Consider the following 72,089-nt stretch of genomic DNA (forward strand, 5'->3'; position numbering starts at 1 on the left):
GTACCTTTAGGATCTCAACAGTGTCACACCCATTCATCCAGAGCCACATATAAGTCATCAGAGTAATAATCTTCCCAACATTCATCTCATCATGAAGATGTAGTAAACTTACGTGAACTTCAGCTGTGCACATAGCCAAGCATGTGAGAACAACACACACTGCATGACTGGCTGTTCACTGGCTGAATCATAAACAAACTGTTGGTTTTCAATAGCTACATAGTACTGCAAAATTACTGCATTATTCATTCAAAGCTATGGTGCAACTTCCTTTATCGATTCTGGATTTAATACTGGCTCCAGCAGAGGGAAGGGCCAGATAACAATTACTTAGGGCTCCCCAGAGACCCCACAAAGCTACATTAGATAACGCAATGAGTCATTCAATGCACTTGCCCCTTAATCTCTGCCTGGGGCCACCACTAGTCTCCCACTAGCTCTGGCAACTAAATAGGGATTATTGCACCTCTGGGTGCAAGAATACGTGTGTATATGAGTACATGCGTATAAGAAGGAAGAATGACTCTATTTTCCCCCCCCTATTGCTACATAGCTAGTTCTCGCACCATTTTCTGGAAGAAAATATTTAAGGCAATGGTGTTTCTGAAGATGAAATTCACAGGCAGAGGCTTGTGCAGTACATTTTAAAATAAACCACTACTAGAAAGAAATGACAAACAATGAAATAGATCTGCTCTGTACTTGCAATCCACTTCTACACACTCATTTTAGTGAAAACAGATGATTTACTTTTCTTATGAACAGGATTACGGCTCTTACAGAATCCAGTTTATATTTTGTAATTTCTCACATCCCATCAATACAATTCTTAAGCAGTTTTCAGATGCAGAGCTGAACTCCATTGCCTTCTAACACACCTTTACATACCCTCTGAGACTTCTGGTGTTGCAGAGTTATTACTGAGGGCAGAGTATGAATTGCAGCAAGAGCTGCTGTGATAAGAGTACAGTATGGAATTTGTCTAGCAGACTTTTCACTTAATGCCCAACGCACCATAAGCCACACTGGTCAGATTTGACAATCCATGACTGCATGGCTGACTTTTTATTAATAAAAAAATCTAGCAGATATAGTAGTTACTGAGAACTAAACACAGATCTTACTAATTGTGCATCATAACAAAGGCATACTTTAATAATACTTTGTTCTTAATTTACTGAAGCAGTTAGAACAAGAAAACCACCTCTAAAATGCTACTCTAAACCAGACTAACATTACAAAGCTAGCCAAGAGAAGAAGAATGGTCAGGCTTCCTGATTCCTAATGCCTAGCTTAAAAACCATCTTATTCTCTCATTCTGATCTGATAACTAAGTAAGTACTCTACAACAAAGTAGAAAATAAAAGTAATAGAAAAGTAGAGTTAATTCAACCTAAAGACTTACAAAAATCCACAGCCTACATTACTGTAAAAATGCAGTGATGAGGGGGTTTGTCTGCAAGTTCCCAGTTCCAATATCTGCTCTGAATCAGTGGAAAAGGGATTTGAATCCAATTCTACCACCCACAGGTCCATATCAGAACCACGAAAACAAAACTATCAGAACCAGAGTGAGCAGACCAACCAGTCCTGGTTTGCTTTGGCAACTTAGCCTCTGGGAAGGAGATGGAGGTTTCTTTACCTCTGATGGCTAATTAAAAGACGTTTGTGCACTTGTGGAACACCTTTGGTTCCTTGGGAATGAAAGATGCAGTTGGACATGTCAGATACTCCATAACACATTGGCTTCTCCACCTGCTCCAGGGCACTCCTGAACGTGCCTTGCTGAAGGATCAGAATAACAGCTTGTGCTGCTTTTGGCTGGGATAGACTGAATTTTCTTCATAGTAGCTAGTATGGGGCTATGTTTTGGATTTGTGCTGAAAACAGTGTTGATAATGCAGAGATGTTTTCAATACTGCTGAGCAGTGCTTACCCAGAGTCAAGGCCTTTTCTGCTTCTCTCACCACCCCACCAGCGAGGAGGCTGGGGGGGGCACAAGGAGTTGGGAGGGGACACAGCCGGGACAGCTGACCCCAACTGACCCAAAGGATATTCCAGACCATAGGACGTCATGCTCAGCATGTGAAGTTGGGGGAAGAAGAAGAAAGCAGAGATGCTGGGAGTTATGGCATTTTGTCTTCCCAAGTAACCATTATGTGTGATGGAGCCCTGCTTTCCTGGAGATGGCTGAACACCTGCCTGCCCATGGGAAGTAGTGAATTAATTCCTTGTTTTGCTTTGCTTGTGCACATGGCTTTTGCTTTACCTACTAAATTGTCTTCATCTCAATGCATGAGTTTTCTCACTTGTACTCTTCCAATTCTCTCCCCCATCCCACCAGGGGGGAAACGAGCAAGCAGCCGTGTGGTGCTTAGTTGCCAGCTACAGTTAAACCATGACACAGCTTTTTGAAACAAAAAACTGAACTTTGAAAGGCAGCCTAATGCTCAGTGCACCAGCTCTTGATCTATAGGTTTGATACTGTAAAAAAAAGGGGAGGCACCATGCATAGAAGCAGGCACAAGCAACAGAACAGGTCATCTTACCATTCCCAGCCTTCCTGCGTGCTTCAAAATGTTTGCATGCTAGCTGTTGGACGCACCCAATCACCAGAGACGAACATCAATGGAGTGCTAATCCAAATGAATCCTTGGCGTTATGGATGAATGACATCTGTTAACTGTTGTGCTGATGCTTTAACTGAAATTTTGCAACTTGCTGAGCACACCAATAGAAGTAATGCTTTCCTGGCCAGAATTAGAGCAGTAATGCTTTTCTGTTGAAAAGGGAGATGAGAACTTACTATGACAGAAGGAGACAACAGAAACAGTAGTCCATGCTATGAATACTGTAACAATTTGGTCTACCTTTTACATCTTAAATGTGGTCTTTTTTTGTATTTTTCCTCTCTGAGATACAAATGAGATAATGGAATTGTTGCTCTGTATCACTTGGTGATTCCCTAGAAACACATTAGAATAGCCTTTGGTAATTGACTCCACTGTAACATAAATTAAAGTATCTAAAAGTCACTATCGTATTATACAGGAACCACAGTTTAGCAAGATTGGAATTATTTTATTAGACAGTAGAACATAGTGTATCTGGAAATGGTACCTGTTTTAAAATTCAGTCATTATCTGAAATGGTATTTTCTTTGTTACTTAGGAGACACAATATTTTAAGGGGTCTGAAGAAAAATAAGTATTGCTTTTTTTTTTTTTAGTGAAATTCAAGTCTGATTTTCTTCCCTATGACTTGATTGTGGGAGAAATTATAAATTTAGTTTTGAAATAAAATTAAAATAAAACTAATAAGTGTTTGCTTGAGTATTTGCACCAGATAAGACTACTGGATGCCTGTGATTACAGCTCTCTATGATTAGCAGTATTCCCATAGATATTTTTTGTTTTTCTTCATTTAATGCATCTTCACACAACCCTATACAAACTGTCTTTACAACACAGAGGGACTCTGAACTTTTAGTGACACCTCTGAATCCCACAGCAATCTATGTAAATAAATGATTACACACTCAATCCTCTTTGCATACACAAATCAGCTATCAAGGTGCTACCTGACAGATGGGGTACTTCAGGAGACAAAACATGTATGCTTCCACTGAAAATACAACCCTGTTTGTAATATGAGCTTTTTAAGTGCTGGATTTAAACTTGAAGCATATTCAGAACACAACTAAAATCCCATTAAAATGGAAATGAATTTTCTGACTCCTATTCTTTTACCAAAACTTTATTCTTTTCAGTTTGCATCATCTTCAGCAAAGTTACAATTTAGTATTTGCAGCTTCTTATTTAGTCCAGCAGAATAAGCAGTATTAGCAAGGTGAAAGCTTATATTAACGTATAAAAGCCTAGGTATTTTGAATAGTATTAGGAAGGGAAACATAAGGCTACAACAGCACAGCTTCCTTTATAGTCAAGTCACAGCTTTTGTGGAATAACTTCCTCTATAATGTAAGATTCATAAAAAAGGAATGCTAAAGTATTCAGTTAAGACTCTCAACACTTCATTTGTCATAAATAGGTTCAGGTAACAAGGGCTTACAGAGAAAGCAAGCAGCAGCAGCATAGGACCAGCAACTCTCACTTTTCTATTCAAGAACTCATTCATCCTCTTTGTCTTTTATTTATACTTACCTGTCCCAGGGAAGATGAAGTGGTTCTTGCATGTCTAGTCTATGCTTTACAGGTTATCACCAAATAGCCTGGAAATTCCAATCCTTTCTCCTGTTCTGCCACATGCTTCTTATGTCTTCAAACTTCTCATTTTTTCCTTAGAAACTTTTTCTAACCTCTTTCTCACAATACATGCATTAATAAAATCAATAACAGAAGCAGTGGCTTTTCAAGGCTAACCATTGATCAAACAACATCATTTTCAGGATAGTTGCATCTACAGTAAATGAAGATGATACACTAAATGAACTTCAAAAATCTCCTGTTTTGTTTTTTTGTGGCTTCTCTAGTTTTTTTCCCTATAGAAGGAAGGGGACCAATATTGACATTGCAACCAGAAGTCAATTAAACTTGTAAGGCGCCAATATAGATATATCTTATTATCTACATTCATATATACACACACCCACACCATCATCTAATCTGGTTTCACCTAGAAATCAGTATTTCCAGTTTTTCGTCTGTCAAGAAAGAAAGATACAGCTGAACAGGACACATCAGCAACTAAGGGCAGAAGTTGGAATAAGCAGCGTCTTGAATGACATGCAGTGCGAAAGGGCAAAAGTAAAACTAGTACCTTGCCATGTAGGGTCTGATGTCCCACAGTATCTGAAGTGAATTGTTCCACTGGGGTAACTGTACAGAAGGTTGATGGTGGACTGGAGCAAAGACACAGACAGAGCTATTGCATCTTGTCTGGGTACAGAAGGAATGCTTTAATCTTAGCTATGAAAAAAAGAAAAAATAGCAAGGGAAAATTATAATGTAAAGCTGAAGTTTCATTAAAGGAAAAGGATTACCTAAATTTATGCTAGAAAGCTTCCATTCAACTAGTCCTCTACTGAAGAACAAGCCTTGTTATTTTCAAGTGAAGCTGTCCAGTTCCACTTTATGCTAAAAGCTTCCCCCAACTGACACACTTAAATGGGTAGCAGCATATACTTTATACATTTTTAAGTACTAGAAAGTATTGGAAACTTTCAAACATTGATAGAAGTGTTGCGGATGATGAAAGAGCAAATCTAGTTGAAGATGGCCAGTTCCAACTTTGTTGGAAGGCGTGCTTCTTCCTACAAGTGCCAAGAGCTTACTTTGTTGGTTGGGACCTTTCCCAGGCTTTTGTTTTCTTTGACAAACCTACTACTCATCCAAAACTTCAGAGCTTTACCCAACCGCACCTGTGCTAGGCTCCTTCCTGGAATAGGATGTTGCAGTGTTTTGCAATTCCCATTAAATCAACAAACCTGTTGTCAGCTCCCAGCACCACTACTCTGCAGGATTTTCCACCTGCATTGTGTGGACTGGATTACTGACAAACCCAGAACCGGATAAAACCATTCAAATGCTTGGAGGCTGCAGTGAGAACAGCACAGCAAATTCTCCTTTGTCAGGCATCAGTATTCTCTCACCACATAGGGCTAGAGCACTGACAAAGAAAAATCATGAAATAACTGTCAAAGGTAACTAATATCAGTCATGATAGACTGCAGGTTAAATTGCACATGACACTTTTTCAAAGCAAATCACCTTCTCCTATAAAGAAGGTTTTGTGTCATTTTAAAATTCTAATAATTTGCTGAGAACTCAAGATCACGAAAAAACCAAAAATAAATTATTTGCTACAGACAGCCACTGGAATCAGATGCAGCTGTGGTATGGATGGGGCGATTACAATGACATAGCTTTTTCACCTCCTGTTAGGAGATTATAGTGCATTAGATAGTATTAAGAGGGTGGAGAGAACTAGAATGCTCCTAAGACAGTGATGTATTGTAGAGCTGGATGAGCTAATTTTAGACCATTTAAACTCAGAAACTGGTAGCAGTTTTTCTGAGAGCTCAGTTAAGACTAATTTACCTTGAATCGTGTACTGAACTCATCCTGCAGATCACAAAAATGTAAAACTATCATGCACTCAGAGGATAAAAAAAAAATACTGTGCTAGTTTCTGCAGGTTACATAAAAATGCTTTTAGAAGCGGTAATGCCGAGAGGACATGACTTGCATTTTTAGACTTACAAATGCTCTCCCACAGTAATTAAAAATGACATATCCTATTAAATCACTTAGTACATACCTTAAAGCATACAATGCAGAGGTTTCTTGAAAAAGCTGATTACACAGTATAGCTCTGTACAAGGCCAATGCTTCAAAGCAATTTTCAGATTTTGAGTTATACATGCTTCAGAAAGGGAGCTTTTTTTTTACTGCCAGGAAGATACACTGCAAATAAGATACAAGCCTCTCTCTACTTTTTTTTTGTTGTTGTTGTTGCTGCTGTGAATTAAAAGTCCATTGCATAGCTTAGCTTCAGCACAAATATTCAGAAATTAAGGAAGGCCTTTTAATGGGAGAGGGTCCTCTTTATACTGAACTTTTGTGTAAGCAAAATAGTGGTAATGATTAAATGATAGATAGGATGCAGTTTTGGTATCGCTTGCCTATTCCCACCAAAGACCATTACTGCTAGAATTCATGGGTAGCAGAAGCCTTGAGTCTTTGCCATGTAGCTAGACACTGTATTAATCTTACAGGACTGCAGATTCTAACTGTATCTATCATATGAAACATTTAGGTTTCTTTCTGTTATCTGTTTAGCCAAACACTGTTTTGCTCTACTGACACTTAATGAAAACCAACCCTAGAATAAGTCTTTCTTCCACATAAAAATATTTTTGTTTCCCAAATTTGAAACAGTAGCAGTTTTAGAAAAGTAGTACACTGAAAACTTCAGTTTTATCTGGACAAGGTAGGTTATGGGTTTTGTTTTTGTTTTGTTTTGTTTTTCTTCTGTTTCAGAAATGAAAGATACTATCAGACCAGAGGATACTCTCAACACAAGCCCAAAAGTTAACCTTCAGAGTGTTAGGAAAAACAATTAAATATGGTAAGATTCTTCTCAAAAGGCAGTAGACCTTGCTGGCACTAAGACACCAAACACTTAATGGGGTCAGGGTCTGATAAAAACTCAAATGCAAATTAAAAGCAGAAATAGTGCCAAGATGCTCTTCAGCTCGTGAGCTGAGAAGGATCCAGTAGAGGTATCTCCCAACTTCAGCACCAAACCTGACTTTAGGAGTTAAAAAGCAGACCTTGTGTTAGCATTTTTAACCTCTTACTGAGCAGGGAATACATGGCACCTCAAAAAATCCTCCTTTTATGCTGAAATTCACAAGTTCATTATATAAATATTTTTTCTTAAAGAATCACTTCCTGTCACTTGAAATTCAACCAAATATTTCATCTCCTCACCAATACCTGTAAAACATCTGCACTGTGTCCATTGATGTAATCTCACTGCCCCATTCAAGGATTCAAAGATAAACAAAAATGAAGTATTTGGGTGGACAAGGAGATTTGTGACAGTCTAGGTATGTCCATGACACATGCAAACAGCCCTTTTTAATCCAGCATTTTGTTGTTTTTAATAAAAACTATCAAATCACACCAGATTAATTCTCAAGAAAGATAAAGAATACCCTCATCCAATTATTTTCCTGAGAACACCATTAGAAAACAGACAAATCACAGGATAAAGGAAAAATGTAATGTAATCACAAAAAAATCAGAAGCTGGAGTTGGCTCTTAGCCAGAGGGCTTTTTAAACCTCTAAAGCAGCTTTAAAAATGCCCAAGATCCTTTTTCCTGATAAAGATCACAACAAAATCATGAGAGTCTTGACATTTTTCTAATGTTTAGCATTGGTTTTGACAGCAACAACCAGATGTTCCTGCATATGAGTAAATGAAAAGTCTGGGACAGCCTAAGAGTAAGTTTATCATGAACACTTCCCCTTAGACATCTGAAGGGCATAAGTTTATGCGAGAGATTCTTGGGAGATGACAGGCAATTAAAAACATTGACATTTTATTATAAAGTAGTTGAGAAGATAATTGAAAAATACAAACATATCTGAGTTAGGGCACACTAAGTTCAATTTGTTGAGCAGCCAAATGCCTTCACTGCCTAAGCTTAGTAACTTGCTATTATCCCAGAAAATGAATCCTGGATGTCCTTTTGTAACAGCACTTTTGCAAGGTCAAATGTTAATATACAAAGGAGAAGAATCTGACTTGCTTAGCAGCTGGAGCTGAAGGAGAGGTTCTAGCAACATCCATATTCATAAGAAGCCAACATCATACATCATTTTGGTTTCAAGTATTTATAGACTCACAGGAGCTTTATTTCTGAAAATGAGAGGAAAGACAAATGGACTGAGGATCATTGATTCCAACACCTGCCCCTCTGCCCAGACCCTCTTGAAAAGCTGACTATAGCTGAAGTGGTCATCTGGCATATGATAGCAGACACTGCCAAAGTTACGTTTAGAATTAAAGCAGATCAATCTAAAAGAATGGTAGCTCAGTAAAATAGTGTCAGTGTTGCCTCATAAAAATGTGAGGTAGACGAAAAAGTGCAGCCCATGGACTCTAGCACATACCCTTTTCATTTCAGGGTCCTTGAAAAGATCAGAGTATGATGAATAGGCACAGAAAAGGATGGTACTTCTGATGGGCAGAAACAAGTTGAAATAGCGTATTCCCTGTGCTTTCATAGCAGATGTGACATTCAGTAAAAAACAGTAAGTTTCAATATGCTGACAGCAAGCTATGCTCATACACCAGATGTTCACGTGTGGAAATTGTTTTATTTAAAAATAACATTGATAAGATCAGATCTGTGCAAACTACAGTGGAATATGTAAAAGCACAGTTTAAAAGGCCTTATTGATACCCTTTCCTGATGGCAATAGAACTTGCTTCTGTCTCCATCAATAATTTGTCCCATCTTCCCAAATTCCAGCAAAGGACTCAGAGTACACTGCTACATGCTGAAATCACCACATGAAAAATAGCTGTGGTACAAAAAGGTGTCTGAGAATTACTACTTGGTCTTGAAATCAAATATCCTAATTATCAAGAGTCCAATTTACAACTATTTTAAACACTCATTCTGTGCTTCAGAGAATAACATCTCAGGGATTTCCAAAGGCAAATCCTCAAATACTTTGAATACTTAGAAACATTCACTTTCCAAAAGACATAAAACTAACTTGGTCCTATTTTAATATATTGTAAACCTGGGCACTTCTTTGTACCAAAAAGATAGCTTTGGTCCAGGATTGAGTATTGTCTGTTTAATGTGTTTTTTGAGACTGTATCACTACATTGTGGGATAGATAAGGACTACTATCCTGCATCTGGTTGATCTGAGATGAGAACTAGTTTATGGCTTTTAGGAAAGCCAAACAAAACCGTGGAAGATCTATGAAAACACAGTCTCCCCCACTTTTATTGATTCTCAGCTCTCCCAAATTCTGCATAAATAGCCCAAGGTATTTGTCTTAAGATGCAAGATATTGTCTTACCTTTATCCCTCTAACTTCTGACGTAATGAGATCATCTTTAACTAGACTGAATACAATAAGCATCAATACAAGCAACCATGAATTTGTGTAAACAGATCTCTTCATGCTCCTTATAATATAACATATTAAACCAAAACCTATGGCCACAAACTATGCCAAAAATAAGAAAAAGGGTGGGTGGATAAGGACCTGAATCCAGTGAAGCATTTAATTCATGATGAGAGACCTGCTGAAGTAGAAACATGATTCTGTAAAGATACATTTCCAAAAAGACTTGCTGTAGCCCTGTTAGAACCTTGTCTTTATGTGAAAATTTATTATTTAAGAAACACTGTTAAATCCACCACGTCCTGTCAAGAGTTCAGAATAGCCTAACATTTCTAACAGGTTGTTTTCTATTTGCACTGTTACAGCAGCAATTGTATTTAATTGCCACAATGAAACTTTAGAGTTGTTTTCACCCCAGGATCATCCAGAGACAGTAATATGTGAATCCTAAACATATACAGTACATCAATTTTAGTTAGACCAGATAAGCACACCATGCAGAGTGGTACAGAAAATTTAATCATGACTCTCATACACTTTTACTGCTTTCTTTGCCTTCAGACTGTGGATGAGAAAAGCAGCTCCTTTCTTCATCTCTTGTGTTCCTGTATTTTTTCAACATGATGAACTAAGTTTAAATAACTATGCTGTGATAAATGTTAGATGAGAATCAGCTGACAAAACATTAACATTACTCTTTACCACAGAAGTAATCCAAGTTTCTCCCTTCAGTTTATTGGTCTCTGCTTTGGCACAAATGCAAATATGCAAAGGCTTTAGGATAAAGCCAGAAACAGGACAGCAGAAAGACTGGTTAATAGTATTTGCCTCCAAACAGCTATTATTAGTTCTAAAAAACACCCAAGAGAAGGCTTTCATCAGAAAGGCTGCAGCTATTTTGCATCACTTTCCTGGTGCCTAAAGGCTGGATGCTACACTCTTATATACAGGATTCACAGGCTTTCCCTCCATCTATAAATTAACCTTACTGTCAAGAGCAGACAATACAGAGAATGAACCACCCCCACCTCGCTGCCAATCATAGGTAACCAAGAGATTTTACTTCAAGCAAGTGATCCTGATGCAAAATATACATCCTATTTTTCTGAGGTTACGTACTTCAATTGTTGAAAACCATTTCCTTTTTACCTAAGACACTAAAAGATCAAAATTTAAACGTTAATACATTTCAAGTAAATTTGTGTTCTTTCTGAGCACAGATTATATAAGCATTTTACCAACTGTTTTCCTAATTACAAAAAAATAGCCTATGAATCCTTTGCTTTAAAAAACTTGTCTCATTTTATGGCAATTCATTCACAAAGCAGTAGAACATTAAGAATTTGCCCCACTTCTGTTTTAATTAAGGAGATTGGAGTTTTCCCATTGTGGTATCTTCAGGGAGATAACATATGCCTGTCAGGTTATAGAAACCTTAAAAGAAACACAACAGAAATAGATAGAAAAAGTAATTCTTTTTCTAGGAGGAGTCTAATTCTATACTCCATCAGGATTTTTCAGTCCTTTTCCTGTACCTGTTCGAGACTATGGCATGTGTTAATCCAGATGTTACAGTTTTAATAGCAGCCACAGAAGAAGTACCCTTGTAAGACAAAAGTTTGCTTATGCATTTTGCTATTGTACAGAAGATTCATTTCAGTACATGCAAACATACAGTTTGACAAGGCATAGTTTGGAAATTGGAAAGACAGTAAACACCTCTGTTTTGCTCTGAGTGAGACTAAGATCCGAAAAAATGGGCACAATACGTTACAATCTAGCAATCAAGTTAGAGTAATTTATGCAATCTGCTTTTATTCCTGAGATGCTCTATGGTCTTCATAAATCGGAAGCATTGATTACTTATTCTACACTAATTCTACAAAGCTTTCAACATGAGTCTATGGACTGAATGAAAGCAGAACATTCCTTCAGGATGTCTTCTACAGTTCAGAGATACAAGCTGTAGACTTTGCAAAAAGACTAATTCTGCTCTCTACATTAACTGCTGAAACTCTGAAGAGAAACAACTTGGGAGGAAATATTTTTAACAGCTACTTGAGCTCACCTAAGAAAAACAAAGCAACAACTGAGGCTGAAGAAGGGCTCCACACAGTATTTTATCTTTGCTTAGGCCACTGGCATTCTGATTTTAGCGTAACACAAATCAACGATGAAGAGTATTAGACTATCACCTAGTTTCTTTCACAGTAGCTAAGAACTCCTCAAATTAAAGGTTATAATCTTTCATGTTGCAATAATTAATTAATACGTTTAAAGTATCATCACTCTAATAAAGGATGACTTAGGAAACCACAAGAATAAAAAAACAATTTAGTGTAAGAATTACCTTGACATTTTTATATTTCACTTTGAAAATCATTAAGTTTTTAAATATATGTTACTATTTTTAGGGCTAGTTGGAAAAACAATTTTGATCTTCAGGGTATTAATAATCTACTTACAGCACAGAAGCAATGAAAAAGCGGCAAGGTGAGCAATCCATAGCTTAGCCCACCAAGTCACCTCCACCAGAGAAGGCAGTGATGGGCAATTCCACAGTGTTGCCTCCAGGAAGACTTTGGAAAAAGGCCACAATGCTGACCAGAGTCGGAGGTGAACATGGCCCCTTTCTATTGCATACTGTATTGCTCGCTTCCTGACACAAATCAAAAGGCTTTGGAGGACAGCTGCATTTAAATCAATTCTTTGCCTTATGCTTTCCCCGCCCTCCTCCTATTTCCTTGAGCTATATAAAAAAAAAAAAAAAAAAAAAAGACACCACCCCCCCCCCCCCCCCAGTACGACAATGTAACAGCTATTTATAAGGGATGCACAAGTGTGAGCAACTAATCCAGTTTATGTTAGGTTGAGACGACAACACATTTTTTTCATCTTACATTTTGCTACCCATAAAAATCACAAAAAAAATATTAGTGGTAACAAGGAGTGTGCTGAAACCCGTATTTTTTTTTTCCAGAATAGATGAAAGCAAACATGTAAGGAAAGTACGTCCAAACTCTTAGGAACTCATTTTTAGAACTTTTTGAATCTTGAGATGCATTGATTGCTCAGTGTCTGACAAATACAGCTGTCTTTCCTACTGTACTGGAAGGAAGTAATTCAAGGCTCAATAACCTTCTGCAATTTTTAGGAACAATCTATGCTTGCTATCATATGCCACTAGGATGAATTGCAAATATAGTTCAATCCACAATTACAAGTACAGACTCTTCCAATACTAGAGCAACGCACAGATGGTGTGATAGTAAAAGTAATAGCTCTGCCCTACTAATACTATCTTGTGGACAATAGCAGGACCACAGGAAAAGTGCCAAACCATGAAATCCCAGGTCAAAATCATTAACTACTTATTTGTACTCGATATTAAAAAAAGGATTGAAGGCAAAAGCGTAAACCTAAGCGTCTGTGGGAAGGACCCACACTGGAGAAGTTTGTGAAGGACTGTATCCCCTGGGAAGGACCCTACACTGGCGCAGGGAAACAGCGTGGGGAAGGAGCAGTGGAGATGAGGTGTTATGACCTGACCACGACCCTCCATTCCCATCCCCCTGTGCCACTGGGGAGGAGGTAGAAGAGTTGGGAGTGAAGTTGAGCCACAGAGAAGGTGGTTTCAGTTTTGTTTTTACTTCTCACTATCATACTCTGGTATCAATTGGCCATAAGTTAAATTAGTTTTCCCCAAGTAGAGCCTGTTTTGCCTGTGACAGTAATTGGCAAGTGGTCTCCCTGTCCTTATCTCAACCCGTGAGCTTTTTCATTGTATTTTCTTCCTCTGTCCTTGTCCTGGTTTCAGCTGGGATAGAGTTAACTGTCTTCCTAGTAGCTGGTACAGTGCTATGTTTTGAGTTCAGTATTCGAAGAATGTTGATAACACACTGATGTTTTCAGTTGTTGCTTAGTAGTGTTTAGACTAAAGTCAAGGATTTTTCAGCTTCTCATGCCCAGCCAGCGAGAAAGCTGGAGGGGCACAAGAAGTTAGCATAGGACAGAGCCAGGGCACCTGACCGAAACTGGCCAACAGTGTATTCCATACCATGGGATGTCCCATCTAGTTTAGGAATGGGGAAGTGGGGGCGGGGAATCGCCACTCAGGGACTAGCTGGGTGTCGGTTGGTGGGTGGTGAGCAATTGCCCTGGGCATCATTTGTACATTCCAATCCTTTTATTACTACTGTTGTCATTTTATTAGTGTTATCATTATTAGTTTCTTCTTTTCTGTTCTATTAAACCGTTCTTATCTCAACCCACAAGTTTTACTTCTTTTTCCCGATTTTCTCCCCCATCCCACTGGGTGGGGGGGAGTGAGTGAGCAGCTGCGTGGTGCTTAGTTGCTGGCTGGGGTTAAACCACAACAGTCCTGCTGAGGAGGTAGAGTGGGAGAGCAGCTTGGTGTGCACCTGGTGACCAGCCAAGGTTAACCTACCTCACCTTCTTCATAAGAATTTGAATAGGGTAGTCTAAGGATTCAGTTTCTCACAGGGCCCCTAACAAGACCTAACACAACTGCTGGCAATCAGCCAGAAACAGATCTGCATCAGACAGATCCTGTCAGTGACACTGCTCTTAACACATCTCATTTTATAACTTTAAAATGCTGTGCAAACAGCAACTAATCCTCTCACTCATGCAATATATGCTTATCCTCAGAGATGTTAAGTAACCAACACAGTCACTCCACAGATGCAAGACAAAGTGAAGTTCTAACTTTTATGTCACTGCCCAGATAAGCAAACCCAAGTACAATACACAAACACATTTTAAAAGTGTGCATTTCCTGCTGATTGAGGTCAGGATCAGTGAAGTGAACTTAAGCTCCTGCAGAATGTGAACTAAATTAAACTGAACATCTCAATAGCAGTATCTTAGGCTTCCTAATTTAGAAACTCAATTCCTTTACTCAAGGGGAGGGACAAATCAGAGCCTGGAGGAAAGGGGCTGTTTAACAATGCTTCATCCAATGTGGGAGGCAGTTGGCCTGTTTCCCAAGCTTTTTTTCTCCACCTCCCTGGCCCAGCAGAGACCTTGAATGTTACAGAGATGCCTATCTGGCAATCAAGGAGTACATTTACTCATCTTCAAGAGGAATAATCCTTCTAAAGCTTGTCCCTCAGCTGGGAGGAGGGGGGAAGATTGTCAAAGGTCAGTAAAATTAACATTCAAGAGCAATAGAAGTGCAATGGGGAGATGACAGCTGTAATTGAAAGCCTGGAAAATGAGAGAGGAAGAAGAGAATTAGGACAGTTTTGTAGAGTTGTTTGCTCCAGGGAAAGTATGGGGCCTCTTATTTTGGGGAGAGTAGGAAGATCTCATATCCCACACGGTAGGCCATAATCTTTGTCAAGGGAGATAGCTAGGTAGAGGAACAGCATGAATCAGGCTGAGGGACATTTTCTCTGCAAAGGGAGGCAACAGTACATAGTAAAATCTTTGCTTCCCAGTCCACTCACTTGCTGGTATCACTACATACACACAGAAAAGATGGGATAGAAGGAGCAGACACGTTACCTGACAACAAACCTGGCTGATATAGCCCCAGCGCAGGGTTTTAACCACAGGGTGGTAGAGGCTCTACCACGATTTTTCTTCCTGTTTGAGGTGAAGGAGAAAAGGAAAGGAGGTAGGTGAAAAAACCCAGATGAAACCAATCCTTCCCACTCCCACCAATTCTTTCCTCTTCTGCCCAACCTTTGCCAGCACAGGCTCCCTCCCCTGCCAACGCACAATGTTAGCCCATGACTTCCACTCGATCACCATCTGCAATAGTTCAGACCCCATCAGTACTCTAAATTACCCTCCACCCACACACTACACAAGCCCCAAGTCAGAGCAAGTCAAAGGGAAGATTACGTAAGGAATTCGGTGCCAGGTTTCCAAGAGTCACATTTTTTACAAGGCAAGAAGGTGGTGAACCATGCCAGCACCTACCCACAACGATCAGCCTGTTAAAAGCGAACAGCAACAATAGTGCAATTACTACTGAAAGGGAGTTTCTTGCCAAGACACTCTTTGGCTCACAAAACTTCGGTTCTCAGTCCATTTAGTTACAACTTACATGTACCTACAGTTAACAGGCATGCTACTCAGAGTGGTAGAAACAGACAAGTCAAATCAATCACAGCAGGGGACTCAGCAGGGTGTAGTGGTGTCATAGTTTAACCCCAGCCAGCAACTAAACACCTGCACAGCTGCTCACTCACTCCCCCCTCTGCCCAGTGGGATGGGGGAGAGAATCAGAAAAAAAGTAAAATTAATGAGTTGAGATAAAGACACTTTAATAGCACAGAAAGGAAGAAAATAATAATGATAATAATAAAATGACGATAATAAAAGAACTGGAATATAGAAAACAAGTGATGCACAATGCAATTGCTCACCACTCGCCAACCAATACCCAGTTAGTTCCCAAGCAGCAATCCTCCCCAGGCCAACTCCTCCCAGTTTATATGGTGGGCATGACATCCCTTTGGCCAGTTTGGGTCAGCTGTCCTGGCTGTGTCCCCTCCCAACTTCTTGTGCCCCTCCAGCTTTCTCGCTGGCTGGGCAGGAGAAGCTGAAAAATCCTTGACTAAGTCTAAACACTACTTAGCAACAACTGAAAACATCAGTCTGTTATCAACATTCTTCTCATACTAAATTCAAGACATAATAACACTATATCAGCTACTAGAAAGAAAATTAACTCTATCCCAGCCGAAACCAGGACAAGTGGGAAAGGGAGACAAAGTGATTTTCTTTGAAGACAGAATTCCTTATAGGACATTGTACATACAGAAACCCCCCTACTCTTGTATTTCAGAAAAAGATAGGAGACTGCATAAGTCAATTTTAAACCAGAAATAGCACTTCTGTCCTTTCAGTGGGCAAAACAACAAAGCTGCTAAATGATTAAAAACCTTATTTATTACAAATGAAATCTTCCAAAAATCCCTTTTTTTAAAGACAACTTTTTCTATTTAGAAATCAAAGGTAAACTTTTTGACTTTCATCACCATAATGTTTGGACTATAAGCATTGTAAGAGTCACAAATTATTTAAAGAAAAGCTAGCAGAAAATAGTATAGCTGAAAAAAACCCTCCAAACTCTGCTATCTCTACTTGACTCTAGATAAGACAGTCATTCTTTTCTTCCCTATCCAGACACATCTGCTGCAGACACATATATAGCTGGTTTTGGTAATTTAGTAACTTTTGCCCTTGCAGAGCAAGCACCACAGTGTACACACAAACATGACAGCCATATTTGCTGGTCCCAAAGGAAGTACAAGTAACCAGGAGATCAATGACACAGGCTCTGAAAAATAAACAAATGGTATTTTCCATCTTCCTTTTCAGTTAACAGGCAAACAGTGCTGCCTTCCAAACATCTTGTCATTATAACACTTTTGAACACAGGACTGCTCCTGTTTTTGCCATGCAAAGAAATTATCTTAAAGGATGGTTGCTATTTTTAGAGGCAGCACTGGAAACTATGCAACTCAGCTCCAAATTGTGAGCTCATATACCTTAATGGAGATGAAGATGTTCAATCACACACTCATAACACACACTCTGTGTACTATCAATTAAAAAGGGTCATTTAAGGAGTTCTTAACCTGTGTCTTAATTTTCTTGAATTACAACCTTGAGAATAGATTACATAGTGTTGCAAACCCACAAAAAAAAGTGGTTTGCTTCATCAGATGCACTGTCTAGTTTTATAGTTAAAACACTCAACCTTTTCTTCCTCTGCTGTTATAACTTCTTCTAAGGCACATCCAGGAACTTTTCCCTTGACAATATTCAGGGGAGGCTTGACAAGCACAAGATTTAAACATACAGGAACTCCAGTTTAGAGCTTAAAAAAATTTTCGGTTTTCAGTTTTCTTTTCTTCCAGTATTTGAGATGTGTTGAAGAACGGTAAACACTTCGAGTCTTTGTGAAAAGCCACTACAAGGGGAATAGTGAGAAGCTGAAGCTTTAAACAGTATAGTTATACAGGAAAAATCTTTCATGTCTTATTCTGGCATTTCAAGGCTTATTACAGAATATTCAGCTCCCCCTTTTGACTCTTACTTGCCCCCCCAGTTCTTGCACAGGCCAACTAGCTGCTAGTGTTACTCAAGACAAATTACAGTGCTCAAAATATAATTAAAATTCATGCTATGTGGAAAGCCATCTACTAATTTGATGATTGTGTTCCACATTTACAATAACTATAATCATAACCACTCCTAGACCTGGAAAGGATAAATTTCACCAATAAATGAAAAAACCATACAGCTTTGCTGTTTATTCACTGTTTCAAGAGCTACAGTCCAGATACAGAGTGACATAATTATCAGTGATATAGACAAAACATTGCTTCAGCTAATAGCAGATTGAGTAAGCAACTGAGCATTTTCAACTGTGGGCTATAAAAGGTTCCTGGTATTACAGTATGAATAAATATCAGAGTATTTTAAGGACACAGAACCCCCCTTCAGAATATGACAACAGAAATGAACACACCATTTTGCCTTTAATGCCACTGCTTGACTGTCTGTACTATCCAAATTCACTAATGATTTGGAACAAATGAGTTTCAGGACAAGGCATCTGTTCCTTGTTAGCTAGAGGGAAGATTGTTTTAGAGCATTCTAAACCCAGCTAGACCTGCACTAGCTGAGTTTCCATCAAAGCAAGTTTGAAAACTGAAACATAAGCAAATATTAATTTAAATGCTACTTATGTAGCTTAACAGTCAAAGACTCTCCCTGCAGTTTTAAGTGTCTACTCTTGTCACTCAAGCGAACAAATACATACGGAAAAAGTGCTAGTGCTTACTACCTGCAGTTACTTGGCCTACAGAGGATCATTTAATCAGCTTGTGTAAACTGATGTCCATTTCTCACAGTTCTTTTATCAAGCTAACAACCCAACCGTTACACCTCATTGCACTGGAATGTACATCACTCCCTGTAAGTTCCTTGTCAGAGGGCAGACCAGAAATGGCAACATAATGGAACAGGCAAAAGCTGTCTCAAAGCCTTTTCATAACTACATCAGGAAATTCTCCCCACACCTGGCCACTATACTGGGCCTACAATTTTTTTTCTTTTTTTTTCAGTTTTATACATAATGCATTACTAAGTTACAAGTCTGAAAGGTGCTGGGCAAAAGAGGGCTTTGAGAATAAAAGACACTATGGCCCCAATACTTGGGAGAACTGACAACTTGAGTGTTTAGGGTCACATAACAGCTAGACTCCAGGCATTGAATACTTAAGATACTTTAGAAAATATTAAAGCAGGAAGCCATTCTACTTATTTAACTCAGTCACAGACTAAACAAAAAAGATTGGAAAAAACGATGTCAGACTCTACATTCAGGGGTATTTAGTTGGCTCTTACAAGTTTTTACTTCTCAGGTTCTACCTTTTTCTTTAATACTTACTGTCAGGATTAAAACTTTGGCTTTTAACTATGTCTTGTTGTCACATGACTCCTTTTACTTTACGTGTGAGCCTACTGAAGCACAAGCAGCATGTTCACTTAAAACACTGCTCTTGCTATTAGCTACTTATTGTGTATTTTAACTGGAAAGTATAAAGCTTAAAAGACTAACCATATAGAGTGCTCAGTGCTTGTAAAACTATCACTTAGAAAGAGCTGACAGCCTGGTCAAGTTTGACATAATCTGCAATTAGTATACTGTTACAGATATGCAAGTGGTAATTATTGATCAATTAACCTGAACCTGCAAATCAAATCTGAATTTGAAATAAGACTCAATTAGTGCTTACTAATAGTAAATTCAGGAAGTTATCATTCATTGCCTTTGTTTCCTCCTTCACTTCCTCTATAACATGGCTACACAAGGTAAACTTTGCCATTACCAGTCAGTTTCTCATGATATAAAGCCTTCTGAATGCTTTATTGTTTATAAAGTTTCATTTCAGCTGTTTAGATTGCACAAAGTCTGTAACATATTACCTGCTACTTGCTGTCCAGCCTAATCTCTCCTGACTTTTTAAAACAGCTCAGATAAGTCTGGTTCATACACTTCAACCTAGAGATTAAGGTCACTTCTGCACCACTATAATACCTACTTTACTTCATACTGTAACATCTGACCTATCAGGAGGCAAACTTTCAGGCATGCAACATTTTGGCAGTGCCACTCAAGGTCACTGCTGCAGAAGTGATAGCAAGCAGGTGGCTCTATTGAATATTTCTGTGAGGAATCAGAACAAGCAACTCCCCAGAACCCTGCAAAGCAACACCAGAAGCTCAGCAAGTGACCCCATTGCCAAGTGAAAATATTTTGCAGTACTACTAGGCACCCACAGCAAAACTTCAAAGTCTAAGTGTTATTAAACTGAACACCAGCAAGATTTGTTGCTAACACTCTAGCTAGATTCTGCTGAGCATCTTTCAGCTGTTTTGTGGTTAAACACTATAACATATGTGTTTAGGATCTTCTGGAGTATACAGAAGTGGTATAAAATTGTTGTCTGTTTGAACAGAGAGAATTCTGCATACTGAAATAGAAGCATGCTAGATTTCTTGAGCAAAGCCCTATATGTGGCAAGACAACTTGTTTCTCCATTTGAAAGATTACAGCATGCACAAGTCTATAGAGGTTTTAGTACTGCATGTGATAACCAATGTAATTGAAGCACAATAAAATCTCAAGTATGCAATAACACAAACCATGAGGTCAGACACCACAAAGTGTTGTATGCATTGTTTATTGAACTTCAAATTCCATGGTACATCATAGATTAAATAGTTAAAAATTGTTTGTTTACTATCATACAATGTTCAGAACAGTCTTTCAAAACATCTCTTTGGACAAAACTAAGAGTCAGATTCAAGCACAATTCCCCCAGAGCAGAATGCTAGGGGTGGAAGAAAGCTTCAGGGTACTGACTGTACATAACACTACACAAAGCATGACAGCACACCAAGTCATTGTTCTCCACTGCAACGCATGCTTCAAAGAAATTCCATACAACGCTTATTACCATCATGGGCAGGCACCTACTGTATTAGTGGGACAGGTTACTCTCAAACCCTGCTCTTCCAAGACTTCAATACTCCACATAAGAGTGGCAAGTGACAAGATCTTGCACTTATGCTCTTCAACCCTGACACACAAGATGCCTACAATTTAAATTTTTATCTTAAGGACATGATGTCACCTGAGGTCAAACAACTATGAACGTGAGTGACAGCGATGTCTTAGATTACTCTGAAGTTTTAGACTGGTTGAGGTGAGAGACTAGTGCTTGAACTGCGCTGCTCAACACTACATCCTATTTGTGCCATCTTGCCTTAACTGAATATACAATTAAGTAAAACAAAACACATCACAACAGATAAATCAGTCAACTGTAAACTGTTGGCAAGAATCATTCAATTATATATTTGTCCTCTATCTCAGGCATTTGTACAAGACATTGGAGCCTAGAAGCATTAGCTTTAAAATTTGTGCAACTTAAGAATTTCCTTCAGGAGGAGTTCAGTCATCTGACAAGACAAAGAGATCTCCCAACCTTGCATGGCAGCCATCAGTCATAGCTCACCTCACAATAAGGTTCCGAGCCAGAACGTCAAAAAAGCACAGTAGTGCTGATTCCAAGCAAAGTCAGGATTTACCATTCGAGATTTCCCTGCTGTATTACTGTTTCCATCTGCAACACACTATTTACTGAGGAAGCCTCACAAAGGCACCACTCCCAGCTGCAGCACATACAGTGGTACTAATGCAAATGTTTATTTTGCTGCAAAGCAGTTGGATGTATTAGGGCTTCCACAGAACCAAGTGTGCACAACATGAAAACATGTAAAACAGCAGGTTTAACCTCAGCAGCCCCTTTGAGTGATGTCTTGTCCTGAAGATTTTGTAATATCCATTGTAGTGAACACCTGTAAGACACCAAAAAACCCAGCTTATTTACTGTTCCTCTGTATTATCATTCACATGGCTACTGGTCTCCTCTTGTAAAGTAACAATACTAGATTTCTTTGAACTGTTACAATAGAAAACAAGTTGCAATGCACAATTAACACATTTTCTATCACATATCAGTATCTTATGGTTAGAAGTTAAGCAAATACTAAATGAATATCATAAAATACAATGTAGTATTCTTTCCTTGCATCTAGGTAACCATCTTCAAAAGCAGGTTGTAAAATCAAGCTGTACCCTCCCCCTCCCTTACCTCTCCGCAAGTTGGATGGATACCAATTGTTTCATCAAGTAATTCTTTGGTGAGACCACATTTTATTGCAGCAGCAAAACCTTGGGTAACTTCACCAGCATTAGGTCCAAGAACATGAAATCCTATCACACGATTCTTTAAGACAGGTGAGAGCAAAACAGGAGTTAGTACTAGGTAAAGTTTAACAAAAGCTCTAATATGTAACTCCCACTACACTAAAAACATGTTATGCAAGCAGGTGAATAGCAGAGTCTTCACCAAAAATTAACTACTCCGAATAAAGTAGTTCTGCAATTCTTTTCAGTCCATTATAGCAGAATGAATGAGTTTTAAAATTGCACAGCACTAATTCAAGGATACTGCCTAAAACTAAACAGTTCTGTCAGCTGTTTTTATGATTTTATAGACATACAGTACATTTAGTACGTTCAGATCTAAAATTATTTTTCTACACTAAAATTAGGTCAGAGGACCTGTTTATATTGTTTGTTAAAAATCTGATATTGAAGAGCTTTACTCTCTGTTCCTTCCCCCCCCAAGAAGTTAACAAGAAGGAAAATGAAAACATTATAGGCTTGAATTTTAAGCAAGCTGTCTCTGTAGCAAGATCCAGAGTGATGGTGGTAGGCTATTGAAACAAGTTAAAAATGGGTGTGGTTTGCTTAAATTTGCTTCATTAATTGGTTTATCAAGAGGGATACAAACAATGTTTTAAAACATTTTCCCAGGATGTTCCTATACATTCAGAAATGTCCTATCCGAGGTCTGGCCATGATTTACAAGACAGGATACAAATTCCTCATAATACGAGCAGTTTAAATACACTAAATTACCTTACATTGTCCTCCAGCATCCTAGGAAAAAAGCCTTTCACATAGAAATCTAAATAAAGTCCTTTCTTCCACTGTGTTCTTTGAATTTAATTATTTCCAATGAGGCTCCAATAAAAGCAGAACTTTGAGCCTTTCTGCAGACTTTGAGAAAGGGTTAGGTGGGCTAATAAGGAAAAGAGTAAGTTTACTTCCTCTTAGCTTAAAAGCCATGCTGTTTCCTCATATCATCCCTTCTTTCCAAAGTATTTTTAAACACCAAAAGATCTCCCTTTGTTTGTCTGTTCTTCCAGATAGTTTTGGGGAAAGATACCAGACAGCATTGGTACTTTTTTTTTTGCAACAACAAGAACCTACTGATCACTAGAAATTCCCATTTCTCATCAGTTTTCTAGGACCACCACATGTTTTCCAAGTTTCTACTAAACATACAAAACTCTGCACTTTATAAAGCACAAAAACCACAAGGTCCAGAAACCTAAAGCAAGACACCAGATAGTACAGTTGCTCAAAACCCACTTGGAAGAAAAACCCTTGCGAATCTCTGCACAAATCTATCCTTAAATAGGAACTCAGGATGAAGTTTCATAATGTATAAAGCTACCACTTGTTCAAACAGCTGTTCTACCAAAAAAACCCAAACCAAAACAATCAGCTCTCTCCAAATTGATTAGATCTCTTAAATACTTACATTAACAGAATGGGTAGAGCTGGCCTCAGGCTGGCAGGCCAAATAAAAGACACTAGTCTTTTGGCTGGTCTAAAAAGAAGTTTCAAGAATACGCTCAGCATATCCATTTCAGCTTGCTACTTACATTGTCATGTTTACTGCAGATAATCTTTGCATAACAGGTATTGTTATCTCTGCCTGGTACTGTCCATTCAAGTGGCCAGAACAAACTGTGATAAACCTGGGAGATTGACAGGAAGAAGAGCAGTAGAGTTTGATGAATTAATTCAGCTAGATATAATTCTAATTCTTAATGCCTTTACAAATAGGTGGTTTGACATTTAATGCACTAGATTTTTATAACATATACTAGACAAGACAATGATTTTTGTGTAGCATTAGCAGCATGCAAATAGCTATGCACAATTCTAACATTATCAGGTCAGGTCCTGGATTTCTAAAAGTCCAATATCTTGCTAACAAGATGACAACACTTCCATGATCAAAGACCTATCTAGCCAACCTTCTAATCTTGTTTTAACACTATGCCTTGAGTGTAAAGCAGCAAGGTCCAAGAAAAACATTCTCAAGCTACAAGTTAAACAAGTCTTGAGTGCTCTCACCTCCAAGTTTTGCTTTCCAAATTCTTCTATGGCTCTTTCTTCAGCTAACCCACAGCTGCCATACTCTAAAGGAGTAAACACTGTCGTTGGTACATTGATATAGTCACACTAAAAATAAAAAAAACAAAATTTATATTTAGACTACGCAAGTTCTATACAGTAATAACAGGAAAAGTCGTATTAGCACTTTTTGTTTTTTACAAAACCCTTGCAGTGCCTACAGTCAAGTGGACAAATCAACTTGTGCTATTGCAATTTTGAGGCAAAAAGCATAAAAATAAGTTGAAGTTGTATTCTTATAGCTTTACCTTTGTGGAACTACCACCATAAAGCCTGCGGGCTAACAGTTTCCCTGCTTGAATGGCAACTGGAGTAAGTTCAAGCTTTCCATCCAATATATCTCCAATAGCATAAACATAAGGCACATTGGTTTGTTCTTCATCATTTACAGGTACTTTCCCATTCCTTTAAAAAAAACAGAAAACAGAATAGAGTTCAGTACCATAGCCTTCCTTAAAGCTCAGCAAAAAACAGAGGGGAGAAGTTCTGCTACAACGATGTTACTCTAACTGCTGTGCACTTTTTATTAAATATGCTTACGCCTTTTTTTTCTTCAACCACAAACTCTTCAGAGCATCAGTTACCTCCAACTCTGACACATGGCTGAAGTCAGTATTCAATGGGCCAGTTTTGACCTAAGCAACAGTGCATGTTTGATGACAATGAGGTTACTCAAGACGTCTTTGGACTTATGATCTTTTACTTGATTATACAGCTTGCAATATACATTTTCCCTATGGGGAAAAAAAGAGCTGCAACATCACTCACATATTTAAGTTGGCTTAGTAAGTTGTTAGCTGCTGCAACCTGATCTTAATTTTTCTTTCTCCTGCACAACATAATCCAGCCCTTCCTTTGTACCAGTTTTGTACTGACACCAGGGAGAAACAAGAAAAAAGTTAAATCTGTAGGAAGCGAGTAGTTTGCTGCCTCTTAAAATCCCTAGACTAACTTGCCACATGAGCTGAATAAAACATTTAAATTAAGAGAATATTAAACTGTAGTTTCTAAGTAAATAAATCAAATATATTAATCTATTTCTTTAAGCACAGTGGGTATTAATGCATAGGCATTAAATCAGAATAGTTTTTACAAAATACATATTAAAGAAATAGAGTTAATGGACAACAGTGCTCAAATCCAGGAGAGAAAAGGTTTTAAAGGTTCACATAATTGCCAGGTGTAAGAGTGAGGATTTAAAAAAAAAAGCATCAGTATCATTAGGTTGTTTGTTTTGTTTTTTTTTTTTTTCCAACCTCTTTAAAAATATCACTGCATTCAGTGTGGTTTAAAGGAATTGAGCAATACTCACTTCTCATTGATTTTGACACCAACTGTCTCTAAACCAATGTTTCTGGTACATGCATCACGACCAATGGCTATCAGAACCTAAAAAACCAAAATTAAATGCAATAATTTTATGCAAGAAAAGCATAATCAGCATAACACTCCCTTTGGCCTTTTTCTGAAAAAACTGTGAAGCAAGCAATTGAAAGTGACTTTTCCAAAAATTGTTTGAAAGAGCCACAAACAGTTAAGGCTCCTCCATGTGCAACTTGTTTCAGAGATGCAACAAACAGCAAAACATTAGTATCAGAACAAAAATAGAAGCAACAACACTGTTCAGATGAACTAAATTCCAGGCATGTAAAGTTTCACCCATTCTGCTGACAGGGCTCAACTGAAGACAAATATTGAATTTTCATGGTTTTTTTTCTGTCAGTAATTTATGTGAACAATTTTGCAAGCAAGATTTCCCTTATTTTTTTTCCTGAACAACTTTTAAAGCATTTTAATACATTTTCATGTGCTGCTATATTCAGTTATTTCAAATCCAGAAACACTTACAGTGTTATATTCTTCTTCAAAGATCTCTGGTCCCTCAGTAGACTTTGCTGTCACTTTCAGTCGCCCAGGCATGCCTTCCTCCAGCTGTTCAACCTGTATAAATATTTGTAACCTTAGAATGACCTTAAGCAGCAGAGGTCACTTACATTGTCACTTCAAATCTTGACCTACCAATCTATCATTCAGCACTAAAACCAGCTTAATCTCATAAAACATTTAAACCTGTAGAGAGCCAAAGCCTTCCCAGACAGCACGTACATTCTACATGTGCTGTTTAAAGTAATTTTGCATGGAGAGAAGAAACCTAAAGAAAGCACTTGCCTGAACAGGTACGAACTTCCTGATGAACTTTACACCATGTGTTTCCATGTGAGCACCTACTCTTTCTGCCATTTCTTGGTCAAAGCCCCGAAGTAGTATGGAACGCACCATCACTGTGACATCTAGACCTAGACCAGCAAGAAATCCTGCACACTCTAGAGCCACGTAGGAAGCACCCACAACTAGAGTTTTGCCAGGGCAATAAGGCAGGGAGAAGAGGTCATCACTAAAAAGAAAGTAAGTGTAAGTTACAAGGTTCTTTCAAAACAAGCTCGTTTGTCTTTGCAAGCACTAGAGCAGACAAAGGTCAGTCTATTATGCCTTTTCATCTCACCTTGTAATACAGTATTCTTTATCTCCAGGGATACCCAGATATCTAGGCCTTTCTCCTGTTGCCAGGACAAAAGTCTCTGCTGTGTGATAGGTTACTTGTCCTTTTCTATTAGTTGCCTGTTTATATAGACACAGTTAAGAAAGTCTTTATTGTAGGAACAAGTCTTAAGATAAAATGAAAAAAAAATACGTAATCCTCCCCTTAAATATTGTGAGTATGTCTACAAATCAAGAACAAGCAGTTTCAAACAAGAACTAATGCATTTAGAGAAGCCATGCAGGTCACTGAAGAATAACAGGTTTAAACTACAAACTTTCAGGCTTTTCTCACATTAGAGCACTTAAAATTATTTACTCTTTGAATCCTGCCCATTTCAACTACTCATTTAGATTGAATTGTTCATAACAACTTCACTTTCAAGTTATAAAAAGCCACAACAAATTAAGCCCCACCCTGCCCCCCACTTCCAATAAAAGGCCAACAGAATGCTAGTGGCAGAATATCATCAATTAGTTCTTAGGATAATGTAGAAATTAAAAAAAAATAAAAATGTATCTAGTTACATGATTTCAGAGGGCCTAAGACACAACCTTAAATGAATTCAAACTAATTTGACCTCTAGAGGCCCTTGGTCTTGGGAAATTTCACCTTGCCAATGCATCTCAAAATCTGACCTTCACTCTTGCTCTTTAGTTATTTTCCAACACAGATGAAGCTAAACTTCCTCTCGATCAAGTCATCAGGTAATTCAGGTTGGAAGGGATCTCAGGAGGTCATGTAGTCCAACCTCCTGCTGAAAGTCTTTCTGTTCTACTTCATTTATAGACTAAGGACACTTAAGTAGATGACCTGCATACCTGGACACTAGAACAGTTGGTAGATAAGTTGAGCATACTACTATCTTTTCGGTGCTGGTCTCTTGGTTTGAAACTCATGTAGTTCAGCCTTCATAAACTCATATTGAAAACAGACGATTACACACACTGAACAAACAGTTGTCTTCAATATGCACTTCTTCTAAGTTAACCTTGCTACAATATCATCACATACAGCAAGATTGCCAGCACATGTTTTGTCTTGCAAAACTGACAGTATAATTCTTATGCTGATACAGCATAAGGTTCTAGCAGTGCTGTTACTCAAGCGCTTAATCTGAATTTAATTTCAATAGTTTTTATGCTTTAGTATGAAGATTTTCCAAGTGGCAAAATCACACAGCTAAAGTTTTTTCCTTCTCCCCAGCCCCCCAGCTGCTGACATCAGTCATGAAGTTAGCAACCAAAGACCACCTTACTCTATTCATGCAAGACATAAGTTTACAGATATCCAAATTACTCTTACATAACAGTAACTAGGTTTGCAAACACTGTGGCATGTACTAAAGTACAATAATAATTTGAATAAATAACTTATTTCACAAATGAGTTTTTAACTTCAGTTGACTTAAGTTGGCAATGTCAAGATTAAGCCTTTTCCTTTTTGGATTTTAAAAGGCAGTTCTAGAACATGAGTTTTCCCTCCCAACTAAATGTTTTAAGCACAGCACATACCTTAATTTTGTGTGGTTCAATGAATTCTCCATACGAATTGAGGTATGTCACAGACTTCTCTCTTAAGGACACTCGATATCCCCAGTTTAAAGAACCAATGTAGTTTTGAATTGCTTCTACCATGATCTCCCAGTTGTGTTTAACTGAAACAAGACATTAATTTCATATTTAAAGAAATCAAAGTGCAATGAACTGTTCAAGAAAAACTGAAGTCTTATTCATTGTACATCATGCTAAGAAAACATTATAATTAGTAATGAGGATACATATTAAAGACTTGTTCTACTACGCTAATATTTACCTGACTTATTACTATCTGAAAGAAAGCCCATTCTAGAAGTTCTTCCATTTAATTCAGATTCATTTTTTTCAGGGAACAAAACACAATGAGCTTTCAGTCCTAAAGGTTTCTATGACTCAAGGAGGCTGCCTTCTGATTCACCCAAGAAAACTACTGAACTCTGCCTCTATTTTACTAAGCCCAAAGTACAAGAACAATCTTAAGCTCAGAGTCTCATCTGTACGCTGCTTTGGTCTGTCCTCTGTGTTCTTACTAACCTTGCTCTTCATACTGCCACCCGTATTTCCTTGAATCTTGCAGTGCCTGACCGAGAAGTGCTGCTTGATGCATTAGCTTCTTAGGAATGCAACCGACATTTACACATGTTCCACCAAGTCCTAAGATGGAAAGAACCATATTATTTATGCTTTTTCTATCATGTGCTTTGTATAATCATCCATTTATCAGTTGGTGATGTTTGCTATAGCCACACAAGAAACATGAAGTTTCTGTTGTAAGAGACATTTTTAAATACAATGAACACACTAAGCTTACAAGTTTGTATTCAGTTTAAGAGGTTACTTGACTCATTGAACCACTAAGGGTACAGCGTGTTGTCTTAAACACAGACCCAGGATATTTACTCCACAGTACTTCAGATTTTAGTCAGATTGGCAAGTAAGCAAGGCAAAAAGCTCAGAGTTCATAGGCTTCAGTATCACCTATTATGTGGAATTTGAAATACGTATTTGTTTGAAATCTTGGCTATGAAAGCACATTCATACCTTGACTCAATAAACCTTGATGAATGAAGTTCCTCACTCATTCTCAACTGCCAATAGCACTAATAAGGTCAGACAGCAGCTATCTTTAATTATGGAAAGGTGAGGCACGCATAGCCATACTGTTCTAGGGGTAGCCTAGGTCAGTTGTCCATGAAATAGAACTAGAACTAAAAGGCACACCCCCCTCCCCCCGCCCCAAGCATTGGAATGTGAACATGCAGATACACTACCCAGACACAATTTGGAAGTGAACAAAACTAGAACAACATTTGACAAAGAACCGAGAGTTAGAAATGCACAAAACACAAATAACTGTCCAGAAAAGCAGGCATGCCAGGAAAACAACTCCTTTATTATCTGTGTTCCAGAATTACAGGAATTCAGCCACAATTTCTAAGAATACAAATCCATAATATCTAACAACTCAGTATGTATCACTAGCACTCAAACATCATAAAATACAAGTTAACTGAAGCCTACCCCATGAGGTTCCGAGAGGTGTTGGAACAACATAATCTAATACCATTACTTTCTTTCCCAAGGCAGCAGCTTCCTATAAAAGACAGAGAGACAAGTCAGCATTACTGAGCTTTTGCCTGACCAAGAAAGCCTGTCTGCTCATTTACAGTCATGATATACTTAGCACTAATAGAAGGCTCATTTGCTACTTAGTGTCATTATCACATATGGCTCTTCCAGCTCCTTCACTAGACAAAAATTTAAATCTCTCAAAAACTAATACTTTCCTCCAAACTCTGAATGGATGCTTATGTTCAATGCTGCATCCATATCATCCCACATTGTCAAAAGCCATGATCTGAAGAGGGTACAAGATAGACTTATCAGCCTATGATCTTCTTCTACCTCACTCAAAGAAATATTTATGCTGTTAGCTCTCCTTTTCTCTCAGGAGGGCAGGACTGACTTGGCATGTTCATGAATGAATAAAAAAAAAAGAAGACATAAACTGGAGACAGTTCAATGGAAGACCACCAAGATGCTCAGGGGGCTGGAGCACATGTCCTATGAGAAGGGTGAGGGAATTTGACACATTCAGTCTGAAGAAAAGGTGGATTTGGAGGGAACCCAAGAGCAACTTCCCATTAACTATGAGAGGGTCATTAAGATGACTGTGCCAGGCTGTTCACACTGGTGAGTAGTGGAGGGACAAAAGACAATGGCCATAAGTTGAAACAAGATAGTTTCAGACTAGATATAAGGAACTTTCACACCATGAGGACACTCAAGCAGTGAAACAGGTTTCCCAGGAAGGCTGTGCCATCTCCACCCCTGGCTATTTTCAAGGCCCAAATGAATGAGGTCCTGCATAATCTTGTTTGACCTCACAGTTGACCCTGCTTGGAGCAGAAGCTTAGACTAGACATCCTCCTCATGTCCATTCCAACTTGAATAATCCTACAATACTCTATCCAAGGAATTACCAGGCACTTGATTGAATCTACCCATTGTTTGATCTTTCAAGGGCTTAGATCAAATATTTAGGTGTCTCAAATCTGTTTAAGAACTCCTGCACAATCCTGGCTCAAGCAAGGTTTAGCCAACTATCTTGTATTCTGTGAATACCTGACTTGTCCCACTCTGAACAGTTTGGTAATTATCACCAAGTGTATAACTGATGTCCCAGAAGGCACTGCAAAGAAAGATCTGGAGCATTCTGAAAATGCCCAACTGGCCAATTCAAGAATTCAGTTGTCGCCTTCTTCTGCCTGCCTTATATTTATCTAGTGAAAGTTGCACTGTTGTGTTGCTGTATTGTTGTACAGCAATTGCCAATGCTGTCAAGAATAACCATAAACTGACAGTTAGGATACCTGACAGAGGAGGGAAGCCTGTGTTCAAATTCCTCAGGTAGAAGAGAAAACTGAATCCACACCTTAGGTCCTAAGGCACTCTGAACAACAGCTAATTGTGTAAGAGGTACACAATCTCTATTACCATTTCTGAAAAAGCAGCTAGACATAGAACTAAAAAGTGAACCAGTTCCTTGAGAGAACAGCTGAAAGCACTTCATTCTAGGTGACTGGTGATCCTGAATCCTAAACAAAGTACTTCACGAGTAGCCTTTAAGTTTTCCAGATTACTGTTTGCAAGTGTTAAAGTGCCTGTGTACTACACATGAAGAGCAGATACTTAAACTTCTAGTTCCACCCTCAGCCAGGAACCTAAAACCTATTATTAGGATCGACACCTGAATAAACATTGGCTAGAAACTGGTCCACACAGACCACGATCTCGTAAGTGAGCATACTACTAGACTGCTACCGATTCATTAATTAACAAGTTGAACGGTAACAATCATCAAAATATAGACTGTTTCATACTACTGTGATTAATAGAGAGACTAACTTTTGAAGAATTTTAATACACAACCTGTTCTTTAATGCAATTTTCACATCATACCTTAGAACACGCAAGTCCACCTGAGCCACCACCAATAATAATGAGGTCATAATCATAAGGTTCTGTATTTGTGCTGTCCCCAAGAAGTTTCTGCAGTGATCCATCATGATAAGCCTGGGAGAGTTAAAAAAAAAGAAAAAGAAATTACCATGCACATTTCTGAGCAAACAAAAACTGAGTGACATTGCCCTTTCTGCCCTAGATCGTCCAGTCTAGTATGTCACACAATATTTAATTATGATCAAACAGCAAATTCACTCTGTAGTCTTGTCAATTTCCAGCGGATTTTAAAGAAAAGTTACCTGGTAAGTTGAATCACAGCCACCTATGTGAGTTCCATTCACAAATACATTAGGCACTGTCCTCTGATTAGTTAGCTCTGCTAACACTTGCTGAATACTGGGTCCATCAGCTAAGAATAAAAGAAAGAGGTACATTATAGAACAATTTTCAAGAAGGGAGTGTTTAAGACAACTGAAGCATTAAAGGTTCGGACTGCAATATAGCGTAGGCCTGCCAAGAAAACAATTCTATTATAAGCATCACATTTGTAGACTTCCTGAACATAAGCAAGTCTTCAGAAACCACTTCTCAGAAGAGCATGCTTAAATACCGAGAATAAATTGGTGCTTCAAGCCATAATTCCTACAGAATGGAGTAAAGTTGTAGCAATAGAGTTTAGTCCCTGTATATCCTGGATTCTTATCAGTCTCTTCCTGACAGTGTCACACTTGGTACTACACAAAAATAATTTTCCAGATATCACAAGAGATCATATAGACAGCTTTTCTTTCATGAGAATTGCCTGGTTTTGGAGTATGTTCTGTCTAAGTGCATGTAGTTTTGCCCAGCAGCTTTGTATTATGAAAATATGGGGATGGGAAGAATGAACATGCTCTTCTACTTACCCTAAGGCTACCTTCAGACCTTTTCTACCCATCACGCTGTCTTAAACCTTCCAGTTTTAAGATTAGCATTGCCCGACCTGACCTGTCATCTGAATCATCAGCACCTACACACAGGCTCAATTTGGATCTCTCAACAGTTGTCCAGCAGTAAAAGTGGGAAGGAAAATTTAGTAATCACTGACTAAAATCTTTTTACTCCAAGATCATATCTACTTAGTATCAGTAATCAGAACAAATGCGGGGGAAATACATTATCAATTAGGAGTATTACAGAAAAAAAATGACTGTGCATTGTACTTTACATATCTTGGGGTATAATTAGTTCACAATATCACAACTTTAATAAAAAGTAAAAATAAGTAAGAAGAGATGCTATTGATCAATAAATAAGTACATTTTTCCCAAACACTGTTTAGGCACAAACACTTCAAAAAAGCATTAGCACTTTAAAAAAGCACTGGAAACTGAGCTTTGTACAGAAGAAAATTGATAATACATATTCAACAGCTTACCAACAGTGCAATTAAGAATTTATTAAGAATTATGTTAGAAACTACTTCTTAAAACTACATTAAAAGCTACATGCATTACATACATGTATGCATAAAGCACTACACATGTACTAAATCTAAAGCAGCTTGGGCTTTTAGAAAAACCCAACAACATCAAACTAGTAACAGCCAAGGTACTGGAATTTACCCTTCCTTCCAATGACTCAGCAACTTTCCCTATAAAGGTCACCCATATATCAAGTCAAACATTAACGATTCATCTAAGGCCACATAAGAACCTGAGGTAGGAGAAAAATTCCACAGGCTTTTCCCCCAAAAGACAGAGCTCCTCAGAGAAAAATCAAATCTCACACCCTCTATCAGTTGATGATTTGTACAGAAAGAGTCAAAGCCTTCGGCTGTATTAAAAACACATCCTGTATTAAAATCCACATTGAAGCCTAATTGCTTTTATCTCTGCATATATTAAAACTGATTTTAATTGTTTTATTTATCCTCCAGTTAGTTCAAGACAGCTTAAGGAGTCATGCAGTCTCCCATTTTTAGTTACATTAAGCAGCATGTGATAAGATTTTCTTTCTTCTACTTACCAGTTACATCAAGTTCCAAAGCATAGTACTCCACATGCATAGAACGGAAGAGTTCTTTCACCTACAACAGAAAAGACACAATGTCAATGCAAAGGTTTGACAAGATCTGACACACAGCTCAGGGTGTCAATACTTGATTGTCGGACATATAAAGGTAACTTTTAAGCCTCAGTTATTATGCCTCAAGGGCCTAGCCCTACATGGTTTTGGTAATGTTCCTCACTTAAACCCAGGCTATCTAACAGCACTCAGATTAAGCATCCCACATCACAGCAACGTTCCAATAAAAGTTTCATTACCTTAAGAAAAGTTTCTATATAGAATTTGCTTAGCTGCAGACTTCACCTCTGACAGAGACCACAAGCCATGAGAATAAACTGCCTTATGGAAAAACATCAAGAGGAGAAATAAAGTAGCAGCCAGATTCCCTGATAGTACTAAGGAAAGAAAGAAAAAAAACACCACAGGAGTAGAGGATAACATGCAAAACAAAACACTGTCAAGTAAATAAAAAAAAAAAAAAGAAAAAAAAAAAGAGAGTGCATTATAAAAAGCTCCAGAAAAGGTAATACTCCCCAAGTGTACTCAGCACTAGGACAGCTCATGCCTACCAGACCTGAATTCACTTCTGGTTGCTGTACTTCAGAAAAGTTTTAGAACAAGCATGCAACAGTTACTGTAAGGAGTTAATAAGTTGGGTTTAACATAAAAAAGATGAGGAAAGAAACAGCTGTGTTTAAATAAATAATTGACTACCTCAAGGAAGAAAAGAAGCAGTGGTGGATGGAATAAGAACTAATGGTCTTGAACTGCATCAAGAGATTGAGATTAGACTTCATGAAAAGCTTTTCCTAACAGCAAGACACTGGAATGTATTGCCTAGGCAGATGACAATCTTCATCAGTGAGTGGCTTCAAAGTACATGTCAAAAGTGTTTGAACTACAGCTTCTGCTACCCTGAGGCACGGGACAAGACTAGATGATCTCTTGAACTTTTTTCCAGCTCTGATTCTTGGTTTGCTTTTTAACAACATCTGTCTTGGCCTTCAGAATCAGGCAGGAGTGGTTCTAACTTGTTTGCCATTATTTTACTAAATCAGTCATATCTTGCTTGTGAAATACTGAGGCAGTTAATATCAGAATGTAACAGTTACATTTTTTAACCTTTTAAATTGCTACTCTTCTCCTTTAAGCAGAAGAAGCATTCTGAAGATGCTTGGTCATTAAAAGGCTGCTTTTCTCCTGCATTGCCATGAACAAACTCAGATACAGTATCACTAGAACATGTCCTAGGAACACATTTCATGCATACAGAAGTCAGCAATAAATAAAAGAACTCCATAAACAAACCTAGTCTTAAAAAGAAAAAAACAACAAACATCCTAAATGACAACTTAGTTGAGATTTACTGCCCCCCCCCCCCCCCCCCACCCGCGACAGAGTTCTGGGTGTTTTTCTAACATCAGTTCTGGATGGATAGAGTGTACCATTACCAGATTCAAATCAGGTAGCCTTTTAGAACTGAGATTTTTACAGTAACATCGTTCGTTAAACTGGCAGTATTGAAACTGTGAACTGTCCTTCCAGATGGACAACACCATACCTCATGACACAGGATGCAGTATTACATATGGCAATATTTACTCCTTTGAAATATAACTTGCAGGCTTACCCATGCAAATAGACATTGTAAGGCAATGCATAAAAAAATAAATCTGCTTTAATCATAACTATCTGGATGTGAAAATAGCTCTAGCAAGAAGCACTAAATGTCTGTGTGATGGATCCACTTGCCAGCAAGGAGCCAGAACAATGAAGCACACTAAGTTGCTGCCAATTCAGAAGAAATCTTTTACAACCAGCTTTCTGATGAACCTCAAATTTATTGACAGCACTTCACTAAGAGTAAGTTGAGTCACATCTAATAAGCTTAAAGATGTCAAACACACGATGAACAAAATGTTTTTAATGTTGCTGTGATCAATGCTGTTACTATGCCAAAGGCTGAGTATTCCAGTGCTTTCTACGGAGTTTCAGCTTTATGCAGACAAACATAAAGCTTTTGTATTCTGCCCCACCTACATGGTAAGTTTCTTACCACATCATATATCAACCATTATATACAAAAATAAGCTCTGCTTGTATAACTGATTACATTAGTTCTACAATTATAGAATAATTTAAGTTGTAAGGGACCTTTGGAGGTCATCTGATCCAACTCCCTGCTCAAGGCTGGGCCAAATGTGAAGGTTGATCAAGTCGCGCAAGCACTGTCCACTCCAGTTCTGTATATCTACTAGGACAGAGGTACCATAACCTCTCTGGGCTGTTCCAATGTTTGACAATCCTCACAGTGAAGAATTTCCATTTTATCTCACTGGAGTATCTCTCGTTGCAACTTGTATTTATTGGCCCTTGTCCTTTCACTCTGCAACCCTGAGTCTGGTTGTCTTCCCACTTGGTAGCTGAAGACAGCAACTAAAATCCCTCCTTAGCCTTCTCAAGATTGAACAAACTGAGCTCCTTCTTCACACATCCTGTGCTCCAGTCCTCTAACCATCTAGGTGGCCCTAAAAACTTTTGTCCTAAACTCACCATTCCCTTCTGGCTTGCTTACTGGAATGACTATGGCTATGGACTGAATCAAAGTCAAACAGCAGTGGAACTGTTCCAGACGTCCTGCTCTACAACTGCTGTTACAAAGCCCAAGCTGAATGCCATGAAAGATCTAAAAAGCTAAGCTTAAAGGGATTGCTACTATGAAGTGTAAGCTAAGAATGTGGAGGGAAGTCACAAAATTAGCTATTTGGCTGCTGGTTTAGTTTGCAGCTAAGCAGCAGGGTAACAGACAAGTTTCCATCAGTGTTTTGTTTTTTTAAAAAACTGCTGAAATATTGTTACAGCAGCTGGCAGAAGTGAGGACAGGAGAGAGAACATTTAGAACAAGAAAGGATTACACTCAAGAAAGGACAGATTTAAGACAATGCATTTAGGCAACCTTTATTCTCTACTGAAGATATGGAGTAGAGAAAAAAAAATCAGACAAGTGTCAGCATCCTAATTAGAAATAGCTATGGCACTTTATACTTATGAATAAATCATACTTGTGTTGTGCTAATGAAAGAGAAAGAAAGAAAAGTAACAAGTATATGATCAGTTACGAAATCTTCAATACAGGCAAGAGATAATAGATTATTTCAGTTTGGAAAAGAAAATGATTAGGAGGAATAGAAAGATAACACACACTAATCATGAGTAATATCTAGATAAGGTGAACAGGAAATGATTTCTGAGAAATACTCACTGGAGCAAACAGCAACAACTGCATCTACTAGAAAACAATTTCGAAATTAAAAGGAAGTAAATTTTCCATGCAATAAACCAGAGAACTTATTGCCACCCGACATTGTAAAAGCCAAAATTAAAAGGAGATCAACAGCTACTAGACCAACTAATGAAAGAAAGATCCACTGAAAACTTAACTCAATAAAACTAATACAAACTCAGGTCAAGAAATTCTTGAGCCACACAGTGCTGGAAACTTCAGTGACATACTAGGAAATTTCCTTCCTTATACCCCAATCCTAAAAATGTAGTTTCTCCAACAACTGTCTGGGATGGGATACTAGGTTGTATGGTCACTGATACAACCATTTACTTCCCTTCTGACCAGTGCAATGGCCTTATTTACCTACTAAATCCTTCCAGTTTTCACAAAAAGAGAGACTAGAAATATTTCCAGATATTATTAAACAGTAGACCAATTTCTCAGTTTCAGAGAAATTATCTAACACTTTACAAAACTCTTCCTGGAGATACTTTCTGTCACTAGGGTAGCTAAGCAGGTTTGAAATAAGCTTCATACAGTAAAGTTAAGTAATAATGGTATGCCCTAGGTCTGCTGTTGCATATATCAGCTAACATTCTATAATAGCTAGAGCTGAATTGACCAGAAACCCCTGTGGATACAGAATGTAATCGGTAATAGCGTAACATATAACTAGAATAACCAGCAACTTTTAGGAAACTACAGTTGTTGCTCTTAAAATAATTTCAACGTATCACAGTGTTCAGACTTGGCAATTTTTCATGCTAAAACCCTATGTTTTCTTTATGCATTTCTATCTTACTTAATATTAAGTCTTTTCAGGTTGGTAAGAAACTAAAGAACAGTCAAGTTAAATTATGACAAGGAAGTCATTCTAACACCACCCCCTCTCCACTACTGCCTTGCTAAAGCAATTGAACAATAAATTGCATTTGCAGAAAAAGAACTGCATAATTGCCTAGTCACACTACTAGCTAAACTGAACAGAATCAACTACTTAATTCATTTAGAGAATTTATTTGCAGTGCTTTTCTGAAGGAAAGCACAATCTTAATTTTCTTCCAGCATGGCTACCTGCATTTGAAATAAAGAATTCTTCCCACCCTCCAAATCAGGTCCTTCTAGAGCACGAGTATTCTCTGAACTAGCGCTAAACATCATCCACTTTTCCATTAATCCTACCAAAAGCACATTACTAACAACCATCTACAGTAAAAGACAGACACAGTACACACTATTCATATCTGTCTGTCTTTAAGAACTCAAAAACCTATGTGATTACAGGCTAAGTACCCAAGCTGTAACTACATTGTCAAATTATATCCACTTCATTAATTCTACAGACTAGATCAGCTAGCAAGAATGCTGCATTACCCATTGTTCTCCCATTCCTTTCACTATTTTCTAAGTCTTTGGTGGGAGGGGTTGTTCATACTCATACTGTTGCAGGTATTTCTCTGTTTCATCACTTAATGTCTCATGTGTGGCTTCCTTCTGTCATAAGCTTTCTCCTAATTCTCTCTCTGCAATAAATACCTCTTCTACATGTTTTCTTCATTATATTACCTTTCTCTTCTGTTCCAAATGGGAAAGTAAGCCAAGGAAATCTGCCTACTAGAGCAATCGGTTCTTTCTCCCCATCCCTGCCAAGCTTATCACTTGTTCCTTCACAAAGATTCATATCGGGTCTTTCAACTCTCCCTCCTAGAAAGGGCCATGAGAGAGGGCCCTCCTACTCACGATTTTCATTCTTCCCCCTTCCAAGACAATAAAGATAATATTCCTCATATCTGATTGTTTCCCTGAAGCAAGTAATCCTGCCTAATAGAGAAGCTCTGAACAGATGCAGGAAAGAACATTAATCTGAAATTGAATTACTGGACTACAATCAAGTCTATTTTTCCCTTAAGCTCCTTATGTTAGTCTAGCCCCACTGCAATACCAGAAACAGATGAAGGAAAAGGTTGCAAGGTTTAAAGAGTTACTATGCCATTGTATGATCTCAAAAACACTGGACTGAGTGCCACACATATCAACACTTGGTCAACCATGATAACTAAAAGCACACATAGCAATACAGATGGGCCCGACTAAGCATTTCTCAATGGACAGCACTTAAGTCCTCAACAAAAGGTTTTCTCTTCAACAGAAGGTAACATTTTTGACAAGTGGATTAGACTTGAGCAAGACTCCAACCCTTCATTAGCTAAAACTTCCACTGAGTAAGTTGGTAAGCAAGCAAATTTTAGAAGGATTTGAGCTGCCTACTATGCTATACTGTCTTTCTGCCAAAACATTCTTGGAGAAGAAGCATTGGTTTTGCCTATTCTCTTATACACAGAAGCCTCCTTTCCCAAAACCTCAGTTAAGTTGCCAGTGAGCTAGGATATATTCATTTATATTTTCTACAACAGGGTCATAGTATCTCCTCCCTCACAAGAGCTATAGGAACTAAACCTAACCTACACGTGGCAGCGCAGCTTCTGAGTCTCTTTGTGGTTGTCAGTTCCACTGAGGAACACTAGGACTCGATCCCACAGTTCCAATTACGCTTTTCCACCATGGCTATATCAAATATGGTACTATAAGGTTACCTAACATTTCATAACATGCTCTTTGTAAACATGCAAGAGCCACAATGCCTACAAACACCCAGATTCTGTATGGGCTATGACTATAATGGGATGGTATCATAAAATTCTAATGAAAATCCTGTTTTTCTTCAATGACTCTGGCTCACTAGCTACAGCTACCCTGTGATACTGGTGCATAACCAGGGCTAGAAAAAAATATTTTTCTCTAAACATCACCATTAATCAATAGTGTTTTGTTTTTTTTTTTTAAATATGCATTATGGCCAGCATTTAGAACTTACATTCTTGCTATAGAGTCAATCTTCTCCCTCAAATTCAAAAAGAGCAGAAAACTCAACTTATCCCTCCCCAGGAATGTAACCTGGACGAAGCTGAACACCAAAGTGGTGCTCAAACTTTCACTAAGAAAGCAACACAACCAGCACCCTGATCTTCCAGTAACAGATACAAAAGCTGTTTAGCCGAGGAACAAGCACACTGCGCGCAACTTCCCACACATTCATCTACCCCTCTGCTCGCGTGGCAAAGGGAAAGAACTACCGAGGACGCCAGTTAGGATCTTTGCCTCACTTCAAGCCCGACACGGGAGTTTCCAAGGGGCGGCACACAGCGCTTAACTTCAGCGGGGTGGATACGGGACTACTCCGGTACGCTCTAAACCCCAAGGGTGCCGTGGCAAGAAGCAGCATCCCCGCAACGCCTGCTTTCCAGCCTGCTTTCCAGCCCTCTTCCCCTTGCGCACTTCCTCCGGCCCGGGGCGGGCCGCCAGGCGTGCGAGCGGGCGCCCTCAGGGCAGATGTCTCTCGCCTCGCCAGGCCTGCCTCCTCCTCTCGGCGAGACGAGGGGAAGCGGCTCCGACACCCACCCCCCCCCCCACCCGACCCCCGTTCCGGCGGCTGCCGGCCCGAGCAGAAGGCCCGCGGAGGAGAGCGCGCCGAGGTGACTCCCGCCGCCCCCTCACCTTATTGCAGTAGGGGCAATAGCTCTTGCTGAAGATCATGACGCGGTGGGAGGCGATGAGGGTCCGCACTTGGAGCTTCAAGCCGTCCCAGTCCGGGAGCTGGGTCTGGCCCGGCGGCGGCGGCATGGCGGGGCCGGCGGCTGAGGCGAGGGAGCTGCAACCGCCCAGCGCGCGCCCGGCTCGCCCGACGGCAGCGGCGCGCACCCAACGCCCGCACTGACCCTCAGCCTCACCCCGCCCCTTCCGGAGCGGGGAAGGTGACGAGACGGACCGACCTATCCGCAGGGAGGGGGGGAGGCGGCAAAATGCCAAGGAGAGATTCCCGCCCTGCCTGTCAGCCACGCGCACTATGACTCACTGCAAAAGAACAAAAAAGCGGCTTTATACCAGAGACAGAGCGTTACTATTTACCTAAAGGTGATATAGGGGAGGATAAACTTGCATTTTTTTAAGGCACCCCTCCCCTCTGAGGGGCAGGGTGGAATAACCCAAGAGGAGGGAGACGAGAGAGCGCATGCGCAGGGGGACGCCGAGGCGGCGGGAGGGTAGCGCCGGTGGCGGTGGGTGCCGGGGCGGTCTCTTGTGTGGAGAGCTCATCCCGCGGCGCCTCCAAAGGCTGAGGAGGACAAATAGTTCCAGCCGGGAGCGACTGGAAGGAAAAGAGGGGAGCTGGGGGCTGGCTCGTTGGCCTTCCGCGTTCTCACCTCACGGACCGTCTGGTCCCGAGGTGGCGGCCATCGCCCCGTGTCCCGGCGTGGAACAAACACCCGCGGCGGGGGCCGAGGGCTCGGGTTTTGCCCCTCTTCGGTGCCCTATAAGTTACGGCAAAGTGGCGGGGGGAAAGCTGCCTTCAGCTGGGAGAGAGCAGCTTCCCCCCATCTGCCTTCACCTGCTGCTTGGGTCTCTTACGCACAAGGAGGAGAAAAGGGGTAAAGGTGGAGCTTCTCCTGTAATAAAATGGATTATGGCTTGAGAAGACGTTAGCCAAGATAGCAGAAAGAAGCTCCTTTTTATTGCACATTACAAGGTTAAAGGAAGGGGATGCTGGAGCATCTGGTACTGCTTATCATGACACACATCTCTAATTAGATTTATTATACTCTTCCCAAGAATCATTGTAATTGTCAGGACTGAGAGGTGGAAGGGGATGTTGTTGTGGCCTTAATAGTGGAATGAGCCTGTATCAGAGCATAGAGCAGCAGGAATCCTGTCTGGTTATTCCCCTGCTTTGGTGGGGTTTTGGCTGGAGAAGGACAGACTGTGCTGAGGTCCCAAGAACCTGGTCATCTCTGCAGAGCAAGCCAGTGTTTACCAATTGCAGCAAAAGCTTTCTGTAAACAATCATAAGGGGTTGCCCTGGTTTAACAACTAAGAACTTCACTAATGTTGCTGAATCAAACCCTGCAAGCTTCTGTGTGACACAAATTACATTCCATAGGTGAGGAAAGCACAGAGACAGAGCAATTTAGTAAGGTTCAATAGGAAGTGTGTAACAAAGCAGGTAATAAAGTCCAGTGCTCTCTCCCACGCCTGCCACAGACCAGCCCTACTTCTATTTATTAATGCTAAAAATAATCACATATAAAAGCTGTAATGCCACCGCTGATGGAAATGGGCCTGCTGGGTGACAACTGAATTAACTTGCTTAATTCCCTTTTGATCACGTGTATCTGTGGTGTTCACTTCCCAGTGAGCTTGAAAAAATATATATTACATTTATTTGAATGTTGGCAATGAAAGAGTTCTAGGCTAACTACACTCCCCACAGAGAAAAGCAAATCTAAGTTTTATAGCCTCTTATTTCAGTATCAGCGTGTAGGAAAGCAGACACGGTACCTGCAGCTACTAAGGTTTGACATAACATGCAGGGGCCAGAACTATCCACAGTACTTTGCTCATAGTCCAGCCAGAACCGCTTGTTTATTTCCTACCTTTAGCTAATTGTTCTCCCTCCTTCTCAGACTCCTTCTACCTGATGAGAAACGTCGTTATCCTTAGTATTCTTGCAGGAATTAATATCACAAGCTCAAGGGTTTGTGTTACTGTCTGAAGGTTGGTGGGTTTTCATACTGAACTTGTCATCCATCAGCTCAAGAAAGGTCAGAAAATGTAATAAATACTCAAAATATCTTTTTCTTTTGAAACGCTCAACACTGATGGCAGTGTGCCAAGTCCCATGAGGAATAAATGTCCGAGGCAAATTATGTCACTTGAGGGTTTTTTTCCCTTCTGTGCTCTGTCTGCTATTGGTTATTATTATCACTGTTACCGTAGCTAGAACAAGAAGGGGGTAATGGTTTTAAACTACAGGAAGGTAGATTCAGACTAGATATAAGGAAGACATTTTTCATGATGAGGATGGTGAAACACTGGAACAGGTTGCCCAGAGAGGTGGTGGATGCCCCATCCCTGGAAACATTCAAGGTAACATTCAGGTTAGGACTGGGATCTGAGCAACGTGATCTGGTTGAAGATGTCCATGCTCATTGCAGGAGCATTGGACTAGATGACCTTTAAAGGTCCCTTCCAACCCAAACTAGTCTGTGATTCTATGATTCTGTGAAGAATGGATGAAGGGGACAATGTCAACTCAGAACACAAATGGGTGATCTGGAAGCACTATGATGGCAGTATCTTGCTTAGCTTTGCTTTCCTCAAAGCTGGAGTGGAGGAGAGAACAGGGAGGTAAGGTCTTGCTGTGTTGGCAGTCACTGTTGGTGGTTGAGAGAAAAGGAAAGGACTGAAGTCTGGAGAAAGAAAAGGGAAGACAACTGCTCAGTTCTAGAGAGGAAGGGACTACCACATTAGTATCCTGCCTGTGCACCTCAATAGCTTATAGTAGCTCTGATTATTGTTAACAGTATAGGTCCTGAATCCATCTTCTGTGTTTTTTTTTTTCTCCCTGAGAATACCAGATCATATTCAGCTCTCAAAATCTTACTCTTCAGTATGCTGGGGTAGATCTAAGGGGTTGACTAGAGCTCTTTGGGAAAAAATTCCACTCACTAGGAGACTACGTTTAAATATTTGAAACAGCAGAAGTGTTGTAAACATTTCTGAATGAAGTGGTTTTCAAGAGGAGGTTTTGAGGAAGGGGCAAGTGGCTTGTGGAAAGAACCAGGAAACTGTTTTAAACATAGGAGTGTGAAAGACTTGTTTAATAAAGGTTTAAGCATGATTGAACTGTGGCTCCCTGCAGGCCAGTCAGCAGCTGTACAAAGAGCTTATAAGATGATAGTAAGCTTCCCCACCTTCCGCATGAAAGGCCTTGGTCTGCTTTTTCTAATATAAACAGATAGAATAAAAGCAACTGGTCTCATTAGGACAGTCCTCTCCTATGCATTACTCAACTTACTCTAAGGATTAGTAAAAACCAAACCACATAAAATAGTTCTTAATGATGTAGCATAATGTGGCATGGGAAGGCATTGAGGTAGAAACTGGTAGGGGAGGTTTATGAATAGAATAGGATAGGATGGGATAGGATAGGATAGAAGATGCATCATTTCCACATCTCTTGCACAGGACTGGAGGGCTCTTAGCATCATAAAGGTCTGATCCCATCTTTAAAAGTGTAAAGCTACACACCATTCTGAAAAACATGGAGTAAGACAGTCTCTGCAATAAAAAAGGCTTCAAAAGACAAATTGACGCAGACAGCAGCTGTTGGAAGCATTTCTAAATTAAGTTGTTTGCAAGAAGATATTTGGAGGAAGGAGCAAATGACTGGCAGAAAAGAACCAGGGAACGGTTTTAGGCATAACAATGTGAAAGTCTTTAGCTATCCTTTTGTCTAAAATCAAATTCATGTGTCACCTGGGCTTGCTCCCGTTCCTCAGGTACATTCAAATAGCTCTGAGCCTTGATGCTGCTGAAGGGAGTTGATTTAACAGTGAAGAATAGCCAGAGAGCTCCCTCCCAGCCACATCCCTTTGTTCCCTGGTTCAGTCCTCATGTCACAGCACAGGAAAGGAAAGAGCATGACCTATCTCCAGCTTTATATTCTGTTGTGGATCTGTCTATGAAGTGGTATTCCCTAAGGTTGCTGCCTCTTTTATATATCCAGAATGCTGTAACACAGTTTAGAAAGAGTAGAGAATGTGTCTTAAAGGTAAGGTGACAAAAGCCCTAAACTGTGGCCTTAATCTTTCTCACGTTATTCCAGTGCCTTCCCTGACCTTCTGGGAACTTACCCACTCTGCACCAGGGGCAGAATAAAGGTGCTGCATTTTAGAACTGAATTTCCTGTTTTGGAGAAGGAGCTCCAGATCTCCCCAAAGCCACAAGTATTTCATGGGTAGAAGGAAGAAAGAGAGGCTGGTTATTTCTTCAGAAAAAATGACAACTGCCAGTCCTTGAATTACTATAGAAATTGGTCATAAGCCAGGAGACTTCCGAAGTCCTTAGCCATGAGCATGGTTACACCCTTTGTCAACACTAACAATGGAGAGTTAATGGAGAATGAGCCATGCTGGAGGCTGTTGAAAACCTGATTTGATAGTCATTTGGGTGACATGCAGATGGCCTGCAGCTTGGAGTTTATGGGTTAGTGTTTGTGGCAAATGGTGTCAAAAGGCTTCTGGCACATTCACAAATTTTGGCACCATTAAGTATATTACCATCAGCTCATTGGAGTGCTGATGGTGCACATAATACAGAGCGTGTAATAACCCTGTGCTCCAGTCTGAGACTGGGAGGGTCTTTCGGATCGTAAAAGACTTTGGCTAGGGAAGGAAGGGGAAGAGCTTAGGGAGAAATGATTATTCTTCCTTCACTGAAGAAAGAGGAAAATAAGCTCTTCAGCTGAGCAGCAGCAATCTCCAGGAACGGCTGGGCATAGCAGTAACTTCTGTTAGCAGTGGTAGTGCTAAAATACAGTGAGCATACACACAGCAGAGGGCAATCACATCTTCATTGTTGTAAAGATTCAACATCACACCCAGAAAAGCTTGTCTGGACAATGGCGGAGCATTGAAATGAGGCCTGGATGTTAGCTGCTATAGAGAAGTCAATGGGGGGAGCTCAAGACCCACCAGGAATAATTTTTCTTCAAGATCTTGAATAAATAGTGAGAAGCCGTTGTGCGCCTTTTTAAAAGATGTCAGAAACAAGGCAGTTAAAAAGAAATAATCAAAGTGGAACAGTTAGGACCTGCATCTGTTAATGATGTACACATGCATTTTTTTCCATGCAAAATTCATGCTTGTGAAGTTGTAAAAGACAGAGTGGGTGCTTTAAGTTCGCTTTCCTGGTTTTGGAAACCATCTGCTAGTTTGTGCCTGCAAATGAGAGATGGCTGTGTATCTGCTTTTTTGCAGACATGATGGTGGTGGTCCTCTGTTTCAAAATGTGACCCCGGGAGTCTGCTGAATGTGTCTCATCTAATCTTACTCGTCACACTTTCAGTTTAAAATGTATGGTCAGTGTCCCTTGAATGGTGTTTAATTTTGATTAATATCATTATTTTATAGTGCTAACGTGAGCGTGAGGTTTTCTGAACGCATCGTAATTAGATTGCCAGCACTTTGGCTCAGGGAACGTCTCCTCCCATAAGTGTAGGGCACAAGGTTTGTTGATGATGTTATATGTGTTTTACAATAAACAGTAGTAAATAGAGAGTGCCAGGTCTTCTTCTTCAGGTGGCTGCAGTGAGAGGGAAAGCAATGAGGCTGTCATGCTCCAAGGATTTGTGCAGACTAGGGTCTCCCTTTGCCCATATGAAGCTTTAATGAAGTCAGAGAGACTCAGGCTGGATCTAAACCTGCAGAATAATGGCCTCCACAGTTCAATTGTATTAAGCGCTGCAAGCCAGAAGCTTTTCTAGAGCTGACAGAAAATGTTGGTGCTCAGCTGCTTTACAGGATGAACCCTTTATTTGTCTGCTTTAACGAACGGCATGGTGTCTGTCTTCCGTGCACCGAAGTCACCTTTCCATGCTAAGTTTCTTACGAAGGCTTTTTAAAAGAAAAAGGAAAAGAAAAGAAATGTAGAAATAAAGGGTAAAAAAGTCTTTAATCTTTCAGAAATATGGGAACTTGGCTGTATTTCTAAGCAAAACCAGTTCCTTTAAGTAGTCATATGCTGCACATTTCCCGGGAGACTATTTTAATGAAGGGGTTTTTTTTAATTCTAGTCAGCTTTAGCAAGACGACTTTTTTGCACTTGCAATGCAGGGGTCTTGGCCTGGGGTCTACTGCCCTTTGCATTCCTCACTTCCAGTGAAATTCCTAGTGTCTTGATCTGTCCACTGTGACTCTGCCATTGTCCACTTGCAAGAGAGACGGTCAGAAGTATCACAGGTTAATATTTCAGAACAGGCAATATTCAAATGTTTCCTACAGTTTCTTTAGCTAGACCAATTTATTTTATCCTGCAGCTGCACAGGAATGCTCAGCAGGGAGGTCAGATAATAAATTCAAAAGCACAGATTTCTACATTGCCTTTTGTCATAGATTTATTATCAAGTGTGTCTCTTAAAGTCTATTTACGTGGTTTTTCCTTTAGGTAATTAAATACTGTGCTGAACAGAGCAGGGATTCTCCCAGTTTTTCACCCTCGGGGTAGCTGCATCAGAGAGAGATCTTTCTGTGCATCCAGATTCCTACTCAGTTTGTAGTCGCCCTCTCAGTTTTTTCTTCTATTCTGGGGACAAGCAGGCTGGACATCTTTGAATCCTTGGAGCTGAGAACTCTGCTCTTTGTACCTTTTGGTTCACATATGCTGTGCTCACTGCTGATCAGAATAGTGTTGCTAACTGCATATGTCAAAAGAAGCCATCCTTTTAGGTTTTTACTGCTTCAGTGGAATGAGTTGATTCTTAATAGTGGCTGATGCTGACAAGGATAAGCCTTTGGCTGAATTTCTGGATCCATTCAAGGTTTCGCATCTGCTAAGCAGGGTGGTTCCTTCAGTAAAAACAGGCCCGCCCAAAAGGCTTATAATATTTCCTGCTCCTGGGTGGTGATCTCAAGGAGCAATCTTTCTTGTGGTTATTTGGTGCTTCCAGGCCTGGCTGGGACCCAGGAAGATGCAGGAAGCACAAGAGAAGGTATTGTGGAAAGGAGAAGACGTAACAGACCTGTGTTTTCTAAAGGTTTAGAGATGGATGAAGCTCAAATTTCAGGGAAGGATCAAATAAACCCATATTTGTGCTGGTATAGATTTCATGGCCTTGCTAGATAACAGCATAACCCGGACACAAACCCAGCCTGTTGTCAAATACAGCATTTTAAGACAAGTCTCTCAATTTTTATGTTTTGCTTAAAACAGCGATGGGGAGAGAAACTCTACCTTCTTTTTAAGCTTCTGTTGCGGACAATGGCTTGGAAACATGGGTCTGACAATCTCAAATATCAGGCCAACTGTGCAAAGAACTAAACATTTCTTAATGGCACAGTTTTAGAGCCAACTGATTTTTGTGTGCTTTGGTGGCAAGACTCAACAATCTGCTCTTTAGAGATCATCATGTGATTGATTCTTGATTCAGTTTCCAGGTGGTCCCTATTTTTCTAGCAGATTAACCCAGAAACCAAAATGAAACATTCCCAAACATTGGTGTTTGATTGGGTCTGAATGTAGTCTTTTGGAGTATCTGAAATGTTTTTGTTCTTCAGCCACAGCACCAGCAGGGTGCTGCTTTAAAATTCTAATGCCTGTGCACTCCGTGGAGTCCCAGTGTTCAGAGGTACATTGCGAAGACAATATTCACAGTATGTCTAGCTAATTTTAAATTATTGACTTTATCATTGCTGAATCTGTGAAAGAAAGCCTTAGCACTGTTCAGCGAAGGCCTAAAATCCAAATCAAAGCAAATGCATTTATTGATTTTAATTAACCGAGCCCAAAGTGATAGTAGCTCAAAGTAAGAATTGCCGAAGTGCTGTCATTGGCCTTGAAGTTTCCCAAGACTGCCTTGTGTTTGTCCTTCTTTTCTTCAGTAATCCACAAAGATCCTTGTCCCCTGGAATGTCAACAGCTAGCACTGCCGTCAAAGTCAAGAGTAGGATGACAGAAATGACTTCTTCCCAGCCCATCCTTCTCTCCTGAGGTGGTGCTGCTTGCAGCCAGTTCCATTTGATGCAGATTACCCAGCATCAGGACTGTGCAGATGGCGTGGTCTTTGGTCTTGCCATTCTTGTACGTCCTTGGTTTGTTCATGTGGTTCTTGTAAGCGCTTTGTCACAGGAGGATGTGGTGGATGGGGCTGAGGGTGGTGGGAGGGACAAAGCAAGGAGACTATAGCAACTAGTTATTTAACATAAATAATTAGGTTTGGAGCTGTGCTTGGAGAGGAGGGACAGCCAGGCTAAGGCGTGGAACTGCTAGCAATTCTGCGCTCCCTACTTGATTTTTCAATTGCTTTTGCTCTCCCTCATATGGAATCCATTTTGTTATTTTGACTTCTCTCCGGCTGAAGTGTTTTATGTAGTACCTTGGATGTTACTGAGTCATTGATAAGTACTAACAAACCATCTGCTTATCTCAATTTGAGCCAGAGGATAGGCTGCAAAGCACGGCAGGGTTGGGGCTTTTTCCTCCTTTTAATATGTCAGAGAAAAATGCAGCAGAGGGCACTGTGTTGTTAGGTTTCAGGGGAACATTTACTGAATTGCACTGGGTGGCTGGGAGTAGCCTCCTTCTGAACACCTGTACAACTAAATAACAGAATATTAAAAGCACTTCCTCTGAACATGAGGGTTTTAGGGTTTAGAAAGCAGTCTTTTTTATGCTGTAAGGACTTAGCTGTTTTCATTTTCAGAGTACCTAGGAAGTGCTAGCATCAGGATCTTTTTCTATTATGTACAGGATCTGAAAGACAGCCTCATTAAAGGAGCAGCGTAGAACACAGATGACATCGAGTAGGCAGGCTACCTATAATAATGTCATGTTTTGTCATTTATAATAGATAGTTCTTCCAAACCTTTGGGATTCCCACAGCACTTGGCAAATTAAATATTTGAACGTTGTTAAAGGGAAGCTTGTTGAAGGAGACCGGGCAGCTGTGAAGTGGGATGTGGATGCCGTTGCAGGAAGAGGTGGAGTGCTGAAATTTCATTTGAGGAAAGTCCCCATTCACACAAAGCATGTCATGGGACATTTTAAAGTGCCTCTTCAATAAATATGTCCTTGTTTAAGGCATGATTGGAGAGAACGGGATACAGTAAATAACATGCAGTGTTTTCACAGCGCTGAGCTCTGCCGCACGGCTCATCGCACAGCAAGCTGTGCGCAACCCCCTTTGCCTTCGGCTGACGGCAGGAAGGTGATCTGATGCAGCTGGAAACGGAGTCCGTGGTTTTAAGAGGCCCTGTTTGTTCACACTGCAGCCTGGCAGTGCAAAGCCATCTCCTCATGCCAGCCTTTGCTGTTAAGATAATGTTGAAGATGATGTTAAGTTAATTAATTCTAGCTGCTTCAGGTCAGTGCTGGAGGTTTCTCTGGCGGATAGGGACTCTGCTGGGATAAATACTGTACTTCCCTGAGCTTCCTCTGGAGCAGGGTTTTGGTCTCACAGATTATACCCATGCACAGGGAAGCATAAACCCACAAAAGAGGCTCATGAGGTCGACTAGATTGTTCTTGTGCTTGAAGTTAAGCATGTGCTTAGATACATGATAATAGGTTATATTTTTATTTCCTAAAGCTGGATTACTAGAAGAGGGAAAGAGATCCAAGGAGGAGGATGGACTGCTCTGACACCGTCTTGTCAAAGGACTGCCAACATGGCAGGACATGCTAAGGGTGAGGAGCAGGTAGAGTCCTGGAGAATGCAGCTTGATCTCATGGGAGCAAAGAGTTCAGTCTGTCCTGTTTTGGGTCAAAATCAGGATGTCCCATTTCAATGTAAGTTCATGACCTTTCGTATGGGTTATTAAGGGAAATGGGAAGTGAAGCAGCAGCTATAAAAATTAATAGCATTAAAATTCCCCCAAATTAGAAGAGGAATAAAAGGAATGAGTGGAAAGCCTTCCCCTCTCTCCCTCACATAAATGATGTTCTTGTCCTAGTAATGGTGACAGGAGGTGGTCAGATGGCATTATTTAGCTGAATGGCCTGCGTCTCCATGTGTGCTCAGATAAAGTTCAAAATGACCTTTAAAAAAATCCATTTTTAAAGATTCTTTTTGCTTTGGAAAGGTCCAACTTTAGTAGCTTAAATTTAATTTTGTTCTTGAGGGAACTGGCTGTGGGGAGGGAAGGCAGTGCTAGAGATGCTCACAGTAAACTAATAGCAGGTAAAATGTCATTTAAAAAAAGTGAGTGGAAAGCATGTGTCATTGCAAAGAGGAAATTAATGAATTCTCTTTCCCTAATTCCTTTTCTCAGGTTTGATTTCTGATGTCTTTTCTTCTGACTACCACTGCCACTGCCTCTGCTTATGTTAACACAAACTTATTAGCTGGCTCATTGGTTAGACTGAACCCAAGGTCACAAGAACAGGGATGCTGTAGCGGTCAGCTGCACACACGTGCAGACATAGTCATGGGAACTGTCTCCAGCTCTGGAAACACACAGCTCACAAGACAATCCCCACTGCTCCTGGGTAAGAACAGACTGCTTTTTTTCCCTGTAAATCTCCAGCAGCAGAAGAATAAATTGACTGCAGGCACTTCACAGCTGTACCCCATAAGGAACAACAGTGACATATAAGCACCAGCAGACATGTTGTACAAGGCCAGGGACTTCATCACTTCTTACGAAGCAGTAGTTGCCCTCTGTAGTTCCCACACTAAGGAAATTGGTCTTCAGGTTAGTAGTGATGCAAGGCCAAGGAGAGATTGCAGGGAAGCTCTTGTCAGGACTGACTGGATGAGGCATTCTGGCACTGGCCTGTTGTACAGGAGTAGAGACACCTGTCTGACCCTGAGTTGGTCTTTGCTTTCTTGGAAATTTGATATTGAGCTCCTTTCAGTGTTTGTTGCTCTTATGTAGAACACAGATAATAGTCATGCCAATTTGCCGCAGTAAGAATTACAAAATGCACCATTGCAGCAGCTGGTAAGCAACCAAAGGAGTGGGCAAATGTCTGCAACCAACAGAAGAAAAAGGCCATCTAAGTCATTGGAGTGTGCAAAAAAATCTTCTGGACTTACCATTACTGTCCACAGAAAAACAGCCTTTCTTTGTCTCATACTTCCTCTTGCTGCCTGGAGGATCCTGGCTGGGTGCTGGGGAGAGCTCAACACCTTCGTTCTCTGAATTTGAGATTTCTCATAAAATGTACCCACTGGATGGTATCACGCCAAGCCTCCTTTCCCCACAACACATGGTCCTCCTGGTCTAAGCATTTCTAATGTCAACCAAAGACCCATTGCAGAGCTTCCCAGGAAACTTTTCTTTTCTTGCACTTGAAGTATCCAGCTGAAGTAAAGATGGAATTAGCTGTGCTGGCAGTGTTGGTTTGGCTTGTCCTTTGGTTAAGCTGCTGATAAGTTAATTCACACCGCTTCATTTTCCCTGGAGATTCCAGTGCTTTCCTGGGCTTGTTGGGAAGAATAAAAGAGATCAGGCTGGGGATGGAAAGCCAGGACTACCCATGTGTAAGAACAAAATGGACAGGCCAATATGGGAGTGTCATGTAGGACTGGCTGGCTCTGCTTCTGCCCTGGGATGGAGGCCTGAGCAGCTCACTGTGGATTGAGATTTTGCACATAGCCCCCTCTCTGCCTGGATCTCACTGCAGGATGATGCCTGATGGCTTGGCTGTGTTGGCAAGGTAGCAGCCTGGCCCCCTCCTCTCATCCCTGGTGCATCTCAGAGATAATGTCCAACAGGAGATCCAATTAGAAGCTTGACTGGCTAACCAGAAATGGCAACTGGAGGCTGAAGTTGGTGTGCCTGCTGTGGATAAAATAGAAAACTCTTCCTGCAAATCCATCTAAAGACTGCTTTTGGAAATGACTGTGTCTTGCTTCTTTATTGCTAAGGAATAGCCTATCTGCTTCTAGGCCTCTGACGTGATGACTCAGTCACAGGAGTCCAGTAACTCTTCTTTTTTATTCTTCCTGCCACCAAACACAGTAGATCTCCCTCTAACAGCAGTTTGTGTTGGAGCTAATTCTCTGCTGAGCTGTTATTATGGCAAACAAGGAATTCAAATATAATCCCATCGGCCTCTCTCTGCAGGAAGAATTTGGACCTCGACGTACTGCCTTCCTGGGAACATATGCATGCTCAACTTTTTTTGTATTATGTAGCTGAGAGTCTGGGCTGTCTGAATGACCCCAGGCAGATAGTCAAAGATGACTTTAAAGGCTGGATAATGTATTTCACAGCTGTATAATCCTGCAGTAGCCTGGGGGTTTAGAGTTGTTTTGTACTGGTTTTGATGTAGGGCTTATTTTAGGTTTTATGAAGAGATGTTGCTTTCTTAACTAACACTGCAGTAGCTTATGAGCTGTTCTGCAGAGGACCCACTTGCTTTAGGCTCTCTGCATACAAGCAGTACTTTGGGGGGGCTGTGTTCAGACATGCACATGGGTGGAGACATGCTGGCCTGTGGATGTAAATGCACCCCTGCACATATATGCAGTTACTATACTGAAACTGCCACATTAAGAAAGATCTATATCTTCTAATGTCAGATTGATGTATATGCGCAAACACATGCTTATACATGCAGAGAAAGAACTGCCTGTCCTCCGACACAAACACAGAAGCATGTGTCCATACAGAGATGTGCAGAAACAGTCATAAATGCACTTCAAATAAGCGGCATCTTTTTATAATATTTGTTTGTGTAATGGTTATGCATGTATGATTGCCTGCATCCTGACTCTACTCAGACCCCTCACAAGTGACAGTTTCACCTTAGCCTCAGAATACGTGAACTAGAGATGAAATCTAGAGAAAAAATGTGGGGCCATAACATAAGAGAACATTGTAGGAGTCCATTTTGAGCTATTTTCCTCTCCCTTTTCCCCCAAACCCTTCTAGTCTAGTCATAAAAGGTGCTCCTGCTGTTTTTCTCCTTCAACATCTTTCCTTATAAACTTTAATAAGTAATCAGGTGTGATCAATGCCAGCTACTACTCTCCTGCTCCTCCGCTTGCTGTTCTAGTGCAGAGCGATTCTGTAAAAACGACCTCCTGGGGATCCTGCATTGATTTATTCTCAGCTGATATGAAACTTCAGCCATTTTCCTTCTCGCATTGTCCCTGGTAGAGCCTATTCTGGAAAGAGAAGGATGCTGTGAAGGCAACTGCTGGTGTGTGATCTGGATCTGAAGCCTGAGACAGCCCCTCTGGTGACAGGGGTGCAGCAGGGCAGACAGGGCTCAGGTTCAGGCAGGGAGCAGAGAGGGACACTCAAAAGGGGCACTTAAATGTTCTCTTTTTTGCATCTATTTGCAAGCCGTAAGTAAAAAGGCACTATATGTTTTCCTGCCGTCAGAGCTCACAGGGGAAGTGGTATGAAATAAGGGGTGAGTTGGAAGGTAAAGCTCTCTTCGCCCATGCTCAGTCAGCACAGGAGTTTCACCAGTGCAACGTGAGAGAAAGAGCACAAGGGAGGCTGTACGAGGTCATATCAAGTAACCGTCTAACCTGGGTCTCTGGTATTGGCCACTAATGGGGGGTCTGAAAAGAGAGAGTAAGGAAGAGGTCAGATGGATAGAGTGGCCCTCTTCTGCTGCTTCTCAGCAGCAGCTGGCAAGCTGCAGTTCGAGGGACAATCTTGGCGCTAGCATATGCACTAATGGAGGAATTTTGCAAACAAGCTGGGTTTACTGCCCCGGGGTGAAGCTAGAACAAAACAAAGAGATCTCGGGGCAGAGGCACGCAGCAGCCCCGTGGAGGCCAGAGGAGTTCAGACTATGATCCTCCTTGTGCTGCAAACACAGATGCAAATAGTACGCAATGAAGTACGTCAGTCTCTCAAATGGGAAACTCAGGAGACGTTAGTCCAGCTGCACCATCCTTGCTCTTTCCCCATTTAGAGAAACGAAACTCAGGGACTGTAGACCTATGCTCGTGGTGCCAGTGTTGACCCTCTCTTCTTTCTAACTGAGGCAGATGAAAGAAAGGAAGGTTTGGACGCAATGAAAAAACACCAGAACTCTGGCAACTCTGACAACAGCGACAACTCTCCCCCTGCCAAATCAAAGGGGTTTGGGTTAATGCCTTGACATCAGGGCTCTATGAGATACATGGGATCACAAGATACGTAAGGTTAACAGAAGGTTAAAGCCCCAAGATGAGAATGCCTGTGTTTTCAGCACATCTGTGTTTTCAGTTTGGATTAAGTGCTATGGCACCCTTTGATAACAGGACTCACCTTACAGCCCGCCTGTAGCTGTAACCAACAGAAGCTGCATCTCTTTGCTCCCTCTTCCCTTTTGTACGCAGCCCATTGCATCACTGGAGTAGGATGAGGATAGGGAAACCCTCTGACCCCAGCGTGCAGCCTCCCTACATCTGGGAGAATAAAATCTGCTTCTCCCCTCAAGCAATTATAAGCGATCGCTATTTTGCTATTCAAGGATCGTGATTTCAACACTCGAGGGGTTAATGCACCAGGGAGGCAGCTGATGCTTTCATGCCGGTATGCTGTATCAAACAGCACAGTTTCCAGGAAGATGAATATCCGTAACCAAGTAGCACAGCAGAGCCCAAAGCCTGTTCAAAAGAATTCTTTTTGATGATCTGGTTTTATTACTTTCAATGAACTGGAGTCTCCAAGGTATCAGTGAATAAGGGATGCTGTAAAGCGGCATCTTGTATACATGTTTCAAGCTGCGTCTGCTGGTGCTAAAAAGGATGAAAGAGAAACTGCTTAGTAATGACCCTAGGGCCCAAACCCAGCTCAAGCTTCCATGGGGCATTTGCTGAGACAAAAAGAAGATCTTAACCATTTGCACCGGGACATGACAACAGGGACGCAGCCTACATCATTCACTTTCCCCACTGGGAAAACTAATCCATTTCCAGGACAGAGCATGTGGTATGTGTTATATGTTTCATAAAAGCTTTTTGCCAACTAGAAAAAAAAAAAAAAAGAAATGTCAAATCGGGAACAGGTAGATGTGAATTATAGGGCTCTGTGCTATCTGGAGAATCTGGGTGATTTAATGATACGCTTTGTGAGACACTACACTGGTCAGAAACCTTCTACAGAAATACAATGCTTAAATTCATTGTTCTTGTTTTGTCTCTACGTAATATGTGGATTTGAGTGTAAAACACAGCGTGGACCATGAGTACATGGACCCACCTGTGACTGTGGTTCAACATAACAGCCACCAGACATGTGAAGGGAGGCAAAAAAGAGTGAAACCTGAACAAAATCATCAGAAGGAGCACCCAGTACTGGTTTCTTCTTTAGGCACCATCTTGCCATTTCTGTAACAGCACTAAGGAGAAATTTTACAGCTGTAGACTGGATATGAACTTGTAAATGGACAGGGACTGAACTATAGAGAAACCCAGACTGTTTGAAAGTGCTCTTGTCATTAAAGGACGTCAGCTAGTGCCCTTTCTTCCTAAGCTCTGCATACACCATTATAACAATATTAGCCTGTGCATTGCCTCTCAGTGCTTTCGCTTTGGAATTCAAATCATGTGTATGTTTTATAAAAGGCTCTCTAGTGTGAGCCTCAGAAATACATATGCACTCTCCAACTGTGTGGGTTTTCTCTTTCCTGCCTAGTGCACAAATTACTCATTGTAACATGATAAATGAATGGGGCTGTGTAACCCTCTTTATAGTTTACAGTTTTTATAGTGCTTTGCCACCATATGTTATAAATTCATGAAGCAGTTGTAGCGTGTAACAGGTTTTTCTGTTTGTTTATTTAGTTATTTGCTAATTCTTACAGCTGTATATACATGTATGGATGTGTGTAAATATATATAGATATTTGTCTGGTGGACTGAAGCCTAGGACAAAAGATCAGCTGCATCTGGAGAGCACTTGAGGGGCAGAAAACAAGAAGGATAAAAATATTGCCTTGATATCTGGTCAGAATTGAGGAGATTGAATAGAAAGTCACTTCACAGGGATAAATCGCATTTCATGGTCTGCAACATTTTGGGGCAATTTCTGCTAAAATCAACTATATTGTACAGTCAAGGAAATACAGAATATAAAATTGTGTTGTGAAAAGCCTGGGGAATCTTCATGTGATCCTGTAGCTTGCAGACAGAGAACTGAAGTTGTGAGGCAAGGAATGAGGAAAAACACAGCTTTTAATAAACTTCTGGGATTTCTGATAAGCATTGTCATGGGATCCTATATGCTGCTCCTCTCAAGGAGTGGAAGTCGTGGGAAAGCAGCTAAAAGCAGTGGCTGATGGGGAGAGCATCTGGATTCCCAGGTATAGATGTGAAGACATCTTCTACTTCAACCTGCAGTGCAATAGGCTATCCTAAAACACCCATATAGCTCGATAAACTTCTGTGTGATGCAATTACAGGAGGAGCAAGCCTAGCTGGCTCTTCAAGGGGGTATGTGTCTGAATTGGGCTTTCTTCTTGCCTGTTATTCTGTTCCTCTTCCTTCTCTCTTGTGACTTCTCTGCAAATACTGTTTGGTTAGGCCTATCTGTTTGATTCATCAATTGTGAATAGGGAATTATATTCACCAAGTACCCAAACAGGTTGATTTAATTTCCCCGTGTTTCCTGGTGGGAAATCAAGCTGGTGTTTTAGTGGAAATCCCTAGACATTAAGCCTACTTGAAGTCAAGGCCTGACAGAAGGAATACATATAACTGCCTATATATCTATATCTGTGTAATCATGCATTTTTTTCATATATACAAACACAGCTCCGTGCATAGGTGTATATATGTGTGATCATGTGTATTTATTCTGTGCCTGACCAGTTTCAGTATCTTTCTTAGCAATTCCACTAGCATTCCCGTGTGTCTCACTGTTTAACAGAGTTGGACAGGACGTGTTTACACTTTATTTAAGAAACACTGTAAAAACAAGAGGATCTTAATCATCACTAACCATGGTAGCTGCAAATTAAATATCTGAGCTCTTGGAAGCTCATTCATCATAAATATACTAGGTGTCTCTAAGAGGGGGACTTAAGGAATCATTGCTAGTTGTACCTAAGGGAGGTTATTAGGAGGACATATGCAGCGTAAGTAAGCTGGAATAATGTCTATAATGATGGACCTGGTACTTTTAATAAGAATAGTTCCGAGTTTTTGTGTGTCTTATTTTACCCATATCATATATCTTTCCCATTTAGAGAACAGTTTTAAGACAGGACCCCCTCTTTAAAGCCCTAAGTCAAACTGAGGAAGGCGGGAGGGAATCAGGGAGAATATACAGAAAGGGGTCAAACAGGATGGAGGATAGAGGCTGTCATAAAATAACAGTAATTTGCAATATCCTTTCTCTGGCCACACCAGATCAACCATGGGACCCTTTTGTCTGGTAGCAATTATGACGTAGCTGATGATTTGGAGAAAGAAGACTAGGTTAATTAGTAGTTTCATTAAGCCAATTTTCTAACGGCTCAGGCTGAAGGAAAATTCTTTCTTTGCTCTCCTAGAAGAGTAAATTACGATGAGTATTTTCCCATCAGGCTGTTTTATTTACCTGCTGACGTTATGTTTGTGTGTATATTCTGGAAGAAATCTAAACCTAAACTCCAGATCCAATACTACTGAATTTTGGCAGATGGAAGATTTATGCCCTGTCTTGGAGTGCAAACTTGACTTCACCACTGTGCTGACAGGCTGAAGGGACCTCTCCATAGGTCTAATAAGAACCATACTTCATCTGAAGAGTATGATTTCCAGCCCTTGATTTTACATCAGACATGCCAGGTACTCAGCCACTCCTGGAAGTCAGGCCACTTCATTAGGCTCCTAAGCAAGGCTTTAGAGGGCTTGCTTCAGCCTTCTTCTTTTGAAATGAAGAAATGGAGATTTTCTTATTTGCCTGCATAATTTAATTGAAAAAAATGTTCACGGTAAGCTGCCGACATGCAAGCTGTGGATATTAGCTTCATCAAGACAACGCAGCCCAGTAACACCTTGTTCACTGCAGATGCTCCTACAAGTGGGAATAAACTACACTCAACATACAGCTAAACTGCATCTCCAGAGAGGCTGAGGTTTACATGCTGTGCTGCAGTGTGGAGTTGGGAAATGGACAGCAACAGTTGGGAATTTTTAAAAAGAAGCATGCAAGACTGCTTTAGCCATCTGGAGAAGCAACCTTTCTTTATATTATGGAAATGCTTTGCAAGTTTTTGGGGTTTTTTTTGGTAGGCAGTTGGGGAGGATATGGAGGAACTCTAGCTCATAAAGTTAACATAGCAGCTCATCAGCTCGCACTTTACCCAAAATAAAAGCAAATGACTCATTTGCTCTATAAAGGGTCACCATCTCCCAGATATTTTTGTTCAGAGATGTTAACCACCAGCAGTGATACAGCACCCAGTCTGTACCAGGGGAAGCTGTCACTGAGGTCCTGGGTGAGCATGTGCATGTGAGTGCTGGAAGAGAGGAGAGAGGAAGGAACTAGCTTTTAAAGAAACTTAGAGAAAAAGGAGATAAAAAATAAACCGTCTCATTCCTTTCTCTGGGAATCGATTGAGAAAGATTAAACAATTCATTGAATCATTGCCAATCCAACGAAGCATTTACCAGCACAGCCCAAAGAGATCCCTAGAATAACAATGGAGATTCCTCAGCTCTGACAGGACTTGAAAGGGTCAGGGCTATTCTGAAAAGTGGTCTTGAAGGCAAGATCTGAGTTGTGCTTTTGCCTGAGGAGTGGTGATGGGTGCATCTTGTCCTTCTTCAGTAGTAAAATGAGTGTTTGCAGTGCTGCAGGATTTCACAACTGCCTTCTGCTTGGGATGTAATCTGATGATGAGACCTGGGGGACACACGGTTGTTCTATGATCAGTGAGATAATGGTTGTGATGTTGGTCTGGACTGTGGTGTAGCAGAGGCTGGTCTGGAACCAGCCCCACTGGTGGTTTTGTTGGGTCTCTGAGCTGTGCTAAGGAATTTAGCTAGACAGAACCTCTTTATGCAGGTATCTCTAGTCTTGTTTACACCCAGGCTTCCTGGGGCCATCTTATCACCCTGCTTGGCTCTGTCTCCATTTATTCATTGAACGAAGGCAGACTTAGCCCTCACTCATCTGCTCTGAAGGCATTCACGCCCTCTGTCTCTAGACAGCCCTTCTTCTAAAGACTTCACCTGGCAATGCTCCTCCTCTTTTCTTTGTTCCTCATTTTACTTCAGCCAGATCAGTATTTCAAGGTAAAGTCTTGGAAGCAAGAACAAAATAGAAATGGACATAACTTGCAATATTTGCAGATCTTAGATCTAGATGCGCCAATTGTAATTAATCTAGCCTAAGGTCCTGTTTGAGCCAGAGAATTTCATTCAGTAATTCCTGAAGAATTCCTTTGATTGCTTTGATGGTATTTGACTTCCCCTTTGGCAAATCATGGTCTCCTGTAAGATTCAATCTCACAATTACCTGAACTCCCACTGTTTAGTACAGAATAGTCCTAACTCCCATGGAGTCTGTTGAAATCAGCTCCAGGCAAGATCAAGCCACAAGTCTATTCTCCCTCCTCCCCTCCTCCTCCCCTGCACATCCAGTTTTGTTGTGTGGTACGCTGTGAAGTCCTGCCTTTAAGAGTCACTGGGTACCACATTTGTACTGCTGTCTACCCCCTTCCCACATGTCCAAGGTGAGCCTGTGTTCAAATGGCAGATCCTGTGTCGTAAAATATCTTATGCCAAGGACACTGAATGCCATCATCAGACAAAATGAAGCTGACGGTGGTAGTACATGCAAATTCAGCCAGAGGCCCACATCCCAAAGTGCCATGTAAATCCACACTCTGACATCTGCAGGCACGTGCCCTTGGTTCAGGATCTTAAATATGTCAGAGAAGGTGGCTGCCAGGCATTGACTTTCTGGACCTGATTTACAAGGAAAATTTGCACCGGAGTGGCATAACCTTTTCATTGCCTTTGCTCTGAGCAGAGAAATGGATTGTTTTAGACAACTCAGGACGTGTTTCCAGGACTGCAAGTGATAAACTAAGACACAACTGGCCATCAGCAGAACCACAGTTTCTGCCTATGCATCTGCTCTTAAATACTCCCCAGTGGCAAGAGAAAATGGTGTTGCTTCAACTCTCAGGTTTGTGTAGTCAACAGAAAGAATCAGGTTGGGCTAGAAGAGTGATGTGGGACATAAGAAATCTTGGCTTCCCATCAAAGCTGCTCAGATGATTCAGTGTATGGCTATGGGCACTTGCAGCTCGATAATCAAACTGCTACAAAACATGCGAAGTTTGAGTCTGGTAGGGCATTGCCATGAGGTAGGTTTATTCTGCTCTTCCCATCTACTGCAGAGGGACATGGTCAGGGGCTGGCCACATCCATCCCTGTGTCCATGTGGCAAGGTAGAGTAGGTCCTATCATAGCAAGGATTAGGAAGGCAAACAGCCTCATGCTGTACCAGGCAGCATCAGTGGCAGGTGGGCTCAGACCTTCTTCCTACCCCTGGGGAGATCTGTGCTATTTATCTCATTCTGAATCTCTGTCTTAATATCTGCAGCTTCTTGTTTCAAATGATTAGCGATCTGATGACTGGCATTAACAGTGATTAACAGAAACTCTGCAGAGGAGGAAGCACTGACTGTGTATACACTATCTGAACTGGGCCAGTCAGTAAGTAGACTCAGAGAGATTTATTCTGCATCACTCCCAGCCCTAGAAGAATGATGCTAAATTCTACGCCTGCTTTATGAAGCCTCTTATGGCACCCCACTGCTAGATTCAACAAACCATTTTGCATATATTTACTGTCTTCCTAGCCCATAAAAGCTGCCTTTCCTTTATTAACTACAGTTTACTGCCACTCTCAGCAGAAGCAAATAATAATGGAAATGAAACTGTACTCATTTTGAAGACCCCAGTATACTTCCAGATGTTGTTCACGTTGGCAGTGTCTTGTTGAACTGTAATTGCATATATTGTGATTACAAAATGGTTAATAAATAAGTGTCCTCCAGATATTATCACTTCTTCCACCCTGTATTACCATTGCAATGCATGAATCCTTCAGAGGCTCCTGTTGTTTTTATATCCCTGACTCCTGTAAAGCCTCAGTGCCAGGAAGTGCTGAGCACCCAACACTGGTCCTCCCCTCCCTGTAGGAGCTAAGAATACCTGGAGAAGGAGATGAGAACAGTTCCTGGGAGTCTGGCTATCGTAGAGGACTGGGAGCGAGCATCAGAGCAGGCTTGTCATGCCAATGCCATGGCCATCACTGTGGCTGTTGACCTTACTCTCTTCACCTTGGACTGAAGCAGGCTGTGCTGTAATGCACTTTTCTCATGTTAAAGTGCTCACACAAAAGTATTTTCAGGCTTTCCCTCTCCATAGATCCAAATATTAGTTCAAGTCATAAGAATGTGCTCAGCACCACGCGTAATTGACTGTAGAAAGAATGTCAGGAAGATGGTTTGCTTAATGCTTTGGTGGCCACTTGACCTCATACATACTCTTCCTATTATTTGGGGGTGGTACATCAGGACTACAAACATGACTGCACCTTTCCATAGCAGCTGAAATTATTTTGGAGGTCTGATAGGATGCAATTCTGAAGACTTGCAAGTGGCATGTCTCCTCCAGCCTGCTGAAAGAAGGTCCTCATGAAAAATCCTGGCTGGGACGTAGAACAGAGCCAGCCTACCAAGAATCCCTTTACAAGATAAAATGGCCTCACTGAGCTCTTCCATTACAGATGAGAAGTAAAGACTAAGTTCAGTCCTCTGTGCTGAATAAAACAACAATATTCAATGCCGCTTAATATTGTTGTGATGGGTCATGGGAGGTAGCTTTCAGTGGGCTCATTGCCCCAAAGAACTACCAAAGAGTCTTCTGTTTCCTTAAGCAGCCTTCTAAGCGTGATGAAGTTTGCTGGTTGCTCTTTTGCCAAACAGCCCTGAGGGCACAAATATGGGTCATGTCTGTCCCTTTGGTTGGAAGGGGGTGTGTGTTGCCCTGCTTGAAAGTGCAGCACTCAGTTGTTGGCAGCACTTTGAGTAAATCCAACTGCACTGTTTAGTAGTTTAGTTTTAATCTCTGTGCCTGTGGCACTTTCCATCCAAGAATCACAGAGCTCTTTACAGGCATTAATTCATTCTCAAAGGTAATCTTGTGAGGAAGCTAAAATCTTGTCCATTTTCTAAATGTGTGTAGGGTGAGGGGGATGGAAAAGGAAGTGAAGACACGGGGGGACAAAAAGTACAAGGTTCATTCATGCACATGCACATTTATGACGCTGAATGTATAGGTGTCATTTTTTAGCTAAATGGCACACCCCAACCCAGGTGTAGGCTTGATAGGGATCCCCCACCTCACTATGCTCCACCACTGCAATTTTTTGGGCAAGTTGAGAATCCAGTTGTGTGGGCATTTTCACACATGCAACTGCACAGTTGGAAAAATCATGACCTGCACACTCTGACACAGTTATCAAAAGCTGCTAGCAGAGCTGGGACCAGAATCTGTGGATCTCACCTCTTACCGGCCTGTCTCTGCACCTCTCCTTCCCATTCTGAGATAAGGCTCCTGAAGATGGTCCTGCCGTGGTGCTGTGGGACTTGTCTTGGTGCCAAGGGCTCTAATGCATGTTTGAAACTAGTTTGGCACCTCAGAGGAGAAAATCAAAGCAGATCTTTGCACTGCATCTACTGTACCACGTGTGTGGTCACTCTGGTGATGAGTTCTGACAGCATAATCTTATTAAAGTTCATTCCTGACAAGCAATATAGATATGGGTATAGGGGAAAAATCACATACTGTTAGCAGTGACAGGGTAACCTTTATCAGGGTACAGTCCTATTAATTGCTGCAAAATTCTTACTTTAGAGAGGCTCATTGGGCTCACAGTTGGCTCTGCCTCCACTTGCTTTTGTTCCAGTTTAACTTTGACATTGTAATTAATTTGCTCTCCTTGCTTTCCCTTGGGGCCATTGCCTCTGTCAGTCCACAGAGCGTCTCGCAGCCATATTTCAGGAGCAGCTCATAGGCTAGACAAACCTATCTAGCTCTGGATTCCAAAATTTGGGCCTGTTTCCTCTCCTTCTGTGCTCTTGGCCTCAAGAAACAAAATGGTTTTTATGATTTAGTGTCTGATTTCTGTGCTGAGGATAGAATGATGCAATCACTACCATTTGTTTTTGTGGTAGCATCATTTGTACAAATGCATCCCTGATGATTCATAGGCAATTGCAGTTGGTAGGTACCAGGATGTATGCACTGAATGGGTTTTTAGTAATGTATTCACTAGAAATTAAGCTGAAACTTAGCAACTCATTTTCCAGATGCCACTGATGCAACTGTCAGACAGCAACAACTTCCAGTGCCTGCTTGCCTGAGCCAGAATTGAACTGGAGATTTGCAAGTAAGAAGTTTTGGCTTAAATTTTCAATCACCAGTAGTTATTTTTTTGGCATTCAGCTTTAACAAAAGTCCTGAGAATCTACTCTCTCTAAACCAGGTCACCTTAACTCTTCTCAGATTGGACACCCATAAGTAGAGGCACTGAAAACTACCAGCAGGTTGAGAAAATATTAGTTTTTGTTTCCAGCTATGGAACACTGAGGCTTCCATACTTCCTACTTTTATGTGTACAGTGAAACTTACTGGTCCTAATGGAAAGCCTGTCGTCCTAAGGACCTTACAGGCATAAAAAGTCTATGCCTTAAATAGCACACAACCCAGAGCAAACTTAGACAGTCTCAGGGTTAGAGTTGAAAGCACAGACATATAAAAGGTAAAGACTTCTAAACCAGCCATCTGCACTTAGGACCCCAGCTCCCATTGCCCAAATTGAGGCGTACATCCCACTGAAAGTCAATGGCATTCAAGCCATCTTGAAAGCTTGATGAATTTGCTCAAGGTCACCCAGGGCATATGGAGCAGATGTAGGCGCTGTGTCCAGCACTCTGAAGTCCTTGGCCAAAATCTAAACCACATTCTTCCTGCTCCACAAGTGCCCCCATCCACACAAGCTCATAATGAAGAGGACGTGGTGAATGTGCTCAGGCAACATATCTTTTTTTTTTTTTTCTTTTTTTTTTCCTGTCTGCAGAGGAGATAATATTAATTACTTTGTGTTCTGGAAAGCAATAAATAAATAAATAGATGGAGATCCAGAGGAAAAAAAAATCCGTAAATTAGAAACTGATGATTTACGAGACGCCACCTGAGGAAAATTCTCCATCTCTTTTATGCTTGGCTATTTCAGTGCTGCATTCTCAGGCTAAGAGAATGAATCCTAATATGCAGATGAGTCTGTGATAATGATTTTGTGCTGCCTGGATTACAGAAGCGTATTTTTGATGCAGACGTATTTAAAACATCTTAGCAGGGCTCTGAGTTTCCTGCATAATTTGATGAGCAATAAGTAAGACACAGGTATGCCATGCAAGCAGCAAAATGTTAAAAGGTTATAGAACTGTATTACATCCAGTCATGTGAGAGAGCAAATTAACAGTGCTGTTCTTCCAAAGAGACATAGGCTGTAGAGGAAAGATCATCAAGTTGATCTCACTGGGAGAGTTTAAAAAAAGGAGGAAAAAAAGATACTTACTTCTTTTATGGACTTTCCAGCTCTTGCAGTTGGGCTGGAGGGACTCAGCTGTTCTTTCAGCTGAATTTGAGTTTACTTTCAAAATTTTTATATATTTATTTAAATACATAGGAAAAATATATTTATGCATTGGTGGCATTTCCTGTGCTTGTTGGAGACATCAGTGAAAGAGTCTTGGCACAAAAATCAGTCACTTTGGAATATTTTCCCATTAGTTTGCTCTGTCAGTAAAGTGGGAAGCATGGCTCTCCAGCATACAATTCCTACTGACATTCAATCAAAACATCTGACCTAACATTTTAGTACTGACACTCAAATTACAGGGCATCTTCTGAATAGCTTACCATTCCTTTTTTTCTTTTTCTCCCCTTCTCTGCCTCCTTTTCTCTCTCCTCCCTGTCCCCTTTCTTCCTTTAATGCAATGTGTGATTGTTCCTTGTCAGGCTGGAGCACGTTCCCATCCCGCTAAGTGTCAGTGTGCTGCTATCGGCTTGCAGCAAATTGTGCCTTCCCCGAGCGGTGGCTGATGGAATGAATGGCAGCCCGGAGATAGTCCTGTCCTTCACAATGCAGAAAGGCCGAGAGTTCCCACAATTGCTTTTCCCTGCGAGCACATTATGGTAGCAGGTCAAGGGAGCCAGAGAGTTGGAGGGAAGAGAGAAGAGAATTAAAAATAATAGTCTAGAAAACTTGGCAATATCCTGATTGTAATCAGATGGAACCAAAACAGTAAGGGTTTTAAAAAAAAAATAATGCCCAGAAAAAACCTCTCTCTCCAAAGTATTTGTGTCAGCTGAACCTAGTGTGGTTTTGCAAGGTTGAGGTTCAAGGCTTTAAGCTGCGGTTGAAGCCACAGCTTCGTCTCCTTCTACCATCATGGACAGAAAGGTGATGTTCAGTGGCAACTCTTGCATCCTTATGTGCTTGTCATTGAATTTCTCCCCACTCATATCCTACATGCATTCTGTGCAGAGGGCTCTTCCTTAAAGGTTTGTCTTAGCTCCCAATGGTTTAGGAGTTCAAAGGCAGTGAACTCTGCCCAAGCTCTTTCTCCATTAGGAACCTGGGGATAAACCTTGTTAAACGTCTTGATTTTGTTGCTGTTGTGGTTTTAATGTCACATTTCCTAGGTAACATGTCCTAAACTGTCTTTCAGCCTCATTTGCCGCTGAGATCCATGCCATGACACTGTGGACACCTGTGTTTTGTGATTGTCACCCCACTGCCAGGTCACCAGGTTCTGCAGGACTGGGGCTCTGCCCAGCTCTTCCGCATCCAAAAGCATCAGCTCCCATCACATTCTCTCATGTCAGCTGAGAGTGCTGTGGGCTGATGCACAACTGAGCACCCCTGGTTCTCTGCAGCAGGATGCTATTACACCACCTCTCATTACACCATCGACAACTGCAGGTAGAAAGAAACCCAAACCAAAGTAAAAATAAGACCTAGACCTGGATTTCTTGCAGCCTGCGTCCCCCGTATTAAAGCATATTAAAGGTGAGTGGTAATTGCATTACATGCTGCCTTACCCAGAGCTGTTGGTGAAATCTGAACATAGACCACAGCTTTCCTTCCAGACGTGTCTCTTGGCTGATGCACTGAGAGAGGGAGGCAAGAGGCATTTTGGATGGGCCTCCCATCACCTGCCCCACCGAATGCAAAAAACCCTTGAGACTCTGCTTCAGGAACTGCGCAGGAGCAACGCCTGCTTCACCCTCACTGTTCCCAAGTCAGGATGGGGCAGAGCTGCACCTCCTTGCCCTGTTACGTACAATTAATATGTCAGGGTTTGTCTACGTCCAGTGGCTGCTCCCAGCTGCTCCTTTGGTGCTCCCAGGACCGCAGCCTGGCCCTGGGCTCTGCCCCGGCCCTTGGCGTTGTGCGGAGGTGGTGGGGGCACTGCTACAACGCCGAAGAGCACGACCCGAGAGCATCCCTGGGCATTGCTCCAGGGAGTGCCTGGCCGCTATTTAACCCTGCCAAAGACGCTACAAGGCTTTCCTGAAGAGCTCTAAAGCAATAAGCACTTTTTTTGCCCTCCTGCCACCTCAAACAGTAACAGCAGCTGTTACCAAGCCAACAGTAAAGCAAACGAAGCCCTCGCGCTGGGGCTGGGAGATGCTGCTAATGATATTCACTCTCTGCGGTTCGGAAGCGCTGGCAGAGCGATCACGGAGCAGTTGGGCATCCCGGGCGTGGAAGCGCTGGATGTTTATGCGGGGGTGAGCGTCCCCTGTCTATTCACAAATTCTTCACCTTTTTGAACTGGAGGCTTTATGAGGAAAGCCTAGAGATAGTAATAAAATAAGAAACAAGAGATACTTTCCAGGGGCCCCATCTAGCTCCATCTCCGTTGCCATGCGTGGGAGTTGCACTGGGCTCTGAGCAAACAGACGGTTTCTCCTTACTGCCTGGGTTGGTGGCATATGGCTTTCTAAACGTGTTTAGTTTAGAGGTTTAAGTTTGTATCCAGCTCCTAACTTCCAGCAGGACCCCATCGCTGCGCTTCATCTGCCTGCCAGTGTGATGGGCCAAATGCAGTTCCCACCTATTTTGACCACATGTTCCTATCACACGAGCAATATTGCAAAGCTGGGCCCAGAGTTATCCACGTTTCCTCAGATTTCCATGCTGGCATGGAAATATGGTGGGATTTTGGCCCTGCTGGGTTCCAGGTTTGCTGCAGTGAATCAGTCCTTGTTCTGCTGCTCCTCCTGGGAACCAAGTGTTGCCAAGGCACAGACTGTAACTGGCCAGAAAAGGAGGTTTTTGTACACCACCAGCCCTCTCAATGCAAATAAGTGGCAATAAAACAGAGCTAAGAGGATGCTTTTCCAGCAGCAGTCATGTCCCTGGCCTTACTCTTCCCTCACTTGACTGTTTTTGTCTGTCTAGGCTATGGAACCTTCGGAGCACAGATGTTTCTGTACCAGACCTACCGCATTGGGATCCCTATAGAATAACGTTAATGCTTTCAATTTCTTTCTTATCCCAAGCATTGATCTTCCACCCCCAAGAATGAAAGTAGCCTTTGTAATGCTATCTTAGCAAATGCTGCTGCAGAAAATTGCTCTGTCTGCTAAAGGGCTCTTTCGTCCAGGGTAGAAAGGCATAGCGGGAACCAATGGCTAGGAGATGAAGCCAGATAAATTGAGAGGAGGAATAAGGAAATAAGGTTCACATTTTAAACAGTGAGGTTGATTAAGCACTAGTTCAAAGAAGGTGGTGGATCCCTTATATCCACCTGGCCTTAAAACAAGCCTGGAGGCACTTTCTGGAAGATCTGTTTTAGCAGACACAGATTGTTACACTCAGCCCAGGGTTATTGGGTGAAATGTAATGGCCTGAAATAAACAGGAGGTCAGCCGAGCTGCGCTAATGGCCTTTTCTGGCCCTAAGCTCTATGACTCAATGAATAGCATGCATATAAAACTATAGTCTCTAAAGCAAGCTACTTAAATACGTGCCTAACTCTAACCATGGAAGTATTCCAGCTCTCTTCTGTAGGACTTGCCTACTAAATCAAGACTTATGTCCTGCAGGCTTGATCTGACACACCTTGAAGTCAGCGGGGATCCTTTCCCTGACCACTTCAGGCTGCAGATCAGGCTGCCAGAAAGACATGAATAGGTTAGTACAACTCCTAGAAATGCGTTTCATGCTGAAAGCGCTTTGCACTTGTATGAGCCCTGTCTGATGAAGGATCTCAAAGCACTTTGCAAACATTAATTCACTACTTAATTAAACTTAAAACACAAAGCAGATGAGCTTTGTGTCTTTCTTCAAGCACCATTTATCAAAGGAACAGGTTGCGCTTGTCATGCTGATAACAGCGAGTAACTTTCCCGCTTGCATTGTGTTTCTAAATCCAGTTTAAGTTGTTTTCCTTCAATATGAATAATTTTTAGAACAGTTTTTGAAAGAAAAATGCAATCCAAGCACACTTACTTATTTTGTTGGTGGTGCTGGAAATTAGAGTACAAACGCTTTATCTGCATTACAAATACTGTTACAAAGTGCTGGAGTGCTTTAATCTATCTTCTAGAATTTTTTTTTATTATTATTCGTGCTTGAAGTGCTTCATCTTAATGCTCACAGTAGTTACCATAGGCACACACAGCAGCACCAACCACACTAGAGGGTTTTCTGTGTTTTGTTTTCTTTTTCCTGATGCTCTTATTACTTGGATGACATTAAAGTATAAAGAAGCCAACAGATGTGCCCACAACCTGGTAGTTCTCTTGGTGGAAGGAAATACTTGATTGCAGGAAGAGGGGTTTTGTGTGTGTATTAATATTGGGATAGTGTCCTAAGTGCTACTTGATGGTGGTGTTATCAAAAAGTAGATTGGAAAATGTTGCCTAAAATCACATGGGAGACAGTATATAGCTGCAGGAAAAGACCTGATGGTGCTAGATTTATATTTGGGTTGGCTTGACTAATCTTCCAGCCCCTATTCTGAAGCACAGATATGCCTGCCTCCCTTTAGCTGTTAAAAAGTAAAGGATGATGGATCTGAGGCTGCAGCATGAGGGGAATTACTGGAGGTTCAGTTTCCTCAAAATGAACCATCTGCTTAGCAGCCACGGCAAGTCTAAGACAGGAGACCTCAGACTTCCAAGGCTGAACCCTCATATTTAGTCCTTCCCACAGATAGAGGGAAACCTGACGGATGTGGGACAGTTGTGTTTAAGGATGGTGGTTCTCTGTGAAGAATAACATCCTGGGTGGATGTCCCAGCTCCTCTGCTCATTATTTGCTAAAACTCAGCACAGGGTCAGCCTAAGACCTGGTGCACCCAGGGACGGAGCTGCTCGAGGACTGACCACCCCAAACAGGCTGCACACATGACAAAGCAGAAAGGTTTTCCTGTATTGCTGTGTTTTGGGGCTGAAATGTCACCTGCTGTAAAGCAGTCGTTTCGTTCAAGTAGCTGCAACTAAGGCACTTTACAGCAGGCGAAGGTCTGGCCCACAGCAACCAATTTTATTTCTTGATTGCTCAGAAGGGGCTCAATCGTTTTCTGGATCATTTGAAAGTTGGGTGAATCGGGACTCACAAATATTCCTATCAAAACTCCCCAAGCCAGCTTCTTTTATCTGATTTCCCTCTCCTCCCCCCTTTTTAAGCAAAATCTCATCAATCAAGCTATTACGAGGAAATGTTAGTATTTTAAGTGCATTTGCTATGTATGGACAGAGTCAGCACACACAGCCAGCACATAAAAATTTGATAATCCACATTTTGAAAAGAGATATCAAAAGGCATAATTTAATATGTTCTCATTGAAAAAATCATGAACTGCACATTCCTTAGTACTGTATATCCAACAATCCTAATTACTGAAGCTATTTACATTAGGAAGATCATTTTCACAACCTGAAGGGTTAGAAGGAGGTAGTGCAGGTGGGCTGTTTTATTTTCTGTTGTGTTTTGATTTTCAGTGAAGGCCAAGTCTTCTGATTCCTGGGAAAATAAGAACCTGGTGCACTGTCCTCCAGGACGACCACTGAACTTCAGATTGGACCGTGAAAGTGGTGTTTGTCAGAATAATCTCTCTCAAGATGGAGAATGATTGAATTATGCTATTGCATTGGAAAATGCCTGGCAGAAGTAAAACCTCTGTGGTTTCTTGGCTGGTTGGGTTTATATGTGGTTGCTGGAACCTACAAGCTAGTGGTTGGTTTGTCCGTGTTTTCACACTTGTGGAAGGAGAAGTGGAGTTGCGGTAGTTTGGGGAACAGCCCATAGAGTCGGGAGATGGGTCTGCAGACGGCTGTCTGGTAGAAGCAGAATGGCGAGTGCTTGTGTGGGACTACCTGCAGCAGGTCTTTGGCATGTGTTTTAGGACAGATAAGAGCAGATAGATATGAAATTATTTCATAAACTGTATTTAGGCTGACCTGCTCCATTACTGTGCTGTGGAAATGGACTGTTTAGCCCGTAAACATTTGTGACTCTCCTGTCGTGCCTCTGTATGCCTCATTCACGGATGAATACAGCAAGGTGGTAGCGTTTTCATATTAGAGTTTGGTGGACAATCACTTCCTAATGGGAGGGCGTGTACTGTTGAGGTAATGTGTTGAAATGTATGCAGATATGTGCAAATGTATGCAGATTTGCAATCTACTTTTTGCCCACCTTCTTTTGCAGAGGATATTAACAGGTATGCAAAGATCTAAAATTATCCAATTGAGAGAAATGCTGTGAGAGTATCAGGAGGGGCAGGTAACCCAAAGTTTGGGGATTCACTAGAATGGATGTACACTGAAATCTCTCCTCCCACCTATTCCTAATAAAGAGATTAATCATTTTCTCCATCCTACTGCAGGAAAACCTAAAATCATAAACACCTAATTGGGCTGGGGGCAGTGAATTAATGTGAAAACTCTTGGCCTGCTGCTGAAATGGAAGGAGTTGGCAAACCTAATGGCAGAGCTTCTTTCACTTGCTTTTTTCCCTGTAATTTGGAAATTCAGTGACAGAAGGGTGATTTTCAAGCTAACTCCTCTCTGGATTGCTGAAACACAGACACCCAGAATTTGACATTTTGAACAAAACAATCCTTGATCCAGACAACTAATACAGCAACTATGTGGTTGCAGTGTGGGGTTTTTCTTCCTCCTGTAAGAGATATTTTTCCTGCCTGCTCTCCACAGCAAACCAGAATGTTCTGCACCCTCAGAATTAAGCAGTGGTGGATTGGATGATTCCTTCTATGTGTTGGGAATAAGACATCTTCATGTAAAAAAAATTTTAAAGAACTCAATCCAAATATGCAGTTAGCCATGAAAAGAAACGCTGCAGAGTTGGGGCTAGGGTCTGAGCTGAGACAGACCTCCATCTGAACCTTGAATGCATCCAGGTCTGGCTGTTGGTGAGCCTGGGAGCACTTTGGTTTAATGGTCTTGCATCTACAGCATGCTGCTTTCACTGCGTGTGCCTGAACAGCTCTGAGAGCCTGGATCTGGATTAGAAGATGACTGGTTCGCTGCTGCACTTTGCAGTGACTTAGAGAAGTACAAGGCGATTCTCCAGCCTTTGCCCAAAC

The 72,089-nt window shown here is 41.0% G+C and overlaps 1 protein-coding gene across 1 annotated transcript; it reads right to left on the minus strand.

Annotated features, from left to right (window-relative positions):
- Positions 1-20,335: 20,335 nt before the first annotated feature.
- TXNRD3 (thioredoxin reductase 3) lies at positions 20,336-40,663 on the minus strand. The gene is made up of 16 exons (XM_075052638.1): positions 40,443-40,663; positions 33,560-33,620; positions 31,852-31,961; positions 31,550-31,663; positions 29,609-29,681; positions 28,622-28,741; positions 28,064-28,206; positions 26,514-26,629; positions 26,180-26,405; positions 25,859-25,951; positions 25,323-25,399; positions 24,259-24,415; positions 23,951-24,058; positions 23,473-23,568; positions 21,828-21,962; positions 20,336-21,531 (listed from the first exon to the last, which is right to left on the minus strand). Exons 1-16 carry the CDS (start codon positions 40,566-40,568, stop codon positions 21,469-21,471), a joined length of 1,818 nt encoding a protein of 605 aa, XP_074908739.1. The 5' UTR covers positions 40,569-40,663; the 3' UTR covers positions 20,336-21,468.
- Positions 40,664-72,089: the final 31,426 nt, after the last annotated feature.

Source organism: Buteo buteo, chromosome 21 (genome assembly GCF_964188355.1).
Source record: "Buteo buteo chromosome 21, bButBut1.hap1.1, whole genome shotgun sequence".
Classification (NCBI taxonomy): domain Eukaryota; kingdom Metazoa; phylum Chordata; class Aves; order Accipitriformes; family Accipitridae; genus Buteo; species Buteo buteo.

What these genes read in the sequence shown, in the direction of transcription:
- TXNRD3 (XM_075052638.1), bottom strand. Translation starts at nt 40,568, where the DNA reads ATGCCGCCGCCGCCGGGCCAGACCCAGCTCCCGGACTGGGACGGCTTG. An exon ending in GTGGACTTGCGTGTTCTAAG is followed by an intron (nt 29,682 to 31,549) that starts GTATGATGTGAA and finishes TGTCTTTTATAG; the next exon opens with GAAGCTGCTGCCTTGGGAAA. An exon ending in TTGAAGAAGAATATAACACT is followed by an intron (nt 25,400 to 25,858) that starts GTAAGTGTTTCT and finishes TTGGTTTTTTAG; the next exon opens with GTTCTGATAGCCATTGGTCG.